Here is a 72089-nt window from a genome sequence, read left to right as displayed (position 1 = left end):
CTTTCAAGAAGTATTTATTTCTTCTCGATTTCTGAATTCCTTTCTCACCGTTTTCTTACACTGCCGTATGGTACGGTGGGCGTCGGCTAGATATTAATATTCTTTATAGCTACTTATTACTTTTATACAATGCATTGTATTTTATGTCTTACTTTATATTTTTGTTTTTTTTTTTTTGGTTATTCTTTTACAAAGTGTATGACCAATTTAATTCCCTATACAGGGATAATACAATTGATCATTACCCTTTACTTCAAAGAAGCATATTTTTACCTACTAAAAATCTATTACTTTTAAATGATGTACATTACAATTTACACTTAAAGTTGTTCTGAATGCATTCAATGGTCAGAAACTAAACGTGTGATTACATTTGCAACTGTGCTAAATGATTGCATTCATGATAAGTGGTTGTAACATGCACTATACATGCATCGATTCTGGAAATTTGCATTTCAAATTAATCTTAACTGCTAGTTGCCTAAAGCTATATTTTAAATCTTTATAACCTTTGGTTTTTGGCAGTTTTTAAGAAGTTTATTTAAGGTTTCAATTGCTTTAATAAGACAGATTTGTGCATTGTGTAATTCACTGCACTACATACTTGCTAGCTGTCTTTATGTTAGGTAAGTGGATGTGTTCACCAATAGCTACAAGGACAGTGTTGTGCTTTAGCTCAGTTCTCGTGGATGTGTAAGGAAAATACCTGCAGAAGCAGCTAAAAGCAGCTTAAGAATAGTTATTTGTTTATAGTTTTTTTATTATTATGCTGTCTTTCATTTCATTGAAGTGAATGTGCATACGTTCGTTAATGCAAATTGAAATATCCCCCACAGAATCTCTCCATCCTGAAAGTAATGTATTTAAACCATTCAAGGACAGAACATTTTCCATATCTCAATACTCCATCTTTTGAATGAAAAAGTTATTACAGTTTAAAATGCAGTGACAATAAAGTCACAGTGAACAAAGACGGACATGAATACTCAAGGCATCACTATTACAAATTTTATTGTTCAATTGCAATATAACGTTTATTGTCAATCATTACACTGCATGTTATAAAGTAATAATAAATACTAAATGGGGTGGCTCTTAAGTGAAAGCCGCTGAAAAGCATGCAGGAATATGCATTAAAAAATGAAAATACCTGGAACGTAGCCCCTGCATTAGTGCAAAGCTCCATGCACCTTGATAAAAAAATCTCCATTAAGAACACAATTACTGCTTTGAAGAGGTAACTGAATTGTGTTGGTGTAATTAATCTTTTCACTGTAGTTTTAACAATAAAGACTGTAATCTGGCTAACCATAATAGAGACGTAAGGGGAGTCCTAACTCAGTGCATAAGAACTTATCTGTATGAGTCTTTCATTATTAGTATTTTAATAATTATTTTTATTTGTTGTTATGCTTGTGCTGTCATTATGTTTTTATTGTGTATATTATATTATTGCCTTTTTGTTTCAAGGAAGACACTGTGTTGTTAATTATGATGTCCATTCCTGTTCACAAATGTCAAAACATTGCCATTACACATGATGTTATCACACAGCCTTTATAACAAGATGGCTGTGTTCATAAAGGCTTTGTCCAAGCTTTGGTTGGAAGACTCAATTAACCACTGATGAATACTTCAGGCAGGTAAAGACTAAGAGACAGGCTTTAGGACTGTTGCCTCTTGCATTGTTTTGTCTTTGAATTTTAATTCTGTTTTGGGTTTGGGGAATTGTCACAACCGAATTTAACTTTAGCAGACCCCTATCTGGGAAATGACTGTACTTCTATGTTGTCTCTCAAAAAGTCCAGTTCTTATTAGGCTTATAGGGTCATTCTTGTTATGTATACAGTGAACAGTGATTTTTTTTCTTGTCTATGATAACCAACATGCAATACACTGCCATTCTACATGTGTCATGGTTATTGCATATAACAACCCTATCTCTAAATTCCTGTCTTGCCTACCTGATAGATCTGAGGACACTGCTTATAACACAATCTGCCATTAAGTTTGATTCAAATGCTTTTGACACAAAACTGTATTTATCAAAAGACTGTTTAATACTCTCTTACTGGAGCAGATGCATAAGCTTATATTTTATGGAAGCCATCAAAGGTTAATTTTTCTGCTAACACGTTAGATTAGGTACTATGTATAATGCATCTGTTTGTCAAAAGCTGTTATAACACAAGATATTAACAAAGTTTTGTTTTGGTCTTACAAAGCATAGATAAAGCCTTTATTTATCTCTGTGCAATATGGCATTCTAAAATAACTTCACTTTAGTGGCTTAAGAGGGTGATAATATACTGTATCTCTCAATATTCTATACTTCAGTATAGGCTTTTGAATCCTCAATTAATGCTTAGCTATCCATAACAGCATGTCCCAACGTCTGTAGAAAGAAAGCTGTAATATTAAACGGGTGTACAGCTGTAAGTGTAAAAGAAGGATGAGAAAATGGATAAATAACTTCTAAGCTTATTTGCTTTTATGTATACATATAGCTTGTATGCTTAAATGTTTGTTGTATATATACTGTAAGAGATTAGACAGACCACAATAAAGATTTAAGGCACCATCTGGTGACCCCATATAATAAAACAAACAGTAATTTCATAAAACATTTTTTAGTCAGGAGTTCCACAATGAACTTATTTTCAAAATTGCGAAACTTCTGGTCATATGTCCTTATGGCAAGAGGAGCTCGGTCCAGGCAGCTGGACACAAGAAGTGACGTCAGAGATGTTACAGCTGTCAATCATCTGATCTGTAGAGGGAGGAAGACAAAAGGCATTATAACACAGCACCAACCCCTGAAGCGGCAGGTAATTACAATCACCAGAGCCATTAAGCTGCCCTCTATGCTTACATGTCGGACAGGAATACTCCCAGACATTTCAGGTTGGGTGGCCTGAATGTTGAGGAAATGAATAAGAGAGAGAGAGCATCAGTGTTAGAATGGAGAAAACCTGTACAATGAAGGAGTTTGAATTGATAAGGCTGAAGGTCCAAGAACCAATTGATGACACGTGTTTTTGACTGCTTATGAGGTGCCATCCACTGGAGGGGTCCATGGTCTATCACCAGAGTGATCTCATTGCCCAGGATATAGTACCTTAGTTAATAGTCCACTTTATCGCTGAGGCTTCTTTTTCTACCACTGCATACCTGGTCTCTCGATCCAGCAGTTTCCGGCTCAGGAACATAATGGGGTGTTCAACACCATTGATGGTTTAAATAAAAGATAGAGAAAAGCCAGGAGCCATCAATACAGGTTCTGACGTAACGGCATGTTTTAATTCACAGAATGTAGTATCTGCTTTAGCATCCCATACCACCATATTAGGAACCAGCTTCTTTGTAAGATTGGTCAAGGGCGCTGCCCTCTCAGAAAAATGAGGGAAAAATTGGGGGTAGTACACTGCTAAACATTAGAAGGTTTGGACCATCAACTCTGGCACACTTTGGTTGAACTATACCCCTGTCCACTAAGTAGACTAAATACTTTGCCTCAGTCAATCCAAAAAACATTTCTTGGGACTGATCCTAAGGTCCCCTTCACTCAATGCCAGGAGTACAGCACAGACCTGTTGCACATGTTCCTCCCATGTGCTGGAATAGATTATGACATTATGTACATAGGTGGTGCTATAGGAATTGTGGGGCCAGAGCATTCTATCTGCAAGATGCTGGAAGGTCGCTGGACCTCTTTTTTCTTAGGAGACTGTGTTCCTTTAACATGGTTAGTGACATACTTCACATCTTCTATAACTGTGTAATGGCAAGTACGATTTTCTACAGTGTGGTGTGCTGGGCCAGTAACATCACTTCAAGAGAGGCCTACAGAATCAACAAGCTAATTAAAAGGACAGGGTAAGTTATGGGAACCACTCTTGATCCCCTGGCGGTAATAGCAAAGGACAAAACTGAGTGCCATTATGAACTTTCAGCCAACAAATTATTCAGCAGAAGTGTGTCAATAAACACTTGTAAAATAAATGACTGGAAACACAACAAAGGTTTGGGGCAGCCACCCGTATAGTTTCCCTTGCTGCAAAAGGCTTTTAGTTGGGTACAATGTGTACAGGTTTGAGTCCAAAGTAGAACTGATTAGATATGAAGGACGATGGGTTTTTATAGTCTGTTCCCAGGAAGTGACGTCCTCGGGGCCGGGACAGGAAGGATTTCTCGTATTTGGCCTGCTGAGAGAAAATAGAGAAGTTTAGTGCAACCCACCACCCCCAGGCCTTGTGTGGGATTGGCATTTTCTGGTCCCTTCGGTTGACTCCCAAGCGCACGTGTGTGACAGCTACTGGGGCTTCTTTATACCTACAGCAATACAACAGTATCTAGACTTTAATTTAGTTTTCATGAAAGTCTTAATGTTGGTCTGATAAGAGTTTTTGAACTATTTTAATTATTTGATATCAAAACAGAATCATTTTTAAAGTGATTAGTTTTACTTTAAAATTTAAAGAGTCAGATAATAATTAAGGAAAGGTTTATAGTGTGCTGAAGCCTACCTCTAACTAACTGGTCCATTCCACAGAGCTCAGGATGTACTTCCACCTTGACTGCCATTACAACACAATGCATTTTCTTATTCTTACAGCTAAATTCTGCATACTTCTTACTACAAGGACTACAAGTAAAGTTGCCCTCTTAAGCTATTCAGAATTGCTCTCTGAGATTTATCTCCTTCAATTAAAATGTCTACTTTTTAACACAGCTACAATGGTGATGCATTTACTTCAGATTTCCCTTAAGGATCTAATCCTCACATGTTATATAAATCTGAGATGATCCCCAAACTGTAGTAAAATGTAAGATGGCCTATTTTTAATCTAATTCTTGCCCTCCTAAGCAGAAAAGTGTTTGTGGCAACTTCTTTGCAATTTTATTCACATTAGCCGAGTTATTTTAGTTACCTTGAATTTTTAATCCATATTGATAACAGTTTATCTCTAAATTTTTGCACCTGTATAATGCATTTTTTAACTTTAGGTGATTATCCCTTTACTATTTCAAATGATTATACCCTACAATATTTTTGCTATCCATAAAATGGAATACAGAAAATATTAATTAATTTAAAACCAAATAAATGCTAAAATTGTAGCTACCAAGTTTCATTGCCTTGTTTGTGATAAAGTTAACATAATGTTTTTCTATTAAAAATGTCATACATTTAATAAGGGATATTTAATATTATGTGTATTGAAGTATATCACTTTGGAATATTAAAACCCTAATTTATTTTTATGATTTCAATGTGTTGTAATTGTTATAGCAGACTATGTTGAAAATATTCACATATTGACATTGTGTAACTGTGGGAAAGTGTGCATAATCTCCATATTTTAGGCCACTGAATGAAAAGTACAATTATATACAACACAAGGTAAATGTTTCTAGACCAACATAATATTTTGTATACAAATGAAAGATGCAATTCAGAGTATTGGACATATGGTAAGTAAATGTAGCAGAAAATGAGAGATCTTCAGTTGTGCAACCCGTTAACAGTAAGCAGATTGCATATTCCAAGATGCAGTGAAGTTCTAGTAATTTGTTTTTGTAAGTTACAGCATTCATGTTTAATGTCCCAGTCTAATACAGAACTATCTATAGTAAACAAAATTGTGGTAAAATTACTAAATGAAAATTATATTGAAATATTAAGCAATTCCAGCTTATGAAGCACGTTAAACAAATCGATGCCGTACTGTTTATCCATATTTTCAGTTTTTCATATGCTGTGCTAATGCTCAAGTATTTTTTTTATAAACTCTATGTGCATCCAATAAAAAAGAATGTCCAGTAAAGCTTCATAAGAGAGGTGATTTGTGGAATCATTACCTTCAACATTTATAGAAAATATACTAGTATTCTAGCATTTTGCCTCCAAAAACAGCTAAAAATACAGTTAAAGATGTGCATTTGCCTGGAGAAATGCCTTGAAGAATTTATAAAACTCAGACAAACAAGTCACTCTTTTATTAACAATCTTCACTTATTAAAACAGGATAAAATAAAGGTTGGCTTAGGGCATATCAACAAATCCATAATTCTTCATTTTGGCACGCAGTCATTACTGAGAAGAACATTAGTACATTTTGAAGAACCATGATAAAAAAATGCAGGCTATCACTAATTACAGGGCAACACCACCTACCTGTAACAGTGATGCCTCCCTTCCAGATGTGCTGATAACTTCTATGCACGGTTTGAAGCACAGAACAATGTGGTGATGAGGAAGACCACCTCTCCTCCTAGTGACCAGGCGTTAAATGTGACTGTGGCCGATGTGAGAAATACTCTACAAAGAGTCAATGGAAGAAATACTCTACGAAGGGTCAACGGAAGGCTGCAGGACCAGACAATATTCCTGGCAGAGTACTAAGGGAATGTGCAGACCAGCTGGCAGATGTTTTTGCTGCCTAGACCATGGAACATCTGTTACATTGTTGTAGTTACATACCCTGATGTTTTTATTACATTTTGAAAGTATAGATCCACTGTAACTATGTAAGTACACTTGTTTTTGGATCAGTGATAAATTGTTACATTGTAATTATATAAACTGTGGAATAACAATGACAACTGAGTAATTAACTACTTTGTAAGTATGGAGTAATAACTCGTAGTTACACTATACTTATACAGGTAATTACATTGTAGTTACAGTGTAATTATGGACACTTAATGTAAAGTGTTACAGTTCTGAAGAATCGGTGTTCTAAGCTTACAGATGTTTTGACATTTATTAAAGAGCTGATTGTTTGGCGATTGGTTTTTTGATTCTGAATTTCTGATGTCATTTTGTAGTCTTGAATTGAAGTGAGACAGTTTTAACCTTAATTTCCAATTTTCCCACAAGTTATTGCCATGCAGCCTATTGTTATGTTGGTAATTATAATTACAGTGGAACATTGGGTCATGAACGTCTCAGACCACGTACAAATCGGGTTACGACCAAAAAGTTTGCCTAACTTTTGCATCTGATCACGACCACACACTCGAGTGATGAACTAGCCAGTTTCCCTTCCGGTTCGTACGCACCGATGATTTCCGAACATGTTCAGTCTCTCTCTGCGCATTCCCTGTGCAGCGAGAGAGAGACAGAGTGAGAGAGAGAGAGAGCACGAGAGAGCGAGAGACAGAGAGCGCGAGAGAGAGAGAGCGAGCAAGAGAGTGCTGGCCGCCTAAGGCTGAGAAAGCAGTTAAAGAATGCACCAGGCTTGTCTTTAAGGAGACTGATTCGAGCATTGTTTTAACCTCATTGTATTTAATAAAGACTTTTTCCTATTGGATTTTAACCTACACTTCACTTCTGTTTACAGCGATCGGTTCATAGTGTGCATTGTTGCAATGTTACTTTTCTTGGTTGTTTATTAAATTACGAATTTTTCAAATGTTCATGTTTTTCTCTGTGCTTAAAACTCATTAAAAAGTGTTTACAGCGATCGGTTCGTAGCGTGCATTGTTGCAATGTTACTTTTCTTGGTTCTTTATTAAATTATGGATTTTTCAAATGTTCATGTTTTTCCCTGTGCTTAAAACTCATTAAAAAAGTGTTTACAGCGAGTGGTTCATAAAGCTATAGCATGAATTCTTGCAACGTTAATTTTCTCTGTTCAAGGTTTTCTCTGTGTTATTCAATGTTTTTACATTTAGTTTACTATTACGCTGTGCATTCTATGGTATAATTAACTATTTTTGTGCGTAAAAATCTTTAAAAAAATATATTTACATACAGTTCGTATGGTCTGGAACGGATTAATTGTATTTACATACAATCCTATGGGGGGAAATTACTTCGGGTCACAACCAAATCGGGTTACGATGAGAGTTTTGGAACGAATTACAGGTTCCACTGTATAAGGATAAAAAGGATAGATTAGATATAGCTTGCTCTCTTTCTCTCCCCCCTTATCCCCCCTCCCCACATGAGGCTGGACCCCACTTCACAAAGTCCCAGTCCTCTGACATACCTACAAACAGAGCACATCCAAAACAAAACAAGCCCCCCAACAGCGGCGTTTGAGGATTAAAAAGTAGAGATATCTATTGCCGATAAAGTCTAAATACTATATGCATAAAATATAATCTTCAACAGTCTTGAAATATTAAGAGAGTAAACCCAGGGAATGGTGTTAGAAAGTGGCCCAGGATAAGCATAGTAAACCGTAATGCATAATAACAATAACAATAAACCAAGGGTATGATGTTAAACAGTCTCCTTTAGAGTAGTAAAAAAAAACCAACTACTTTAATTTCTTCCACATATAAAGCATATAATTGTAATTAAAACATAAACAGAAAGTGGCCGAGATGAGAAAAGGATATATAATTATGGTACCCGTATCGCTGCAAGCGGATCAGACAGCAGGTAATATCTTCTTGCTATGCCATGACAAGATGCGACTCACTATTGTATTACAAAAAAGTGTCGGGATCAGCTTTCTTAACTCCTTTTCTGCTTCCTTAGTGGTGGAGAAAATGTAATATTTGTCTTGAATATCAACTTTCAGTTTGGCAGGATACAAGAAGCTGTATCTGATATCGGCTTTCCGTAATCACTGTTTAATGTTGTAAAAATACAATGTATTATTATTATTATTATTATTAATAATAATAAAAAGTGGCATGTTTAGCAGCTGTTGAGGGTGAGAAATCCGGGAAAATACGAATGTGGTTATTTTCAAATATAATCTCTTGTTTCTGTCTGAGAAGTGACATTACATTAAGCTTAAATTGTAATCTCTCAAAGCAAACAATCAGAGTCCTAGGTTTAGAGGTATTTGATCCACATATGTGATAAGCTGCCGCTATCTCTGTATCTGATTTAAAGTTCTCTCCAATTATTTTTGAGAATAGTTCAGCTACGAGATTCACTGGGTTTGGACTTTCATGATTCTCAGGTAGACCTTTGATTCTAATATTATTTCTTCTGCATCCATCTTCCAGAGCCGCAAGTCTGTCTCTGAGTTTTTTGCATTTGGAATTCACAGCTGTAGCTTTTCCATCGGCGGTAGATGCCAAATTTTCAGCTGTTTCAATTCGAGTCGTGAATGTCTGCTTAACGTCTTCCAGCTGATTGGCAAGTGCCCTCAATTTGGACGCATTTTCCTGAATGTGTTCCTCGATTTTCCCTAGCATACCTTTAACACTAGAATTACCAGAGCCTACGAAAAAACTCGTATATCCGGCCCACCTTAAATCGCTTCTTAAAACCTTTCTCACCTCTCCGCCAGCGTCTTTTGTCATCTAAATGTACTGATAAAGACAAGCTGCCAGCAGTCGGCTATTCCATCCCCCCAACGACTTAGAACGTAAACAAGCTTTTCCCAGCTCTTGCCTTGATTGATTACCTGGGAGTGAAGTGGAGTTTTAGAGTAGAAATAATTGTTATTTGGAACACACGCATTTCATATGTGTTGCATTTCTACAGTAATCTGTGTAAACACATTGTTAAAACAGAAACGTGTTATATATTCTAGTAGCAATTGACAAAATGTAGGCATAAACTATATAATGTATGAAGCCTGAAGTCCAAATATCAAAGAAACACTTTCACAAAAGGTACAAAAAGAAGCCACCACCAAAAAAACCCGCCTTAGTGTGAGACATTGATATGAATTAATTATCACTTCTTCCGTGGCGTAACAATATCAGTCGCTGACTGGGAATCAGAAGCTCATGAGTTCGATCCTGCACAACTCCCATTTAAGAAGTGTTCTTATTTTCACTATTTTAGAATAAAAAGATACATTTGATTTCAGTCTGTAACAGCTGGTGTAATTTATGATATTTGTAAAGGTTAGCTTTATTTTTTTTAAATTCACTTTTCATTGTCTCAGTCGCGTTCAGGATCCATCCCTACCGCCCCCCACCTGACACTGCTGTTTTTACATAAAGACTCGCTATAGTTCTGCAGTGTATCACGATACATACGACCGCGTGTTTTTTTCCCCCAGTATTGCCAGTCCCCACGTGTTGCTGTATGCTGTTTCTTTTGTACTCCAGGACATGCAGAGGAAAGCATAGTAAAGAGCAGTAACTTCAGCGCTATATGCAATCATGCAGACACTCCCCATCTGACACTGCTAAAGCTCTGCAGTGTACTTGTGACTGCATTGTCATACCAATGCTTGCGAACTGAAGTGTCTGCATGCACTTTTCGTGGCATTATACGTGTATTTTTGAGCATGCCCATGTAGCTCAAACACAGGAACATATGTTGATGTAAAAGTATAACAAAACAAGTGCACTTTTATTCAAGACTATAACCGAAGAAAAAAGAAAGCAAGTTACAGTAGGTGGAATGCTAAGAACTGCTGATTTCCATTCTGTGCTATATAACTGTTAACATTTGAATCTGATGATTGCATATAGCGCTGTCTGATTTAGTGTGCGCAAGAACATGCAGGTGGCCAGTTGCTGAGTGCTACAACGCACATTTTAAAAAAAGAAAGAGACAAATATATGTGACGTTTTGAAGAAATCATTTTATGACGTGAATAGTACCAATCAGAAAACATCGTCGAAGTAATGCAATATTATTTGAAAACGAACAGCGTCAGGTTGGGTGTGAAGTTATATTGGCGCTGTTTGAGTCAGATCAGAAGCTGAATAAGCTGAAAAAGCTCCTGTTCTGACTCTAAGTAAAAAAGCATGAATTAATCAACAGAAATAACCGCGATTGACATTTTAAAGTTAACGATTTACAGTGCATACCAATTTATAAATTCAATGTCCGTTTGAGGAAAAAAAAAACACTTTCTTCAAAGCTGGGAATCGAACTCGCGTCTCTGTGGCACAGTAAGGCAGTGGTGCTCCAAGTCAGCAAACCGTCCTTATAACTTATTTTTTTCAAGATCCATAACACACAGACAGACAGAGCACTGCATAATACAGAGACAGACAGGCAGAGATATACAAACAAACAGGGAAGGCACATGTACTGAAAGAAAAAAAAATCAACATGCGCGTTGTTTCTGCAGCACTGAATAAGCTCCCCCAATCTGACTCTCTAAGTAACAGCGCAAGTACAGACACAAATCAAGTGCATGTGTGTACTGTATAATATTAACAAAAAGAGCAGCTTACTACTGAAAACGGCAAATATAGGAGTGAGTGGGGATCGAACCAGGACTCTTGATTACACTTGGTTTGCGTCTGTACTTGCGCTGTTACTTAGAGAGCCAGATCAGGGAGAGGGGTGATGTTAGAGCGGGTGAGCTTATTCAGTGCTTTTTCTTTCAGTACGTGTGCCTTCCCTGTTTGTTTGTATATCTGTGCCTGTCTGTCTCTGTATTACGCAGTGCTCTGTCTGTCTGTGTGTTATGGATCTTGAAAAAAATAAGTTATAAGGACAGTTGTTCATGTTAATTGCAGTCTCAATTGTTAAAAAATATTTTAAAAGGAGCATCCCACATGAAAATATAACGATCTCATTAACTGACAGTGCATACCAATTTACAAATTTTATGTCCGTTTGAGGTTAAAAACAAAAAAAAGAAGTAACACTTTATCCCCAGCGGGGAATTGAACTCATGTTTGTGAGGCAAAGAAAAGCTACTCGGTCTGAGAAGCAAATCTTAGTGCGCTACGCCACGGAAACTGTTATATGGTGTGTGAAGCTTTTGTGGAAGTGTTTATTTGATCTTAGGAACTCGGGTTTTACACATTCTACATTTTGTAACATTTATTACTAAAATATGAAAAAGTTTCTGTTTTAGCAATGTGTTTACACAGATTACTGTAGAAACGGAACACGCATGAAATGCAAGTATTCCAAATAGCGATCTATTATTTCTATTCTAAAACTCCAGCAGTTCAGTCACTCCCAGGTAATCAAACAAGCCATGAGCTGGGAAAACTTAGTGAACGTTCTGCGATGGTGGGGGATGGAATAGCCGGCTGCTCGCTGCTCCTCATAATCGGCACATTTAGAAGACAAAAGAGAGGTGAGAACGGTTTTAAGGTGGGCTGGATCTACGAGTTTTTTCGTAGACTCTGGTAATTCTAGTGTTAAAGGCTACATCAAAGTGATTATATATACGTTTTTCCAGGTCTTTACTATCCTGCCGCAGCTTCTTGTTTGTCTTCTTGCTTTCTTTCTTTATATTTTTCTGAATGTTTTTTTTGAGCTCATTTATGGCTGTGGCCATGGCCACTGTTGCGATCATTACCTTCAGTTCAGACAGATCGTTTCGGCTTCCATGCTCCACAGGTGAAGTGGCAATCCCCGTTACAGCCGATGCTTCCGGCTCGCGAGGAGTAGATGAAAGCGCGGACTGCAAGGCAATCTCCAGTTTCAAGTTATCTTCTGGAATCGACAAGCTATCGTGACCTTCTGTATCACTTGCACCTTCGCTCCCATTTTCACTCTCGACTGGAGATGACGCAGTGGAGCGGGGTCCTGGGAAGACTGTACTTTCGCCTGCCTGTTCCAGGTCAGTCTCTGAAAGGTCGTACCTTGTACTTGGTCTTGATGCCTGTCTAGACTTAGATGTAGCTTTACGTTTCTTTTCTGTTTCTTTCTAACCCCCTTTCTTGTTACTCATGTTTTTAAACTGTAGTAGAAATTCCTCGGGTTGGGTAAATACAAGATACCTTGGGATAATAAGAAATAAGACAAAAAATAAAGCTGCTGCTAACGGAGCTCCACTTCAGACGTCCATCTCCTGTAACGTACGAGACGAACTCCGGCAATTGGTTATTTGGAGAAAGAAAAGGAAGGACAGGAATGGGGGGTTAGTACGTTTGAAAGAGACAGTACTGCTGCAATAAATGATTTTATTAAGGGTCGTGCACACGGCAGCAAGCATCTTGCGGGGGGCAGGAACAATCTCTGGAAGTGGTGCTAGCTTGTCGCTACCACTGCACCAACGTACGTCAATATTTTATAAATGCTTTCTATCAAGTATACATCTTAGTATGTAAATTGTCAGAGAGCTGTAATATCATGAATGTAATGTATTCTGTGTCTTGTCGGCGTAAGAGAAAACCCTTTTAAGAAGTACGTGCTGATTCACACACGTAAGAGTACCTAGAATAGGAAGCGTTTAACATGCTATTTTAGTTACAATGAGATTTGAGAAACTATTAAATTAAACAATTTTAAGACGATGTTTATGACGTTCTACTTTAATGACAAAATAAACTATGTGATTAAAGTGGAAATTTCAATATTTTTATCACACTGTGTCCCATTTTTTTTTCTTTTCTCTGTACCCTAATACGCTTCCATATGACACTCAGACGGTAGGCTACGACTTGCCTTTTCACAGCAACTTTGATATCTGACCACTTCTTATTTATTTTGGGCACTGTGCAACTTTCTGAACTTGAACTTTCGAGTTTCTCCACCAATCTGACACTTGATCAACTTTCTTTTGTTGTTTATATCACTGCTTAAACCAACAAATAGTATGTTTTTCCTTGCCTCTTTTTGGTATTCGCTGAAATTCTTCTTTTTCTCTGTACTTTTTTTTTTTTTTTTAATTTTATTTATTAATTTTATTGTAATCATTTCATACAAATAGATCAATTTATAACAAAAAGAAAAAAAAATTGAAGACAAATCAAACCCCACCCCTGAGAAGGAGAGCTTAGCCAAAGGAGAATTGCTTAGGGCTTTTTAACTCTTTTAGGGCAAATTTTTTTTTTGTTTCTTTTCTCCCAGAGCTGAATATTTTTCCAAAAACTAACTTTTTTTAAAAAAAGAACACAAAGCAAATGAAATCAACAAAAAATATTTACTTTTGACAAATGTTACTGTCTTGCATGTTGTATGAGCCTGCATACTCTATGATTTCACATACATATCACATACATTTTACACAGCAAATTCCTGCAAAGTCTGATCTCGCTCAAAGCAGCCAATTTCAGTCATTGCCACATTGCACTGCTTACAATGTGTGTTGCTTTGGTGCCTACTTTTCAATTGTCTGTTGCTGCACTTTCTCACATATATTGTTAGTGTGTACTGTAGAGAGACAAGTCACCCGTTTGCCATCGTGCCATGCCACTGCCACCAAGTTTTCTGCCCGCATGAAAACCGTATTGTCACCTCTTTAAATCTTCAGCCTGTCTGGCTTCAACTGTGAAGCCATGTGTATCCTGTTCACCCTCACTGTGCCACAAACTCAAATTCCCCTGCTCTGTAGCTCCATGAACAATTCTGGGCATGTATAAAAATTGTCCAAATGTACACAACATGACCCAAGTGTTCATAGCCCTGAAGCAGCTCCAGCACAACCTGACTTGTCAAGGGACAGTTCTCTCTTTGAAAGAAATACTTTCCTGTATATGTAATTACTTTCAGGCAGAAACCAGTGTTTTCTTCTGCCAGTACAAAATCCTTTATGCCATACTTTGTGGGCTTGTCTGGCATATATTTGCAGAAAAAAAGGTGTCCCTTTTATTTTATTATAGATTCATGCACAGACAAATCACAGACAGGCTAATAAAATTGTTTCTATGTTGGTTCCACAATGTCAAGCAGGGGCTGAACTTTATGCATGGTGTTATAGCCTGGCTCACCCCATGGGATTTGCTTCTGTTTATTACAGAAGTGAATAAAACTTTGCAGCATCACGTACCTATCATCACGCTGCATAACCTGTCCAAAGCCACCAGGGCACAAAGCACGTTTGGACCAATGCTCCCTGAAGTTATACCACCAGTTCTGTCCCATCTCTATTTGTAATGCCACAGCGCGCTTCATCTCGTCTTTTGTTGTGGGTTTCCACTTTGAAAAACGAAAATGCGATGCAAGCGCAGCCCGCGATTCAAAAAATTTCTCTGCCTACCTGTTTGTCTCGTCTGACAGTAGCTGAAAAGCAGCATCAGGAGAGAGCAGCCTGAAGTAGTTCAGCAGCTGGTGATCTGTCGTGTCCAACAGCAATCCATGCCGTCTTGTGAAGTCCAGTAGCCAGTTCGGCTCCCACGGGTCAATGTCTGGGTATTCCTCCCATGCGAACCTTGCAGTAGATGCATCGGCTGCACGAATGCGCTCAGCTGGCAGCGGATCAGCTGGCGTGGCATCGGCTGGTGTCCGATCAGCTGATGCCGGCTTCTCACTCTCTTGTTCGATCTCCTGATCACTGTCAATAAAATCCGATTCTGAAAAATCAGAGTCCGATAATGTGCAAAACATTGTCTGCCGAGTGTTTTCTTTTCTGCACTCGCTTCGCTCCCTTGTGACATGTCGATGCCATCTTGCCATTGTTTACATTTCGCAACTCACGCACACGCAAGGATTAGTTGCCGAGTCAACGAGTCTAGCATTCCTCCAAGCACAGAGGGAATGCCTGCGACGTGACAGTGAGTTTTGTCGCCATTAACAGCTGATTGTTGCCCTCTATCCCTGGATGTCGACTTTTGTCAACATTCGCCCTCAACCCCTCCTGTCGACAAAAGTCGACATCCGCCCTAAAAGAGTTAATAAGGCAACAATAAACAAAAGAAAGGAAGAAATATATATAGGTAAATAAGAAAATGGAGAAGGAAAATAAATGCGGTAATAGTTATTTCTCTTATTCTAAAATAATATTGATTAGATCCTGCCAGGTTTTGAAAAAATTCTGTACAGATCCTCTAACTGAGAATTTGATTTTTTCCAATTTCAAATATTATAAGACATCGGTTTCCCACTGACTTATCAGAGGAGAGTTAGGATTCTTCCAATTTAACAAAATAAGTCTGTGTGCCAAAAGTGTAGTTAATGCAATCACTGTTTGCTTGTCCTTCTCTACTTCAAGTCTGTCTGGAAGAACACCGAACACAGCTGTTAGTGGGTTAGGAGGGATTGTGATACCAAGGCTGTCTAAAAGGCACTTAAAGATTTTGGTCCAAAATGATGTTAGTTTGGTGCAGGCCCAAAACATGTGACCCAGTGAGGCAGGAGTTTGGTTGCAGCATTCGCAGGTTATTTTGGACAGTTTTAAGCGAGACAGATGGGCTCGATATATAATTTTTAGTTGAATAATTCTATGCTTTGCGCATATGGAGCTCGAGTGAATTCTCCGCTTTGATACCTTTCACTCCTTTTCTGATATATTAATTAAGAGATCTTCTCAATGTCCTCTTGGGTCTTTGAAAGGTAGAGACTCTAATAATATTTTATATAATGCAGAAATGGTGTTTAATTCCTCGAAATTGAGCAGTATTTTTCCCAGTATGGTGGAGGGTACGAGGTGTGGAAAATCGGGCAGTTTCTGTTTAACAAAATTTCTAATTTGAAGATAGTGAAAGAAATGTGTAGCTAGGAGGTTGAATTTGGAACGTAATTGTTCAAAAGATGCAAATATGTTGTCTATATAAAGATCTCAGAGCATTTTAATCCCAAAACTTTTCCAGGTGTTAAAAACTGGATATGTTTGCGAGGGTTGAAAGAGGCGGTTCTCTTGCAGAGGTGCCATGCCACCTTCTGCCTGAGGTCTTTATAGGGTCGCTCTTTGGATACGTGGGTGTTTTGAGTTCCAAATGAATGAGGTTATTGTTGAATCTAATTGCTTAAAAAATGATTTATTAATATATATTGGAATGTTTTGAAATAAAAAAAAGTTTAGGAAAGATATTCATCTTAACAATGTTAATTCTTCCGGCTAGAGTGAGATGAAGGGTTGACCATCTATGCAAGTCTTGCTTAAATTTTTCCATACAGACAGCAACATTTTGTTGATAAAGAGCTTTATGTTTACTTGTGATATTTACCCCTAGGTATTTAAACTGATCTGCTATGGTAAAAGGTAGGGTGTCCAATCTAATATTATATGCTTATGAATTCACTGGAAAGAGTATACTTTTATTCAGATTAATTCTGAGACCATCTGTTAGTGCTGTTAGAACTGCAGGCACAGTGTTTTCAGGGTCTGATATATATAAAACCATATCATCTGCATATAGAGAAATTTTCTGTTCCAGTCCTTCTCTGATAATCCCCTTTATCTGATAAGCAGTGAACTGCTAGTGGTTCAATGGCGATTGCAAACAGCAGTGGTGACAAGGGACATCCTTGTCTGGTACCAGCTTAAAGTAGTCTGAACAAATGTTGTTAATACAAACTGAAGCTTCTGGATTGGTATACAGTAGTTTGATACATGCACAAATATTCCGGCCAAACCCAAATTTCTCCAATGCAGTGAAAAGGTAGTTCCATTCAATCATATCAAATGCTTTTTCTGCGTCTAATGATAGTGATATCTCTGGGGTGTTTGATTTTGCTGGTGAATATATAACATTAAACAAGCGTCGGAGATTGGAACATAGGTGTCGGACTTTAATAAATCCTGTTTGATCCTGTGATATTACCGAGGGCAGCAATTTCTCCATCCTTCTAGCTAGAATTTTTGAGAGTATCTTAACATCATTATTCAGGAGTGAAATTGGTCTGTATGATGCACATTGTAACAAGTCCTTATTTTGTTTAGGAAAGATGGTGATTAATGCTTGACAAAGTGTTTGAGGTAGTATTTGGTTGTCTCTAGCTTCTGTAAATGTTGCCAATAACAGGGGAGCTAGCTGAGGAGTGGAGAATTTCTTATAAAATTCTATGGGGTAACCATCAGGTCCTACTGATTTCCCGCTTTGAAGTGACTTTATAGCATCTAGTAATTCTGTTAGCGTCAAAGGTTTATCCAGTTCCTCAGCAGTTAAAGCATCTATTTGTGGTGTCTGTAATGTATCCAGAAATGCATTAGATTGTGTGTTGTCTTCTTTGAACTCAGTAGAATATAAGGATTTATAATAATCTCTAAATGTGTGCATTATATTTTTATGGTCAATGATTTCTTCTCCGTTCGTATTAGTGATTACTGGGATTGCATTGCGAACTTCTTGTTTGTGAATTTGTTGAGCTAAAAGCTTATTAGCTTTTTCTCCATGTTCATAGTAATGATGTCTTGACTTATAAATAAGTTGTTCAGTTTCTTTAGTTGTTAAGATGTTAAGTTCTGTATGCAGGGCCTGCCTTTTCCTGTGAAGAGCTTCACTTGGACACCTGGCTTGTTCTTCATCTGTTCTAGTAATTTCGCTTCTTAGCTTTGACACTTTCTTGGTTTCTAATTTATTTCTGTGGGAAAGATATGAAATAATCTGTCCTCTTAAGAAGGCCTTTAGAGATTCCCAGAGTGTTCCTGCAGAAACCTCTATGGGCGTGTTTGCCTCTAGGAAGAAGCTCATTTGTTTGGATATAAATTCTGTGCAGTTCTCGTCTGCCAATAGAAGAGGGTTAAGACGCCATCTGCGAGGTGAGTGTGAGGGGCTTAATGATTTTAGCTCCAAGGCTAGGGGGGCATGGTCGGAGATAACAATTGTGTCGTATTTGCACGATTTAGTTGTAGGCAGGAAATTATTATCTATAAAAAAATAATCAATTCTTGAGTACCTATAATGCACTGGTGAGTAGAACAAATATGTTCTTGAGTTTGGGTTAAGAAACCTCTAGGGGTCTGATAAGTTGTGGTCATTTAAAAATTATGTAATTGTCTTTGCAGTGTTAGATGTTGTCCCCCCCCCCCCCCCCCCCCCCGTCACAGGAGTCCTATCTAAGAGTGGATTTAAAACACAATTAAAGTCCCCAGCCATTATAATTTTATGAGTGTTCACATTGGGAATGGATGCAAATAGATTTTGCATGAATTCCTTATCATCGACATTGGGTGCATAAACATTTATCAAAATCATTTTACTGTTAAATAAGTTGCCCGTGACCATCACATATCTCCCTTCAGGGTCCGAAACTACATCTGATGCTACAAATGGAACTGTTCTGTGTATGAGAATTCCCACCCCTCTAGTTTTCTTAATAAAGCTAGAATGGAACATTTGGCCAGTCCAGTCTTTTTGTAATCTGAACTGATCCTTGCTTAGTAAGTGGGTCTCCTGTAAAAATACTATTTTAGCGTTTAAGCCTGTTAGGTGAGAACATACTTTCTTTCTCTTTAATTCGTGATTCAGGCCTTTAACATTCCAGCTCACAAAGTTAACTGTCCCATCATGGAGACATTGATTCTGAGTTTTTAATGTCATTTTATAGTCTTAACTGGTAGTGAGGCAGTTTTAATCTTAATTTCAAAATTCCCCATAAGTTATTGCATTTTAGCCTATTGTTGCATTGATATTTATAGTTATAAGGATTAGAAGAATAGATTAGATATAGCCCCCCCATTTTGCCTCCCCACTTGAGGCTCGATCCCACTTCACGATGTCCCAGTCCTCTGACATACAAAGAGACAGAGCACGTCCAAAACAAAACAAACCCCAACCCGCAGCGGCGTTAGAGAATTAAAACAAAGAGATATCTATTGCAGCTGAGTTCTAAATACTATCTGCCGAAAATATAATCATTAACAATCTTTAAGCCTAAAATAATCTTCAGCAATTTTAAGATATTAAGATATTCAGATAATAAAAGAAAGAACCCTGTAAATGATTTTAAAAAGTAGTCTAGGATAAACAGTAAATCCTAATGTAATAGTATAATGTATTATTATTAATAGTATAAATAGTATAAATAGCAATAAACCAAGGGTATGATGTTAAACAGTCTATTTTAAGGTAGTAAAAGAAAAAAAAACAACCCTACTTTAATTTCTTCCACACTTCCACACACTCACGTCTATAACTGTAATTAAAACATAAACATATAATGTCCAAGTAAAGAAAAGGATGTATAATTATAATACTAGTCTCTTTAAAAGTGGATCCAAAAGCAGATGATAGGTCCTTCCCATGTCTTGACAGAATACGGCTCCTTATTAACTTTCAAAAAAGTGTCGGAAACAGCTTCTTTAGTTCCTTTTCAGCTTCTTCCTTGCTTGGAAATACATAATATTGGTCTTGAACTTCCACTTTCAGTTTGGCAGGATACAAGAGGGTGTATTTGATGTTGGCTTTCTGTAGCAGCTTTTTAATGTTAAAGTAGGCTGCGCATTTTGCAGCTGTTAATGGTGAGAAGTCGGGGAAAATATGAATAAGATTATTTTCAAATATAATCTCTTGCATTCGGTATTCGCAGCTGTAGCTTTTTCATCGGTGTTAGACGCCAATTGTTCTGCTGTTTCAACTCGAGCCATGAATGCCTGCTTAACATCCTCCAGCTGATCTGTAACGTCATTAATTTGGTCGGCAGGCATTTTCAGTTTGGATCTATTTTCTTCGATGTGTTCCTCTAATTTCTCCAACATGCCTTTGAAGTTCACGTCAAAACGTTGAAATAGACGCGATTCCCGGTCTTTGTTATCCTTCTTAAGCTCAATGTTAGATTTCTTAAGCTCATTCTTGTTATCCTTCTTAAGCTCATTTATGGCCATAGCCATGCCATTGGCCAGTGTAGCGATCATCTCTTTCAGCTCTGTTTTCAGTTCGGACAGTTCGTTTCGGATTTCGTGCTCCACGAGTGGAAATGCAGCTCCTGTTACAGCAGGTGCTGCGGGCTCGCGATGAGTAGGTGAGAGCACATCCTGCAGGGCCTTTTCTAGTCTCGAATGATCCTCAGAAATCGGCAATCCAGCACGACCTGTGTCACTTTTGCACCTTCGCTCCCATTTTCCCTCTCGACTGGAGACGATACAATGGATCGGGGTCCCAGGAAATCTGTGCATTTGTCTACCTGTTCCAGGTCAGTCTCCAAGAGGCCATACCTTGCACTCGGGCCGGACTTTGATGCAGCTTTAAGTTTCTTTTCCGGTTCTTTCTGACTTTTCTTCTTGTTACTCATGCCAATATTAACATCTATCTAGGTTTAGAAGCAATTACAAATATTTAGCAAACGTTTCCTGTCCATAATAGACCAGATTCACTTTTATTAGATTTATTAGAAATTATTCTAACTCATAATGATTTTGAGTTCAATGGGAGGATGTTCCTCCAGATACATGGCACGGCAATGGGGCATATGCAAATATTTATTTGCCTGATTGGGAACAAGGTGAGTTTCACAAATGTCCTCATCTTCCGGTTCTTTATTGTAGGTACCTGGACAATATTTTCGGAGTTTGGACACACAGTAAACAGCAATTTGATTTATTCTTAGAAATACTTCATTCTCATCATCCAACAATTAAATTACAAGCAAACATCAGTTACAATAATGTCATTCTTAGATACAGAAATCAGGTTTCAAAATATTTCCCAATATATAAAAGTCTTATTCTTTTTTAAATGTATTTCGAACTGACAGATACACATGCTCTTTTACAGGCTTCTAGTTTTGCAGGCCCTCAGGAAGAAAGGTTACTCTAGAAGGTCTTGAGACTAATCAAAGAAGAAGTAGCTCAGGATTATTTAAAACACCAAAATACTAATAAATATGAAAGTAATAAATATGTAGGTGTTCTTCAAGTTCTATCCTTATATTTCTTTGCTTATTCTGATTATGGTTTCTCTTTTCTAACCCTTCATGACTCATCTAACAGTTTAGATAGTTCTCCATTGCAAATTGAATCTATACAAATGTCAATAACTGTGTGGTCACCTTTATTATTTCTTTCTTCTTGAATCAATTTTTATTTACAATCACACGTCTTTCAATTACAAATAAAGGACACACAACAGTTTCTTCTCAATCTTTCTATTCCCTTGATTCTTCTTTGCCACTTTGGCATGTGAGTCTGTGCCCACAATTAAGACTTTTAGAGTATTCTGTTTTTGGATTATTGGATGCTCTCGATTATAGCATTTGTCATTCTAATCTGAATCTTAGAAATTTTTTTTTTCTATTTTCAATACCATCATTCTCCCCATTTCAACCTCTATTTTGATAATTATACTCTGCCCTTTTCCGATAGTCAATTAAAGATGATTGTCTAACCCTCCCAAATTCTAATCTTAAAAATAGTGAGCAACCTTTCCTGATCCTAAAAATAGTCACTTGATCTGAATTTCCTCAACCCTAATCTTAAAAATAGTAACCTAAGCTTAAATTCCATGACTTCACAATTTCCAACCCTCGTTCCGAAAATTATGATTTGACCCTCCCCAACCCTAACCTTAAAAATCACCCTTTCTTCTTGCTTAATCTTAAATTTGATCCCAACTCTAATTTTAAGAATTAGTAAAACAGATCTTATCCCAAAGATATTAGAATTTTAAAAATTATAATTTACAGCTTATTAATTTTGACTTTGATTTTATTTATCCCCATGCAAAAATTAGGAATTATTGACAGGGTATTATTTTAATTATTTTCAAATTTAAAAATGGGATGGCATTTAAAGGGGTGGGATCTGAGGGAGATAAGACATGATAGGATTATAATGGATGGGGAGGGGAGGATAGATTGATAAGGAGGAAGGGGTTGACAATGAAGAAAAAAAAATGATTTCTTGTGTAAAATTAAAGTTAAGTCCAGCTGAGTTATTAATTTCAATACAACAAAATAAACTGTTATTTTCACATTTTCAGGACCAGCTCAAACAACAGTTAGATTATTGCAACAACATTTTCATAATTTACAACAGAACTTTCAACCATTTCAATCCTTCAAATTAGTTACAGCCTACAGTAAAAATAAAATTTTTGGGATCTATTGGCACATGCATCATGTACTAATAAAAAGAAAAATAATAAAACGGCCTGGTCTGTTCCTTTCAGTCTTTCATGTTTGCCGAGGCCTGTTGGTAAATTTTTCATGTCACAATATCCGTGTTAGTCCAAACATTGTCACAAGTTGAGAACAAAAGGCATGGAAAGCAGTAAAGGCGGTTTCTTGTAGGACAGCCATACAGCCAGTTCATTTGAAAAAAGCGGGCTGTATTTTGTCCCTTAATTTAAAGCAAACCTTTTAGCTTCAGCATTGGTCTTCCGTCATTTATCACTTCCTGTTCTGACTTGACTTTCTGATATCGCTAACTTATTGCTGCCTAGAGCGTCTGTGTAGGAGAACACCAGCAACAAGCACCTGTTGGGCTCACATCCGCCCTGTTCAGGGCAGCATGGTACTGTCTGCTTCACCTTGTGTATTTTCACTGCGGTCCGATCAGCAAGAATAAATATGTCACATACATTCATTAAACATATTAGCCAGACTTTAGAAAGTCAGGGTGTATAATAAATGTGTCTGCAAACATTATATTGGCGACATACTGAGAGACAGCAACAGGCACACGCCAATTGCATGGATTAACCCAGTGTGTGAGGGATAGCACAGTCTAAGGTGAGGCTTGACTCATCTCATTGCTGCCGCACCTCGCATTTTTCCCTTGTATTTGAACAGAAAATGCGCAAATGCAGAGATTTTGATTATAAAAATGATCAGACTTATTGGAATCATACAGAAAACAAATTTATATCACTGACCAGTGGACAAATTTATTTTATGTTATTGTTATTAGTTGCTATTAGTTGTAATATTAGTTATTACTGGCTCTGCAAGTTGGAGTTTAGGTGGCCAAGAGGGTCACCACCCTTTAACTTTGAGTTTGGGGGAGGGCTCTGACTCTTGTCTGTGCTTATGCGCCAACAACTGAAACAGAGTAACAGGCTTTTGGACACCTTTGGGGCTAATTGGGACTCTGTGGTCTACTTGGGAATGTTATTGTGGTAACGTGGGTAATGGCAGTAAAACCTAGAAGGGTGTGATTGAGATCAGAATGGCCTACTCAATCTGAACTCAAGTGGTGTTTTTGTTGTTAGACTTCTGTGCTAGTCATAGTTTTCCTCAACAAATATCATGTACAAGGATAAGGGTACTTGGCACCAGAGCACCCTAGTAGGTTGATGATTGATTTCATAGTTGTGTCATCAGGTTTGCAACAATAGGTCTCAGACACTTAGGTGATGAGAGGGGCTGAGCTGTCAACTGATTATTACCTGGTTGTGAGTTGATCAGATCAGGTCATGGGAAACAACTTTTAGTGTTCCTCAAAGCAATTCTGGCAAACTGTCAGGCAACACAGGAGGGAGAAACAGTGCTTTCCATGCAACTTTTGTACCATAGTAACAAGAACTGTGCATCTTACTTTGAATCAGATGTATTTATTTGTTTTAGATATATAGGGAAACTCTAACAAACGCAAGATATAGCAAAGGAAGAAACCAAACAGGCTTCCTAAATGTATTTCCTTTTAATTTCTAACCTAATACAGAGAACCGCTTTTTTGATCAGAGACATCTGTAGCATGATTCACACCAGCTAGAGTTCCCTTTAGGAATTACTTAGAGCTTTACAAGCAGAGTGACATAATTGCCAAGATTCTAGATTTTATACTACAAGTTTGCCTCTTCAGTTCCTGACTGGAATTCACTGTGTTAACCCTTGTGGCAGATGCCTCTATGCTGGAAAGACCATGGGAAGGAGTGTATCCTGAGCATTACCTCCCCCGGAATGCTAGGTGGCAGCCCCCCTGGGTTGCAGCGGTGCCTCTGACCCCTGCAGGGCTGTATGGATGCAGCCCTGTTGGGTTTTGTGGGTACTACCAGGGGATAAACCTCCGGCACACCCGGAGCCAGCAGCCACCACCCCGGGAGCCAGATTCGGTAGGGAGAAGACAAAGCTTGCCAGGAGGAGTGGAGGAAAAGAGAGAAAGAAGTGTGTTTTGTGTACTGTGACTGTGCTTGTGACTGCTGTACATGTGAGAAACTGGGGGATTGGGGAAGGGGTGGTCTGTTTCTCATCGGGAAAAGTAAAAAAAATAAAAGCATGTGTTTTCACTTGTGTCCCATGTCTGTCTGTGTCGGGTTTGGGCAGCAGTGTGCCCCCTGGTGGTCCACACCCTACATAATTTATTCAATTAAATTCAAAAATAATGTTAAAAATATACATATTCCAAAGCAAGTACTAGCTCTCCAGCTACTGTAGTACAACTTCAAGTCTTTATCCTTCAGTTTTTTAGAAGCTGTTCAAAACTATGTTAAACAAAGTGACTAGAAAAAACAGAAATTTCCAGTATTAATTTTCTAGCTTTATGCAAAAAATAAAACCATTTCAAAGATGCCTGGTCTCTTCTTAAAGTGAATCTCTGATATGCTCAAAAATAGGACCTCAAAAGAACTCCATTGATCCAGGGAATGATACCACATCCACAGACTCCTAATCTTGTATAGGATGTTAAGTGCAGTCTAATAACATTATCTAATAACTTTCTTTATCTTACTAGATGAGTTGATAGCACAAACTACAAAATTTACACAATAATAATTTGTGTTATGTACTTTACACATAAACTGGCAACAACTGCGGAAAACACAGTAGCCTATACAAGCTTTGTATTCAATAGTAAAATATAAATATAGTAAAATCCTGCAATAACAAGCCCTGCAGTAACACAAATTAATAAATAATGCCGTCATCACTTGGCTATTTTCTTTCACCCCAAGCAATTACAAAAAACACACTCCCTCAAAACTGAGGCTGTCTTTGCTAACACAAAAGTGCAACACTCTATTTTACAGATGTACAATTTGCAGCACTGCAGGTTCGAGCAATATCCCACTATAAATCACATGTGAACCTAACTTTGCAATTTTTAATGCTGAGACCATATCTGAATTCCGAGTGGAACATCTCACAGAAGCTGTTCTGGTTGAAATTATCTGATATATCCACTACCCCTTTCCAAAAGAGAAAGAGAAGGTTTGAAACAAGCCTGTAAATACTGCAGCTTGGACTTTACAATCAAGACAGGATTTCCTAAGAAGGGGTCTTACAATTGACAGACCGTACGGAACAGCAATGAGTTCAGTGATGGCAGTGATCATAGACTGACTCAGATGCTTTCAGCTGGTTGATGAGAAGTAGTTCCACACAAGAAGGTAACCTTTTTAATTTTCAGATGACCTCATCAATACTGCCAGGATTGATCAATTAGAAACGTCATAATACATCTTCAAAGGGCATTATTTTAAATCTATATGACGAAAGTGTAAAGTAAAAAAAATCGAAAGGATTTTGACATGAACATTTTTTTACACTTTAGGCATAAAAAATGTATGATGTGTATATTAATATAAATGATTGAAGGTAAAGAACAGCTATCTTGAATTACCTATATTATTATTATCTGTTCGTTTACCAAGTTTTGATTTTCCATGTATAGTATGGGGCTTAGCATTGCTATGTTGCAATAAGGTACTTCTACTCTGAGGTCCACTTTGTGTGGATTTCATTGTGGGCCGAAGATAGTTTCTGAGGGTGTCTGAATACATGCAACTGGTGACAGTATTTTATCTGGGCATATACAGTAATCCCTCGCTATATCGCGCTTCGACTTTTGCAGCTTTACTCTATCGCAGATTTTATATGTAAGCATATCTAAATATATAACACAGATTTTTTGCTGCTTTCTGCAGACAATGGGTCTTTTTACTTCTGGTACATGCTTCCTCAGTTGGTTTGCCCAGTTGATTTCATACAAGGGACGCTATTGGTGGATGGCTGAGAAGCTACCCAATCAGAGCACACAGTTAAGTTCCTGTGTGCTGATTGGCTCAGCGACGGAGCGCTGAAATTGATTCTGCTACGTTAACCAGGAAGTCTTGTCTTGCTCATTCAGCATCAACGTGCTCCTGCTACTGCTTCAGGGGCCGTGCCCAAGCACCAACGGAAGATGCTAACGATTGCCGAAAAGGTAAAAGTTTTGGATATGTTGCAGGAAGGGAACAGCTACACCGCTGCAGGACGCCATTACGGCATCAATGAGTCCGCGATTCTTTTTATTTAAAAAGGAGGAAAAGAATATAAGATCTACGGCCGCAGTGTCCTTTAACCAGGGCGCAAAACGAGTTGTAAGTGGATGTAATAAGGTGGTAGTCCGGATGGAATTTGCTTTAGGGATTTGAATTGAAGACTGCCGGAAGAAGAACAACGGCGGTGCTACACAATCGCCTGAAGAGACTCCTTTAGAAGAGCTGTAACGCTCTCCTTTGTTGTGCAGTAAAATTAAATTCATCATTATTGGACAAGTCGTCGTGTCATTGTTGGTGAATAACCATAATTATTTTTCTACGTACAGTACTTATTACATGTACATAGTTTAGTGTCACTGTACACACATTTTACTGTACACAATTTTTCTTGCATTGTACGTATTTATTGCTGGTGGCCTGTCTGTCGTAATGGCTGTAACATATGTGATATCGGAGACACTCTATATCTTTAAAATAATATTTAGGTTTTACTGTATATAAACAGTGTGTTTACATACATAATTTCAATGAATCTTACCTAATATCTGAGAATACAAAGGGTTTATGCTGTACAATTGTGCGGGAAATGTTTATAATAGTGTGAGAAAGTTTATAAGGGCTTAAAATATATAAAAATAACCACATGAACATATGGTTTTTACTTCGCGGATTTTCACCTTTCGTGGGGGGTTCTGGAACGCAACCCCTGCGATTGAGGAGGGATTACTGTAGTTATATAAAATGGTGCCTCATTCATCCCAAAAGACCATTATCATCAATTTCCTTGCAAATGGTTGAGTGCAAAACTTCTTCAGTTTTGAGTAGAGATGATGCCATTCCTTGCTTGTTCTCTGGGTTTCTGGCTAGTTTTAGTGAACCAAGGTTGAGTCTTGCTAGGAAGCCATGAGCTTCTACTTCAAAGCACTACAGAATTTGTTGACAGGCATCAACACATTGTTGTTTCAACTCTGGAGTCAGCTACTATGACACCCATTTCGCAGACACTTTGTGGAAGTGGAGCACATCATGAATGATGTAGTTTATTGACTAATATCCAAAAGTTGGGCTATTTCATTCTCTGTTACTCAACAATTTTCCATCATGACGTGTTCAATTTCTACAATTGATGCTTGTGTCAATACTTGGTATGAGCGTCCCATTTGTCACAAAACACATGTCGTTCTGAACTCTTACTCTTGCTAGAGTGACAAACATGCATCACCACACTGAACCTTCATACGTTTCACCTCGTCATTGCTCAAAAAGCGGATGACAGAACACTATTCCTCTTTGGTGAATGTTTCTTGTGGAGCCACCATCTTTATACTTCTACTATGACATCATGTACTGTAGCTCATCTGCACTGTTCTTCCACCTGCTGTGCACTCATAATGTTGTTCCTAGCAATTCTGCCAACTTACATGACAATAGTTTGTTGTTTAGAATGTCTAGTGCAATTTGAACCTTTTCCTTTGACTCACCTGCATATTTTTGGTTATAAATATGATTTGCAAAATGGGAAAAGCAAATGTACAGTTTATAATCTTTGCTTTTCCTGGTAGCAGAACTTGAAAGATTAAATTTGTGCATATCCCTTTTGAAATACTGTCATTATCTCATTAGTGCAACCTAGTATATGTGTACAGTGTAATTACTAATCTTCTGAGGCATGATATATTACGAAAAGTTCATTCTTAAGCTCTAAAGTTGAATTTAAAGTACACAATTGAAAAATGAAAATTACAAAAGTACTATGATCTTTTCTTTCATGCCAGTTTATCCAATTATAAAAAAAATGATCAAAAATGTAAAAATTCCTAAGTTAATATTTAAAAGATCACACAGTCTTTTACATCATGCTTTTACTTTCAGAAAATCAAAAAGCTGAGTTAGTCATTGTATCGTCCTTCCACAATAAATAATGATAACATTATTTGACATTTGTCTGAACAGCTTTGGTAACTTCTTCTTTGAGGCATCAATTTATTACTGCCTTTTTTAAACAAGCACAGAGACAAAAAAAACTGAAGTGAACTTGGACACACAAGGTTCAAAAACCATCTGAAAGAAACAAAGATAGAAATACAAATTAAGCTTGAATTAAAAAAATCTCAGGATAATTTTCAAATAAAATTCTGTTTTTTATTTCTTCCTTTTTCTAATTTAGCAGTTCACTGTTTCCATCACAGTCAAATGAATAAAAGTAAAAATATTTTAAAAATCAGATATACAGTATTTTTCTTTTAGGCACACTGGTTTCAGTGACTTATGTAAGCACCTCCGACAGGCTGTCAAATGCAAGGTGTATTGGCTAGATAAGGTACTTGGACCTTTTTAACACTGTGCTTCATAATTATTTAAAATATATTGGCTGTGGTGTACTATACCTGCATTTTTTTTCTTTGCAAATTAACCTTCCTGGAGTAGCATCCAAATAAACTGCACATTTCAGCATGCATTGTGACTGCTGTTTTTATGAGCATAGTGTCCTTTATATATTGAGTTTTAAACAATGGAAAGGTGTTGCCTTGCTAGTCTTGCAAAAAGTCAAAGATAAGAAAAGCCGATAAGAAAGGAAGACACAATACGTGATTATCAAACGGTACCAATGTTTCTTGTCTACAGAGACAAAGAGGAGGTGTCAAAGGAGTATAATTTATAAAATGAAGCATTAAGGTAAAGATTAGTGATTCACTCATGAAGTAAAGAGAGTTAGAGTGGGATGCTTAAATAGCTCTACTCATTCTGCAATGTTTACAATACATAAAACACAAAAAATATACAGTGTCTTGCAAAATTATTCATCTCAATGTTTGTCCTGTTTTGTTGTATAACAGCGTAGAATTAAAATGTATTTCTTGGGGATTTAGCACCATTTGATTTACACAACATGGCTACCCCTTTGAGGATGCAAAATATTTTTTATTTTTGTACAAACAATAAGTTAGACTAAAACAGAAATCATGAGTGTGCATAGTTAATCACCCCCCAAAGTCAATACTTTGTAGAGCCACCTTTCAGCTGCATGTCTTTAGGGGAATGTAGTATAGCACATCTAGGCCCTGGGATTTTCACCCATCCCTCAAGTCAAAACTCTTTCAGGTTAGATGGGTTGTGTTGGTGTACAGCAATCATGAAGTCATATGCTTTCCTTAAGAACTGCCCTGTATTTAGTGCCATCCATCTTTCTTTAAATCCAGAACAGTTTTCCTATCCCTGCTGATAAACAGCATCCCCACAGAATGATTCTGCCACCACCATGCTTCACTGTTGTAATAGTATTCATGGTATGATGAGGAGTGTTAGATTTGAGCCCCACATGACATTTCCCATGAAGGACAAAAAGTTAAATTTTAGTCTCATCTGACCAGAGAACCTTCTTCCATATTTTTGTTGGAGACTGCTACATGCTATTGGGAAATTCCAAACATGCACTGTAAAAAATTTGACTGTAAATTTACAATAAATTACTGGCTACTAGTTGCATTACTTTTACAGTATTTTACTGTATCATATTACAGTACATTACAATAAAATTACCATACCACACTGTGACTTCACAGTAAACTGGGCAACAAAATTACTGAGATGTAGCAGTATGTTGCTGTTGAATTACAGTAATTAACCATTTTCAGTTTACATTAATCTACTTTATTTTTACATGGCAACTGTAAAAGTAATTCAACTCAGTAGCCAGTAATTTACTGTAAATTTACAGTTGCAATAACAATATTAAATACTGCAAAGGACATTAAAACAACCTTGATCACCCATCCTATTTACCAAATTTCCCCAAATTTACATCAAGTTGAGTTCTGAAGGTCTCTAAAGTCCCCTTGTCCACCTCACTACTTGTTCACTTGTTCCTTGCATTTGTGGTTTTCTTTATGATGTTTGTACAAAATTTGTTTCCATCAGTGTCCCTGTACTCAGGATTAGACTTTTATCAGTCACTTTGCAACACATATAATCTTTAAATTATTGAAAATTAATAAAGTTAAACAAAAATAAAAACAAAAACACATTATGTGTTTTGCATATTTATTCAGCAGTGTTTCTTCAAAAGTTAAATGCACAGAATACCTCAAGTATACACTTCTAAATTCAATAAAAGTCTTAACAGGCAGTTCAACTTTTTTTTTTTTAAATTGCACAAACAAAATGTCCTAAACCTCACATACAGTAAGTATATGTACAATAAACAAAAACATTTTTTACTGTATATCTAATATCATCTGTAGTAAACAACTTGCCACATACTGTACCACAGTGCCCGCAGTTATTATGGGCTGTCTAGTAGTTATCTAGTAGTCAATACTGTATTATTTGTAAATATATGCTACTTTCTCCAGATATGCAGACATCTGAAAGGGTCAAGTGCAGAAAATCAATCAATAATTCTGAAACCATGTCTCCTTTTAAATGGTATATTTTAAGAAATTAAATTAAAGACATTGAACTTCAGTGTTTAGCATTTTAACAATAATGTTAAAAAACAAAAATGTAATTACAAAGCAGTCTAACATTTTTAAAGACAGTAAGATAGAAATTAAACTGAGACAAAACAGGGGATTAAAACATTTTAAATCAATTTTAAATTATTAGGAGTCCTTTTAGAAAATAATGTCTACATTGACATCCATTCAAAATCAATTAGTTTCCTCAGAAGTGTGCAGACTTGTTGGTTGATGTGTCCGTGTTTCTTTTTTGATTTTGAGCCCGACTCTGGGTTAATACCCAAAAAACACCTGTAAACAAAACATAGAAGCTATCAGTTTTATTTGAGCTTTTTCACACTGTTTTTCAAAAGACATTAAATGCTGTTCCTTTTTACAGAATACTGATGCCTAACACTCCTCCTAAGTAGGAAAGCCAAACATGATTTATCTGCCATTTTAACAATGTTGTGGTGATTTACTAGTCTCACTATTATCCTTGCTTCTTTAAAAGGACAAGTGTTATCTACAATGTTAGTGTGTTAGTTTACCTTTGGATAAACTCCAATGTGGATGAGGCATCGTCAGGATACTGCAAGTTAAGGTTGTAATAACTTGCGAAGATTGTAGCAATACCATTGACAAAGTCATGATGTGGTCCCATGACCACTTGTCCTTCAATTGACAACATCCAGGCTTTAGGCTTCATCATGTCATCTGAAATAAAGATAATCATCATGTACTTATGCAAAGAAGTGGAATTCTTAATGAACAACAGTGTGAAAGGAATGGGTTGCTGACACAGGGTCTTAGTGTATTACTCATAAAAGCAGAAAGGAATCATAGGTCTGCATGCTGTTTTTCTGGTCTTTGCAAAGTAAAGAGCAGCTGCACAGACCTTCAAAACGGTGGCCAGACAATTCCCCACATCAGTCAATTCCCCACATTCCCAACTCCCCACAATTACAATTCCCCACATCACAATTCCCCACATTGCAATTCCCCACATTGCAATTCCCCACTTCCACAACTCCCCACATTGGGATAATATGGAGTGCACTGAATTAATAATATAATGAAGGAATTCTAAAATGCAAATAGTAGTAATTAATCTCCAAAAGTTTTATTTCATGACAATTTATTGAAATGCATTACTGATTACAAAATACAAGTAACTGATATACACAAATGAACAAATGAGTTTAATACAAAATATGCTTGGTACAAAATAATGAATTAGATAAGGTCCTATTCCATTTGCTAATAATTCCACTGTACAGGTTTATCTAATAAAAGAAAATCATTAAACTAAATGTACAGTACAAAAACTATTAATAATTGACAAGAATGACTAAAGTACACAGAAACTACTAAACACAAAGGTTACTTTGGAAACTGCATGTTGGCCAATTTTCTCAAATACTTAATCTTATCCTGTTGATTGGCATACCCTTGGACAGCCTCAATTACTTTGCTATTTAGGGTCTCATACTTCTTCCTTTTTGGCTGTGGTCTGCCATCATCTGCATCAGCCAATGTCTTGCTGTGGATGGCCATGTCCTTCTTCAGACCTTCCAGAAGATCCCACACACCTGGATGACTGCAGTGAAACAGGGCTCTCAGTGAATTGTGGTATCCTTCACAGCAGTTTGTTGTTCTTGGTAGGCCAGTAGCAGCAGCTTCAAAGTGATTCCAGATTCTAATGGGAAACACTGCATCTCTGCCTCTTACTCCAGTAATGTAGGTTGATTCAAAGTAGGCAAGAAGGTCATTGTAGTTGTCTTCATCAGGGAACTCTGCTATCAAGTCATTGAACAGGCCTCTGACATCCTCCACTGGCACAAATGCCAAAGCTGCAAGTGACCTCATCTTGAATCTCATTGGCAGCCGCTCTTGATCATCATAAACTGTTTTCAATCCAAGGGCCCCAATTTTTCTTAGAAGACTTTGGTTAAGGTGAAAGAAGCAGCCTTTGATCTGTGCCTCTGGAAAGGCAGTTTGGGCAGCAGTAATGCAAGCCTTTTCAAAGTCCAGAAGAATTGTCTGTGGGGACAGGTTGGGCAGCAGTTGCTTCAAGATTTCAAACATCCTATTGTAGGTGGGCTGATCTTTCTTTTTAAGGAGGAAGTAGATGCATGGTGGATAGGAGTTGCCAATTTTTGCATGCCAAGTGTAGAGCTGATAAAACATGGCAGGCACTTTGTCAAAAGTTCCATCTCCAAAGATTGTGTCTTTCTGCAGCTGATCCATAAGTTCTCTGTCACCAATTGCAAGAATTCTTTCAGGATCTTCTTCTCCTGAATCATGAAGAATTATTTCCCTGTATTGCTCTGGGATCTCAAACTGTGCAGTGACTGGATTGGGGATGTGATTTCCTCCTGCTTTCTTGACTCTGTTCAGAGTTCTCTCAATGGAAGACTTTTTTGGCATGTGGGCTTTTACCTCCTGAGATAATTTCATCTCTTGAAGAACTGTTCCCATCACATTTCTTGGATTGGCCCCAACAGAATTCATTGTTTCTTTCATCATCTGCATTGCCACATTGGCTTTGATTTTCTGTGGGAAAGAATCATGTGAGTGTTCAGTTGGTTCAGCAGTAACCTCATGGTTTTCATCATCAATGGTCCTTATTTTTGAATGGCAGTTGAATTTTCTGTAGTGCCTGCACCTCCAGTGTACAGTGCCATTGATTTTTCTGTGGAAGATGTACTCATGTCCCTGAAAACCCAAGACCTTTCCTCCCCTCTCACTCAAGTAAAACTCCATTTTTGCGTAGGGTAGGCTTTAAAATTAAAAATAAAATACTGTAAATATGTACTGTAATTTTATTAATTAAACAGCTAGTAGCAATTGCAATTTTATTAATATTAAAAGATAAATGCAGATGCTGCCGATTGCCTACACAAATTCAATGGGCAAATCACTTAGTGATTTGCCCATTGAATTTGTGTAGGCAATCAACAACTGCGCAAATACATGAAGATCTTAAGATCTCCAGATCTAAATCAAAATTAAACTGATAGCGGTCTTACCTCGTCAACAGTCAACTCAGACTGTGGCAAAATAGCAGAAACACAGGGGGTATACCAATGCGTGGTACCTATCGTAGCCCCGAATGTAGATGGCGACACCACTTTCGGACTCCCGACTAGGGTAAGTTCGCTACAGACTATCAAACGTGCAAACTTGGTGCGCGCGACGCGGAGCACGTAGATACGTTGTAAGGCGCGAGAAGAATTTTATTTGATTTATTTCGTGTTTTTATTTTTACACCATAAGTAGAGTCTATTATTTTTGAGAACTTTAATTTTGGTAATTTAAAAAAGATAAAAATCAAAAATGTTACGTTTTAGCATGTTTTAAGAAAGATTCAAAAAATAATAGAATTCAACTTACCTGTTTCAAATTTTTAAAAGGCAAATTGTATATAAAAATGCATGCTTGGATAATGTATTTTTACATATTTATTAACAAGTAGCGTTTTTAAATAAAATAATGCTCGATGTGGGGAAACGGAGGGCACGCTTTTGTATCATTATATGGACTGTCTTATATAGTACATTAGTCTATGGTTATAATAAATATTATCCCAATGTGGGGAGTTGTGGACGTGGGGAATTGTGAATTTGGGGAATTGCAATGTGGGGAATTGTGATGTGGGGAATTGTAATTGTGGGGAGTTGGGAATGTGGGGAATTGACTAAGGTGGGGAGTTGTCATGGAACCCTTCAAAACATATATGAGAAGGTAATACAGGTTTAGATATTACTAAAGTTGCTGACACTATAAGCTACATGTGTTGTTAACATTACCTTGTATAATCAAGCGGGGAGTGCTTGGTAGCATCATTGTCCTCTGAACATCAGCGCCTGTGGCACATGTCTGTAAAATACAGTAATACATAACTTTAACATATGCTGGATATATGTACAGTGTATACTGTATATCCCTTAGTGAAGAGTAAAAATGATGGCAGAAGAAAATCCTTTGACCCCAGTGATTCACAATTCTAGATTTAGCAATGTGTATTTTACTAAAATTCAGTAGTCAGAGAACTATGTGTCTACATGGGAGATTAAGAGTGTATGAATACAAGTATGAAAGTTAATATACTATATTGTCTACCCGAGTTCCAGCATTGGCACCTGCCTTTTTTTACTCTTGGTCAGGTTGAGTTGAGCCATCATATTCATCTCATTGTTTCTGTCAAACTAGTTCTTCATATAGAATACTGAACATTTACTGCTATATAAAAATCAAGCACATCCAGCACTCCTCAAGATACCATATTCATTTTCTAAAATTTCAAGGCATTGATTTTAGAAAAATATAAAAACTAAAATTTTCAATGCCAGTTGGGTTCCTGGTCTATTGTAAGCAAAACTCACTTTTCTATCTCTAAAACAATTACTTACATCTGCTTGAAGTAGGATTGCATCCTTGGGCTCTTTAAAGTATGCCATCAGGAGGAGAAGGACACATGCAGCCTTAACTGAAACCTCTGGTTCAAACTTAGACAGGACATCCTTAATTCCTGAATGATGGCTTAGTTCCTGGCAGAACTTTATAATTGTACTGCCTTTATTGTCCAGTGCCTCTTGCAGCTTGCTGAGGATAGAGATGTCTGTTAGAAGCTTAAAGTGGGAGAAAAGACATCTTTGAGAGAAAAGGAAAGGCCATTCCTTCTGAACTTGTGCAATGTGTGGTGCAGGCACTCCATTAAGGTATCGGCGCTGGAGGATATAGGTCTTCTCCATAAGAGGTTCAGCTTTTTCTGCTCCACTCATCCCTAACTCTGAGAAGATTTTAAGTAGCTGCATTTTCATGTCATCTAATGATGCCTCCGTTTCTCCAGCTGGCAGTTCTACAGGACACCACGTCACACATCCATACTGATCTACAGGGCCTCTTGCCTCCCCTGCTGCATTAGTGTGGGACCTTCTCTCTCTGCGTTGCCTTGCAAGAGTATTTTTTCTGTTTTTATATTCCACTCTTGTTTTAATTTGCTGAAGAAGAGAGTGGCAGCCCTCTCCAACCATGTCTCCTTTTTTTCCAACATCCGCAAAACTTTTTGGGTATTCCCTTACAATTCGTCGGACTACGCTGTGACACATTGCTCTAGTTGGGTTAAGATCGTGTTCAAGCATCTGATCCACCACTGCTTTCACCATATCTTTTCTGTCCCCTGGTGATGGTCTTGTTTGATTTGCCACTGCTTTTTGAATTGCTGCTGGCATCCTATTCCAATTGACTTGGAACTCTGCATACCATGGCCTGCCAGGATGTGGGAATGAAGAAACAGAGGAGTTTGAAGTGCTTGGGTAGTTAGAAGATTGGATGAGTGGAGTGCTCACAGGTCTTGATGAGAGGGATGAAGAGGCAGTAGCATCCAGTTCACTTTGAACTGTTACAAGTCCTAGAAATGATAGCAAAAAAGATCAGTGGAAGGAAGACAAAAAAGCAGCACACTAAATTAATTATGATAAATTACATTCTTTCTGTTCAATATATTATATGGAAAGAAACAGAATGAAGAACACTAGTAAGAAAAAGACATGATTGTGTTTTTCAGGTCAATGAGTTCACCCTTCAATAATCTTTGAACTTCAGTGTTATTTGTTCAGCTTACCAATGGCAGTTATCAAAATATATATTTACCTTCATTTTTAATGCTGTTTAACAGTTTGCGACACTGGATTGGCCTAATGTATTTCTCCAGATCCTTCTCTTGTACAAAAGCAAGGTCTTCCCTGCTTTCCACACCAAGCTCTTCTAACCGTTCAAGAAGAGATGTTAAGGATTCATTTGAGAGGCTTGGCAAGATAGATAGCACCACTTCCCTTATGTCTTGACTCATTTTCTAAAAGAGAGTTTGGAGCAGACAGTCAAATATTAACCAATTAATTCATAAAACCCCTTGATTATTTGTTTATTATCAGTAATGCGTTATTTGCTACAATTTTATGTCTGTATGGTTTTATGCTTTATTAAGGCACTAGTGAGTAGTCCGAAAAGTGAAAGCATTCACAAACTACAGACTATCCCTATCTCAGTTTGATTTCAGTTGCATTAGAAAATTTAACTCTTCATTTATAAGTAAATGTGCTGGAATCTTCAAAGGCAATTTCTGAATCATATAGTTACCTTCTACAATACTTTCACCACAATACAAAGATGTTATTTAAAAGACAAAGTCCTATATACATATATGTGTTCTTTACAGAACCTCACAGACTCTTCCTACTCCATTATTTATCTATCCTTTCTACTTACACAATTTCTAAAAAGGAATGATGAAGAGCAATTAGCAGTAGGTCACACACATTATAAGCTGGAAGTGGGTAGTAGTCAAGCAAATCATCTTGCTTTATACAAACATAATCCTTTTGGACTACTCCTAATTTACAATAGACACCTATGTCTCTCAACTTCACAAAGGTATGCTTCTCTGTAACAAAGTATGCAGAATCATGGACAGTAAGTACAAGAATAATCTTCCCAACATAAAGTTCTTCATCACTACTTCCAAGAAAAACAAACATTCCTTTCTTGTATGCTGTGCCTTTCACAGTCACTTCATTGCATGCCACTGTAGACTGTGACTCAAAATTATAACTGGCAACAGATTCTCTGATTTTGTCATTATAATCATTCACAAAAAACTGTGTACCCTTGTGTACCTGTACAACTGGAGGGAACAGGCTGCCTGCACTCAAGTAAGCCTGAAGAAGTTGGTGTCTTTCTGCCAGTGTTTTGCATAGATTTTTAAAGTTGTGTAGCTTTCTGGTACACGTTTTGAAAAATGTGTGCTTACTTTCAAACCTTAATGTCCAAAGGCGAATAAGTGGACCAAAATGGAGTATAAGTTCAGGATAATGGCACATATAATGATGCTTAGGTCTTAAAGGTTGATTAGGGAAAAGCTTTTTCCTACTGTGTATATATTCTTCAGTTATGACTTTGAGATATGCTACTTGGCCTGCTGCGATAGCTGGTGCACAGACAAGCTCCACTATCTCTCTTAGTTGTAAAAGGAGTTGCCATACCTCATTTTCACAGGGATCTTGAATTCTGTCACCTATCAAGAGAGGTAACAATCCAAGAAAACACCAATTTTGAACTGCATGTCCATTTAGTCGTTCACTACCAGGGGAAACATCTGCAGGTTTGTCATTGCCATTATTTCCTTGATATTTGAATTGGTTCTTACATCTGTTTAATTGCAAGTAAGTAAAGTGCTTCTCATGTATTAAATGACCAACAAACAAAGCAAGGTCATACGACACAATACCTTCAAACAAGTCATGGGCTAGACACGGTGGGAGCCCAGGCTGGCAAACATGGAAATAAGAAAGTTGGTTAAAAGGAGAGTCACACTTGATACCTGATACAGCAGGGTCTAAACCCTGAACATGACATTTATATGACTGTATTGTCCTCACAGCACCTCACAAGTATGGTTCTTTAATAAATTCTGCTTTATCTATTTCACAGTAGCGGCAAAAACGATCAGCCCGACTGAAGTTTTCCAGAAAACCTCCAATACAATGGGACCCCAAGTTGTCTCCTGTAACAACCTCAAAGGCATCTTGATATAAAATCAAACCAATAGAAGAAGGTTCTGTTTTAAACAGTGGATTACTTTGAATTCCCTCTCCATCTCCAACATCCTTATAGACATTTTCAGTGGATGCTTGAGAATGTGCAAAGGCATACTGTTCTCTTACAGACTCGCTTTTGAACAATGCAAGTAAAGTCTCTTGTATTGGTATATACTGGGCAAAGCATTCTTTGCCATTTTCATCAGTGCCCAGAAACAAGGGTACAGGCTCAACATAGTTGAAATTCTTTTTAAAAAGAGTCTTTCTCTTTTGATCTGTACTTAGAAGTTCCTTGTTATACATCTTAAGGAGATCCCCCCTGTTCATTTCATCAATTATGTCACTTATAGTGGCCTCTGGAATTCCAAGTGCCTTCAATTTCTCAATCAGAATCTAAGTAAATGTGAAAGTCCAATGTCATGGGCATTTTGAAAGTCTTCAATGATTGTTTGTATGGTACTTGCTGGTAACAATACCTTAGCTTGTAATTTCAGATAAAGAAGTGTAATGTTTTGTAAAAACAAAGTTTCATCCACAGCCAGTGGCCTTTCTGGTTCACAATCATCCTCATCAAAAATATTTGAATCTGTCTGACTAGGAACAACAAAGGGATCCATGGGAACACATGTATCTAGAATTGAATCATCTAGGTCCTCTGAGCCTCTATGTTTCCTTGAAATATGCGAGGCTAAACTTGACTTAACTGTAAAAATGCTCTCACAATCTCTGAATGGGCATTTGATTTTCAGTCCTTGTTTTATGTGTGATTTTAAATGCTTTATGAGAGAGGTCAAAGCATCACACTTAACTTCACATGACTGAACCACACAGTTTAAAGGTGTAATGAACTGCCTGTACTGCCGCAGAGTAGGAACTGCTTCCTTATGGTCTCTATATATGTGTGTTTTCAGAACACTGGCTTTGCGGTACATCCGAGAACATGTAGGCACACCACACTGATAATGATAATTGGGAGTGTTACTGTGCAGCTTTGTGTGTTGAATAAACTGAGTAACATTACTACAGACATACTGGCACTTACTAAATTTACAATGGAACATTGTGAATTGAATGGCAAATTTATTTAATGGCTAATAGAGTCAAAAATACTTTGCTAAGACTGCCTCTTCTAATACAGACCAGCTGACAATAACTTAAATGTGGAAAATGCAATATGGTTAGGATCCCAGAGGGAAATGTTAACACACACACAAAAAAAAAACTACAATATGTATCTATAAAAAAAAGTTAAACTAGTAAGAAGCCATTAAAATACCATTTGAAGTAAAATTTCTATCAACCCTGCTTAAATCAATACATTTGCTTCCATGTATTACTTTTGCCTGTGGAGTTTACCATAAATTAATTTATATATATATTTATGCTGTTCCTGAGCTAACATCTTTCATCACAGTTTAAAACAAAAGGACATAAACTTTATCAAAATGCACAAATTAAAACTTTAAAAATACATGAACTAAAACTATATGAAAAAGCTCACATTGGAACAATATGAAAACGCAGACCTGAAGCTATAAGATAAGATACGAGTTAAAAAAAATGCACAAATTGAAATGGTTTGAAAATGCTATAACTTAAATTTTATGAAAGAAATCACTAATTACAGCTGTAAACATTAATATATATTGAAAGGCATGATTTAAAGTAGATTGAGAAATGCACAAACTGAAATTAAACGAAACTGCACGTACTCAAACAATGTGAGAAGGTACAAACTGAAAGCGCGCAGTATGTAAGTTTCTAATACACTCCGTGGTAAAGTCTTAAAATGACTGCATAACTTTCTCTCTAACAATACAAAACAGAAATTGTTATAATGATAATGGGGAAAGGCAATGAATGTTAAGTTAATTACCGTTTGTATAAGTAACACGTGCCGAAGTACACTACAACGCCATTTTATTCTATTTTCTTCCACTCTCTGAGCATGTAATATCCCACAATGCAACGGGGTCTTCTCCAAATACAATTTTACAGTAATTTGCTGTCTTTTGACAGAAGACAGCGTATCTTATTGTGATTACAAAAAAATTTCTGAATACAGTATTTTATTGTGAAAACTTACAGTTAACACCTGTGAAATCCTGGCAATTTTTTACAGTGTGTTTCCTTATTTTTTTCTTTAAACAATGTCTTTTTTTTTCTGGCCACTCTTCCATAAAGCGAGTATACGGCTTAAATTGGGCCTGTGGATAGATACAGCCATTTTTGCTGTGGGCCTTTGCTGCTCCTTCAACGTTATCCTTGGTGTCTTTGTTGTATCTTTGATTAATGCCTTCCTCACCCAGTCTGTGAGTTTTGGTGTGGTGGCCTTGTCAGATTTGTAGTGGCGCCATATTCTTTCCATTTTGTTATAATGAATTTAGTGGTGTTCTGTGGAATATTCAAAGTTTGGGATATTTTTTATCACCCAACCCTAATCTATACTAGTTGGCCTAGATGACCTAGTTGGAATGCAGCTTAGTCCTTGCTTGCTTAGTGGGTTTGCAGAGTCAGGGGCCTTTCAGAACTGGTCTAGTTATACAGGCATCATGTGACAGATGATGTGACAATATCATTTCATACAGGTGGACTCTAATCAACTAATTATGTGACTTCTGAAGTTAATTGGTTGGATCAGATCTTATTTAGGGGTTTCATTGCAAAGAGAATGAGTACATATGCATTCACAACTTTTCAGTTTTTACTTGTTTTTTGAGAGCACCGCACATGGGTGGGTGCAGCTGCTCACAATCACCTTGACATATGGGCACACGCAGCGTCTCGCTTTGCCTGGTCATCTTGAGGTCTGCATGTATGAGATTTACAACCTACTCATTCTTCAGAGGTTTTTGAAGCTGTGTGTACAGCATTTGGTTTTGACTGGTAAGACCCCTGTTCTGTGACTCTGATGTATGAAGCAGGGATTCTAGTCTCTCTGCTTTTAGTATATCCTGTACAGCCGGCATCCTTCAGGCAGCACGGAGCTTGTCATTTAATCCTAAATGATGACCGAAACATTATATAACATGCAAAGTTTGTGTTGTCTTTCACAAAGGCAATGTAAAAGCATATTGCTGTAGGTTTGAAGAGGCCTCAGTCGCATTTCTTGACACACTTTTGTTGAACAATTTGTTGACTAAAAGTACTTAATGATAGTTTGTCAGAGAGAAGATGTGCAACATTTTGTCTTCAATATCTTTTCCACTACTACCTCTAATGGTTAGAGTGTGCATCCCAAATCTGAGCTTGCATTCTTAACCAACTTGTTGATTTAATGGGCCTCTCTTGAAGTGATTTTATGGGCCCAGCTCACCACAGCATAGAAAACCCAACATAGAGGTCTAGAACATGTGACAGATATCACTACCCACATTAAAGGAACACAATCTCCTGGGGGAAAAGAATCTGCGCTGCCTTGTCTTGTATCGGTCTTCTACTAGTTTTGTGCAGAAAGATTCAAACCATACATTTCAGGAGGAATTAGTGTTGATTCAAATAATAACAATAATGATATGATTTCTAGTGTTTCTTTAAAAAGATATAACGTTTTTTCCTTATTTTTTCATTATTTCCTTATATTTCTTTTCTACATAATCTTCTTTATAATAGTGGCAATTATTTTAATTTGAGACTATCAACAGTACTTTAATTATAAGCACACTTCTCATTCTCACTTCACCTAAAATACTTTCTTTACTTGTAATTTTGGCATGGCAACGGCAACATTTTATGCTTGACAAATTCTATCACAGGCAAGACCATGAAAAGTGCAAGACAAATTAAACATTCATCTTTTTATATACTCACCATTTTTTTGCAATTGCATTGCCTTTTGTTAATATACATGAATGTAATTACATTTACAATTTGCTCACAGCAGGTATGAGAAAGGTTTAATTATGCTGGTCTTGAAAAAAATCCTTTTGATGAAATTAAATGATTTATTGCTTGTATAATACATTTGTATATGTGCATGCATTTAATACTTCATAAACAACTGACTTTTTAAAGGAATGGTTTTATTTCATTTTATTTTGTGTTCTGTTGTTATTTAGTCCCCATGGACTGCATCGTTATTGCTCTGGTTACATATTACACACGGATAATTTTCATCTCTGTAATTAAACTATGAATCCCTCTGGATTAAGTAAATTATTTTTCAGTGGTATTAACTGAAGTTCAGTGATATAAGAATACCACCAACTACAACCCAATACTTAGACTTTAATCTACTTTAAGTACAGTGTGGTTTCAACTATTAAATGAATACCGTGATACTTGACATAAATCCCAGCTTTTAAGTTTTGCTTCTTTATTAAGGTTTCACTATAATTAACATTATTCTACAGGGAAATGTGAAAGTTTTGTTAATTTACATTCTCCACTGAAAAATACTTTATTTCAGAGGATTTATATAAACTTATCAATAATGCATACCTTCCTATAGTTGTACTAAAACAATGTTAATGCCTGTGAACTTAAGTTTGTTTTACACATTTGTTTCCATCATAATTTGTTAATCTGTGTTTCAGTGAAATTATCTTTCCATGTGTAAAATGTGGTTCTTCTTTTCATTGTCATGAGGGAATGCAGCACATCCTGGCAACACTGAGTGGATGACAAGTACACTCATGCACAAGTCTACTTGTGCCGGGCCAATTTAGAATTGATAATTAAAAAGACATTCACATCTTTGAGATTTGGGAGGGAAACTGGAGAATCTAGAGAAAAACAAACAAAATATGAGGAGAATGTGACAAACGACACACAGCCAATGCCTGTGCTAAGGATTTAAACTCAGCACACTGAAACCTTGAGCTAACAAACAGCATCTGAATGAAATTATGTTTTTTTGTTTTCATCATTCTTTATTAGTTGTGTAGTGTCTAAATCATTAAAGTCTCATTCTTTGCTATCAAGAACCAATGTATCAAGAAGCAGTTTGTTTAACATATTCAGGTAGATTTCATTAGATTTCTAAAGATTAAACTGCCATGCAAAATCATTTCCATAAGATATGGTTACCTTTTTTTATCTACAAAATATTTCTTCTTAACTGTCTGAATCCACTTTCCTGATCAGATTCTACTACTAAAATGCACACAAATTCAAACACATGAATTCAAACACATTCACTTCAGGCGTTTTAATAGCAACAACAGGGCCGTCTTTGAACATTCAGCGGAAATTAGAGTTACAATTCAAAATTGATGAGCGCACAAAGAGAAATCAATTGAAACCTAATTTGATACACCACAGCAGTAGACTGGCACTCTGTCCAGGGTTGGTACTTGTCTCATTGTTGATGCTTCCTGGATAGGATTCAGCACTCCATGACCCCCTGAACTGGATTAAACAGGTCTGAAAATGAGTGGATGGATACAAGAAATAAAAACCAATACAAAGATAGATACAGAAAATAAACTTGCACCAATAATCATTTTAATTATCTTTAATTAAATTAGGTTGACTAATTTGTTCCAACCTATTCTTTTTGATCATGGAGCATGATATTCAATCAGATATACTAATTCTTGAAACTTTTCATCATTCTGCTTCTTGAGAAATTCCATTTATTCTATATTTTAATTTTTGGGGAAATCAATAAAATTGATTTAAGCAGATAAAAATCCCTCCAAGCAGCTATAAACACATACAAATGAAAATAGCACCAAACTATCTGATTAGGTATTGTCTCTTTTGTGGTTAATTGCCTTCTATTAAAAAAAATCTTTATAAGAATGTGAATTAAAATATACCAAAAAAAAAATAGAAAATATAGGGACTTGTGTGAAGTAAAAGTCATGGCAACAGTAAGTGTATTTCTAAATTTCAAAGTGCAGTAAAAGTCAACATTATTATTGATTTATGGAAAAGCAGACAGAAGCTTAAAGCAAGCCCTCTGATTAAAATACCAGTTTAATGCTGACACTAAATAAAGAAATTCTTTAGAGCCATTGTGGTTTTTCGGGACTGCTGTTGATAAACCCTGTGCTAGACTGTTCTGCTGAAGAATGCATATGTTTTACATTGTCACCCACTTCATAAATAAATTCTATATATTTCTACAGTTCAATTTATTCCTATTAAGGACTTTTCCACATAAGAGCCCTATGTGCTATACAAAAAATATAAATCACAATCATATCATAAGCATATAATGGCAACTATATTAAGAGAGAGGACACCTAAAAACAGGTCTGTCATCAGTAAAATTGCATCCACTGATGAAGGGAAGAGAAGAGAATGAAAAAAAAAGTTCTTAATGTCAGGAGAAATTCATTACTATAATTAATTAAAATGCAACACAAGAGAGAAATATGAACAAACCGTACAACATTAACAAGAGTTTACTATGCTAAAAAATCAATCTTCAGCTGTGGTTTAAATGCTAAGACCAATGGTATTTCTCTAAAACTGTTGGTTAGGCCTTTCTGGACTTTGGGTTTCCTGCAGTTAAAGGTTCTGCCTCCTCTACTAGATTTACTCATCCTTGAAATTTTAAATAAACCTTCAACATGAAATTACAATCTACACTCTGGACTACAGGCATTAATAAATCTTTAAAGGTATCTTTAAATGTTAGAAGGAGAGAAGGAAAATTTGATTAAAAATTACTTGAAAGCCATTGAAGAACTGGAGTTTTATGGCCACGTTACTTAGTTCAAAACATGTCAGCAAGGATCATAAATACAGGGTGGCCAACAAAAAAGTAGCCTGCATCAAACCGACACAACTCCCATTGCAAAGAGTGTACATGAACATGCTGAAACGGGAACAGAGATGTTTTGACACACAAGGAGATCACTTTCAGCATCTTCTGTGAATGTGAGTGCCAAATCTGATCATTTTTCTCTTCACCACATAATGCAGTTGTCTCGGTGGAGGCGGGCCACTTTTCATGGGCTACCCTGTATAACTAAATGTAGTGCTGTGTAAATGGATCCATCCCACTCTTGCCCATCACGCAAATGACTTTACACATAATCCTCAACCTTCCCCTTGTGGATGGTGAGCAGACATAGAAGTTCCATATAGCAATTTTGGACTGAGCCCAGTCAGAACTTCAGATCCATAAGAAACTATGAGGATTCTGTCCTGACTATGGAACATTCAATCAGCCTTTCCATGTATGCAGATATTTGACGGATATTTGATACTTGATGTTATGTCCATTCAGGTTGGGTGTTGTAGTCTGCTAATGGTGCATCGTTCTTCTGTCCTGTTCCTGATATTCATAGACAGGATATCAAGCTGCAGCCAAAGAAGAAAATGCATCCAGTTTGGAAACCTAAGATTGCATTGCCACTGCTTACACATGTTGTTGTCCTCTTGACCTCATCAGACAGTGCTGTCCTTCATGCACTGACACAGTTCATAGACCAGTGTGATGCAGTTGGGATTTTATGAATAGGGTCCTATCTGTGTTTATCTTTTTGTGAGATTGAGCATTAATTTATTATGTTGTTAAAAACCATAGCAAGAGTATTTTTGAAAGTAACTGGGAGAAAGAATGTTGTCAGAAAACAAAAAAGAGGGAAAAACGGTTAGTAAGTCCCAATCAAAAGTCAAAAATCCAAGTCAAAACCTATTTGAAAGTTGGTTTTAGAAGCACAGAAACAATTGAAAAAACAGTGCTTAGAAACCTCAAACTTGGAAATGAAGTTCCTAAAAGGGTGACATTTTAACCCAAGTTGTTACCAGCACCTCATGACCTCTTAGAACATGCTCCCTGAAAACATGGAGGTGTCCTAATGACAGGTTGGCAAAGATAGCTGCCATGTAAGTAACAAAATGTCATTGAAAATAGCCCAAATAAATTAACAACGTCTCAAATAAGATTCTCATCATAAAACTGATGTCAGATTCACAATCAGGGGCTAATCAAACACCTAAGACAAGTCCTTAAACTTGTGAAAAGATGATGAGAAAGACAAGAAAAATAAATAAGGTCCCTATTCATAACATGAGATGAGAATCTCCACTTCAAAATCTGAGATCATGGTTCTTTTCTTTTTTTTTAATTTTATTGATTTTATTGTAATCATTTCATACAAATAGATCAATTTTTACAAAAATAGGATTGAAAACAAATCAACCCCCACCCCTAGTTCATTTCTGGAAAAAAGTACTTTGGAGTCTTGTCCTCAAGTGAGAAGAGAGGTGATTGTGATATGGAATCATGAAACAGATGTTAAAGCAATGTTGTGTTTCAGTCTGGGTCTCTTACCGGGCTCAAGCATGTTTTTTGTTTATTTAATCCTTATGTTGTTTTTCAAACGTTATTTTTCATTATATGCTATTCGTTTTGTTAGTAATTGTTGTATTTTTTAACTTTGTGTTATATAGATATTTTAGCTAGTAGTTTTTACATGTGATCTGTCCTGTCTCCTTTATGCAGAGCCTAAGGAGGCAAGGCCACCTAATTATGCAGCTGGGGTATTGGTCCAATCTTGTATTTATTGAGAAGCAGCACTTCTTACAGCACCTTCATCATTTTTTAAAGATTTGTTTGTCTTTTATGGTCCTTTTTTGGAGTCTGTTAGTAAATTTTTATATATTAAGGAACTTAATTTCTCATTTGTCCTAGGAACAGAGGTTCCTTAAAGGGCATTTTTTAATTAAAGAAATGCCCTAGCCTCATTTTTAGGTGTCTGTAGCCTTTTAGGGCTAAGGGGTGCTTAGGGTAAGGCCTTTCAGTAGGCCCAGACCTGCAACTGAGGGTAGGTCTGACTTTTATTCATTTTGAGGGCTACACCACATTTTGCAGTTTTGTTGTAGCAGAATTCACAACGAGCAAGACTTAAGTATATTCATCGATCCATCTACATCCCCATTCTCACATATGATCATGAGTCTATATGTCTATTGACGAAAAAGCATGAAATGGCAGATACAAACAGATAAAGTGAAGTTCTTGTTTAGTCTTGCAGGACTCACTGTCCATAATTAAGTGAGGAGCTTGACAATATTTCAAGAACTGTCATCGGAATTGTTTATTATTTAGCTCAAAAGTTAAGATTCATGAACCATGATTTCATCATGCATCAGACAGCCATCCCCACAAATACCTAGCAAAGGGGAGTGCTGCCAACAATAACATGGTAATACCCAAAAAATACAGAAAATAATGGCATCCATCAAGAAAAGACTGTGTAAAATGGTGGCGCAGTAACTTCACAAAGGTATGGCAAAAAATGAGTATCTAAATAACTGATAACAGTGAACTAATAAGAATTAGGACATTCCACAATGAGCATTAATGAATACAGTAAAAATGACTATAAATACAGTAGAAATAATTATACATGAAAGACTACATGTTCTAATGAGGTCCTGTCATTTCAGATTGATGTGGTAGAACAAGTTCTTAAAGATCCTGCAACTTAACGAGCTAACTTTAATTTGCAATATTTGTAAGCTGGAGATACCAGGTTTTAGAATATGCAGAAATATGTCTACAGATTAAGTCTGTAACAAAGATGACACACTTTAGCTTGATTCAGCCAGGCTACATTTCATTTTTGTTAGGGTTAAGAGTATTTAATATTATCATGCTGCTATTAGGGTTGCCATCACGTGAAGAAGCTTGAATTTTTATTCTAAAGTTTAACACAAATAATTGCTAATCACAAGTAATGATTATTCATCCAATGTTTTACAGAGTAATGCACTGATATACTGGTAATTCAAGAAGAATTATTTTGATTGAATGATAAATAAAACAGAATGTCATTAGCACATGAATGAAACATTATTATTGTGTTTCTGAATTACATCTCTTAATGGCAACCTATATAGAGAAAAGACAATCAGTCATCATACTAAACTATGTGTTCTAACTGCTGACAGGAATGAGACAAGACTGTTTTCAGATTTATGCATATGGTGAAAATGACTTGATAAATTAAAGCCAAGTAAAATCTCAAGCCTATGTACACTATGCTATGATCAGTAGTATTAAAAGCAAAACCTATGTCTTATGGTATAATAATGATGGCATACCCTGCACAGGAGGAGATAAGAATATAATTTACCACATGAGTTAAAACAAGTTTCCATTCTGTCAACATGGTGAAAAGCAGACTGAAATTTCTCATAGAGACTGCATTTTCGTCAGATGAGATTCAAGTTATATGGTTTCAATTTTCTGTAGAGCTTTAGATAGAAAAAAAACGTATTCAGTTCTTTAAAAAATTTGGATCTGATTATGATTTCTTCAATAGAGGTCTAACAATGGCTGCTTTGAAGGAATCGGAGCAATGTTTTTTAATAGTGGTTTATTTAGTTATGTATAATTTTGATTATGAAGCTGCTACAAGTTAGTCTGAAATGGGTTTCATATTGGAAATCAGACATAAGATGTATGAAATAAATTCTGCTAACCTCTGGGGCTGTAGAAAACAGTTTTTCTTTAGCTCAGTTGATTACAATCTTGTATGTCCATTCCAGGTTGGGGCGAAGATCATGCAGACAAACATTGAGTCCTTACATGGTGGCTGTTACAGACAGAATGTAGTAAAGTTGAATGGGATCAAACAATATTCTGTATCACAAAATACTAGAAAATGACCTGTCTCAGAATTTAGCAGCTAACAAATTTCCCTGTGAAAGTGTCCCTACTCTTGCCCAACTGACAATGTTGAAACTGACTATACCTTTGGCTACATTTGGCTTCGTTTTTCTATTTTTGTTTTGCCTACGTTAGGATACAGCTTGTAGGTTTTGCTACTTTGTGCTCACTTCATTATGGAAGATGAACTGCTAGCTTAGTTTATTGTTTAAATAAACTGGGCACAACATGTAGAAAAGTAGGCAAACAAAAATACAAGGCAGAGAGCTCCACACAAACACAGGCAGCAGTTGTAATAGTTGTACAATTATTTTTATGAATTATAAATCAAATGTAGTCTTCCATTAAAAATGAACAGCATTTACTTTTACAGTGTATTGCCATACAAATGATTTCAAAGTGATTTACAACATCTCAAAGAGGTATTCAAAGAAAAATAATATACAAAATATTAATAATGCATACTGCACTTATATAAGGCAGATGCTTAAATATGAAATTGTCTGGTTTTTTTTTAAAGTCCCTAAATGATGGGCTGATGATGAATTCAGTTGACCAGGGTGGACAGAAAACATAAAAAAAAAAAAACTCACGTTAAGCCAGAGAATAAAACAAATGCAGTTGGGGTTCCAGGCTAAAATACCACCATGCCTCTACTGGTCATTCTACTGTACATAACATAAATGTTCTTAAGTCGTTATTTATTGTTTTTTCCTTAAGGTGTCCTCTTATAGGATTCAGTGCAGAGGGTCTTGTGGCAGGTTGGTGTATCCACTCTCATTGAAACATTCAAACATTATTGGTGGCTGCACAGGACTTTGATCAGGTGGCGGTGGCACAGAAGACCCTGAAAAGAAAACAGAGAAAAATAAACATTAAAATGATTGCAGTTTCATTGAAGATTATAATCATTTTATGCATATCTGGATAAGTAACCCCACAGGAAGAAACAAAAACAAATGAAATAATGTAGCTTGGATAACAACATAAATAATCATAAAAACACAGTACCTGGGCTTGGTGAATTATCAAACCCTAAAATATAAATCTAAAGAACCAATTTGAAAAATAAATCGATCAGATTTACATAGTTACCTTTGCTGTTCAATATTAGAACTCATGATAAATTGAAGAACATGAATGTCAACCCTAGAGCATTGCATCTTTGGATTAAGGATTCATCAAGTCCAAAAATACAAATAATAATATAAAATTTTGAGAAAAAAATAACAAAGACTTATATGAATGTAAATCAAAGCAGCTAAACATATTTATAATCGTAACAGCACACCATCTATAATAAAAATGTGTTGACAAAATGAGTAGATGTAGTTTTTCTTTTCTTTGAAGTGCAGTAAAGTACACCATTATGGCTTTCATTTGTGAAGGATAATTTTAGTGTCATCAGGTTAGTTAAATACATAGACATTTATTTAAACAAATTTACAGTGCCACACTGACTGTTTACTTCCATTCTCATTTGGAAACATGATGTAACAAGTAAATTTCATGTTAATTTGGATTTTAATATTATAAAGATGGTGTATAAAGAGTATGACATGAAAATAACAAGGTAATTTGCATTTGCTCATGCTTAATTTGTGCATGTTTGGAAAAGATCCTTTAACTTCCATTTTTACTGAACTACCAGATGCCATGTTTCTCAGTGATGTTATTTTTGGCAGGGTGCCCCAGCACCGTACCTGCACCAATTTTTGAAGCATATCTCTAATTATACTTTACCATATTTTTAGCCATTGTCCTTGGGAGCTGTTCCATGTACACATATTTGGCTTTTATTTTTAATAATAATAATACATTTTATTTATACAAGGCGCCTTTCAGAGAACTCAAGGACAAGGAATTTAGTTTAAACACACGTAATCTGCAAAAAATCTCTACAAATATAGAATCCAACGTTTGTCTGTCTATCCTCTTTTCACGAGAGAACTACTTAACAGATTTAGATCAGGTTTTTTTCTATAATTTGGTTGAACATTCCAGTTGATTTTGTGACCTCTCTCATCGCACTAAGTATCATAGTTTGCTTGCGGTACTGATTTATTTGTGCAAATCTGAGAGAGATGCAGCGAGCCGAGGGGAGGGGTGCGGGGCCCTCCTTACTCATGCGCCAGCCTCGGGGCGTATCTTACATCCGCTTAGAAATTGAACAAGAGAACTAATTAACAGATTTAGATTGTATTTTTTTTTCTAGAATTTGCTTGAACATTCCAGTTGATTTTGCATCTTCTATCATTGCGCGAAGAATCATACTTTGCCTGCGGGAACGATATATTCACATTAATGCGAGACACAGGCTGCAGGACGAGGGGAGGGGGAGGCATGACATCAGGAGTGGGGAGTCAGGTAGGGCCCTCTACACTGTCCTGTTTCACTACTATATGGGTGGAGCTGTGTGGGATGGCAAATATAGGATAAACCAATTTGGTAAATATGAACATAATTAATAGAAAATGACTTTAACAATATTTGTGACTCTTAAAATTAAGAAACTATAAAAGTTTGCAGGACCATTAGGTAAATAAATAAATACATAAATTAATATGCGGTGACATATATGTATTCAATTACCCTTAAATTAAAATCTACAAAATGTACTTAAATCATGTCTGAATTGTTTCATTTGTAATTTTAAACTGTTCAGCAGAGAGGTAACTCAAGGAGAAATGTGTATTTGTCCCATTATGGATGGCACTTAATATACAGCATATATGTGTGCATATAATATTATATGTACATATAATATTTATGTATATATATATATATATATATATATATATATATATATATATATATATATATATATATATATATATACATACAGTATATATTTATATGTACTATATATATATATATATATATATATATATATATATATATATATATATATATATATATATATGCAGTATATAAACTTTTTTATATAAAAAAGCTTAGACAAGCTTCAACCAAAATTAAACAAATCAGCTCTTTTATGTCCTTTAGTTTCAGGCTGCTGTAATTGTACAATATTCAGCTTAAGCAAGGTTTGGGAATTGACTTTGACAGAATATAATGATTAAATATGTCTTTTCTTATCAGAGATACTTCAGCGCAATTGATTTCACCAGCATCATTTGATAGGAGGTTTTAAACTAATAAGACTGTCAAAAATGATGCGTGCTGTCTTAATGCTTATAGTACCAGTTCATTTACATTCACAGAAGCAGCCTACATAGCTATCATAATTTATAACTGTTATGTCAGTCAAAATTGAGGGCTATGTGACTTGATGCAGCATGAGGCATTTGAACAACAAAAGTAAATCCATGTTCCTCAAGAAAGTACAAAATATTCTTCAGTATAAGTAACTAAAATGTATACAAATTTTCTGGTAAATTGGTTTTGTACTACAGGTGAAGATGACTGAAAAAAGTTTGACATAATGCTGTCAATTTGCAAAAATTAACAAGCATACATGACCAGAAACCAAGGTGACTGACATACCCTTATAGACTCCAGTCTATCCACATATGTATCTATGGTCTTATTTATTCAGTTTAGTTCAACTTATTATAATTATACTTTTTATACATTTAATGTTAGTTCGACTTGAACAGAAATATAAACTATGATAATACCCAGTTTTGAAAAAATAATATAATCCAGCAGATGCAAATCACTAAAACAACTATGGCAATAAGGAATACTCATAAGTTCATGGAGCCAAATTAGAAAGCAATTTAAGATGGAAAATCTTCTATCTGTGGCACCCCTGCAAGAAAACCACCTCTTTCAACCCTCACAAACATATCCAGTTTTTAAGATTTGGGATTAAATTGCTCAGAGATCTTTATATAGGCAAAATCTTTGCATCCTTTGAACAATTACATTCCAAATGTAACCTTCCAGCTACACATTTCTTTCACTATCTTCAAATTAGAAACTTTGTCAAACAGAACCTGCCCGATTTTCCTCATCTCGTACCCTCCACCATGCTAGAAAAAATACTGCTCAATTTCGAGGACTTAGACACCATTTCTGCAATATATAAAATTTTATTGGAGTCCCTTCCTTTTAAAGATCCAAGAGGACAATGGGAAAAAGATCTCTTAATTAATATATCAGAAAAGGAGTGGAAGGTAGCAATGCAGAGAATTCACTCGAGCTCCATATGTGCAAAGCATAGAATTATTCAACTCAACATTATATATCGAGCACATCTGTCTTGCTGAAAACTATCCAAAATGTTTCCAGGGATCACCTGCGAATGCTGCAACCAAGCTCCTGCCTCACTGGGTCACATGTTTTGGGCATGCACCAAATTAACTTCATTTTGGACCAAGACTTTTAAATGCCTTTCAGACAGCCTTGGTGTCACAATCCCTCCTAACCCACTAACAGTTGTGTTTGGTGTTCTTTCAGATGGATTTGAAATGGATAAGGACAAGCAAACTGTGATTGCATTCACTACACTTTTGGCATGCAGACTGATTTTGTTAAATTGGAAGAATCCTAACTCTCCTCTAATAAATCAGTGGGAAACTGATGTTTTATATTATTTGAAATTGGAAAAAATCAAATTCTCAGTTAGGGGATCTGTACAGAATTTTTTCAAAACCTGACAGGATTTAATCAATAATATTTTAGAATAAGAAGAATTTTCTTTTCCTTCTCCATCTATCTTTTTTTGCCCTATTAAACTCAATAATTTAGGCATGTTTACAAGCCTTAAGTATTACTCCTTTGGCCATGCTCTCCTTCTCAGAGGTGGGGTTTGATTTGCTTTCAATCCTATTTTTTGTAAAAATTGATCTATATGTATGGAATGATTACAATAAAATTAATAAAAAAGAAGGAATACTCATAAGTAGTGATATATATGCAATGTTACCAAAGTAAATATAGGTACAATCATGTAACATTGCAATAAACACAAAATAGAGCAACCAGGCAATACAGGTTGCTGAGCTTCAAAATGGCAGGAAACAAACAGTAAATCAGAAGAGCAAACTGATTGGTAGTTAATGTTAGACACAAGTCAGATCAAGAGGATCTGAGATAGCTACTTAATGGACTGGAAGTAAAACTTCTGTAATACTGGTGGTACGTGTTATGTTATGATCTGGGAATCCAACCTCTGCTCCTTAGGGACAAGCTCACAGAGATTGGAGTAGATTCATACCTGGTGGCATGGATCGTGGACTATCTTCAGAATCAGAATCAGAATCAGCTTTATTGGCCAAGTATATGTACACATACAAGGAATTGGACTCCAGTTTTACCTAGTATTGTCCCTGATGCTTTGAGATTGACTTAATTGTTCATGAGAGTGATGGCCTGGGAAAGAAACTGTTCACATGTCTGGTAGTTTTGGCGTACAGTGCTCTGTAGCGTCTACCAGAGGGAAGAAGTTGAAAAAGGTTGTAACCAGGGTGTGATGGGTCTTCAATGATGTTTTCTGCCCTTTTCCTGACTCGAGATCTGTATAAGTCTTGAATGGAGGGCAGATCAACACCAATGATTTTTTCTGCAATCCTGACTGTCCGTTGAAGTCTGTTCCTGTCCTGTTTTGTGGCTGAACCAAACCAGACTGTGATAGATGAACAGAGAACAGACTGGATTACTGCAGAGTAAAATTGGATGAGCAGCTCCTGAGGCAGGTTGAACTTCCTGAGCTGGCGCAGGAAGTACAACCTCTGCTGGGCCTTTTTAACAATTGTGTTTGTGTTTAGTTCCCACTTTAGGTCCTGGGAAATTGTGGATCCCAGAAACCTAAAGTTTTCCACAGCAGACACAATGCTGTTGAGTAGTGTGAGAGGGGGCAGCACTGGGGGGCTCCTCCTGAAGTCCACTGTCATCTCCACAGTTTTAAGCTTGTTCAGCTCCAGGTTGTTTTGACCGCACCAGAGGGCCAGCTGTTCGACCTCTCGTCTGTATACAGACTCGTCACTGTCCTTGATGAGGCCAATGACTGTCATATCATCTGTGAACTTCAGGATTTTAACAGACGGGTCTCTTGAGGTGCAGTCATTTGTGTAGAGGGAGAAGAGCAGAGGAGAGAGGACACATCCCTGGGGGGGTGCCAGTGCTGACTGTTCGTGTGCTGGATGTGATTTTTCCCAGTCTCACTTGCTGCTTCCTATCTGTCAGGAAGTTTTTGATCCACTGGGAGATGGGAGATGGTACATTGAGCCAAGTGAGTTTGGTGTGGAGGACTTCTGGAATGATAGTGTTGAACGCCGAGCTGAAGTCCACAAACAGGATCCTAGCATATGTCCCTGGAGAGTCGAGATGTTGCAGGATGTAGTGCAGTCCCATGTTGATTGCAGACCTCAGTATATGCGTCTCCCGTCCTCCCCCACACTATGCGACTCGGGGTGGGTAAACATTAACATTATACAAAGTTATTGCCTGGTTTACCTTTTGTACGTGCATTTTTATCAATCTTTAATTTAATATTGTTTTTATCAGAATGCTGCTGCTGGAGTATGTGAGTTTCTCCTTGGGATTAATAAAGTATCTATCTATCTATCTATCTATCTATCTATCTATCTATCTATCTATCTATCTATCTATCTATTTCTTTTGCTCCTTTTGGGAAATTTTGTGGGTTTTTTTTAATAGCGAGCCCATTTTTATAATTTATTTCTGTTTTTGATTTTCATTTTACTATTGTTAAAATGATTTAATGTCTTTACGGGTGCCATTTTTCTCTTAAATAACAGTTGACATCACAGTGGTTCCAATAGACAGCCTTTATTCAACAGATTTGAGAGAGCACTGACATATGAACACCTCAGTTCACTATGACAAATTCTAATCAAATATCTGAGCTGAACTCAGATAATTTGCATAACATAGTTCAATTATTACATTGCATCATTTTACACCAATCAAAATAAAGAGAATAACATTGACCTTCTCACATCATACACCTCAATTCTGTTGGATTTACCTTGTATGAAAAATAGAGTTAATGAAAGAAGTAAATACTTTATGAACAACAAATGATCATGTGGTACACAGAAAAGATAAAGCACAAAAATATCTCTTACAGCCTCCTTTGGGTTTTTTTTTTTTTTTTGCAGTTGCTACTGTATCACTGTGAGAGAACTACCAGAACTGTATGGCGCAAAATGTCACCACTGAGACTGTATAAAGTTCAGCATCTTGCACTTCCTGGTTGTCCAAGACTGTGGATACACCCAGACTCTCTAGCACTCTTCTCATTATTTTGGAAGTTAAGTAAAATGTACTTAGTGCTACTCACTTAATTCACGTCAGCCCCATTAATGACAACAGGGACATGAACACCCAACCCTAACCCATATGTTTTATGAAGAAAACAGCTATCTCATTTGTTTTGTTTTTGCCAGTTTTTTTAGAGTTTATACTCCTTCCCATACATAGCCTTGTCATAGGTGGTAATCAGTCCAGACTTCAATCAAGCCAACCTGATGACAAAGTTTGTGTCATGCTTGGTGACACCGTCTGGAGTAAATAAAGAAAACCGAAATGGGCTGGACACAAAGCTCTGGGGTGAGCCATTAATAAGAGTGAGAATATTAGTTTCCAAACCTTATAGTTTCAGGTTAAATGGTCAGGTTATTCTGGATCCATTTTCATACGATGGTGTTTAGTCGTAGAGCCTTGAACTTCTTGATTAGCTTCCAGGATTTGACAGTGTTCAGTACCAGTCTCTGACAAACAAACAGCTTTTTCATTTACATGTTCTTTTGGTCAGGCTGTGAAGATGGCTGCACTGAATGTGTCATCTATAGATCTATTTTGATGGCAGGCAAACTAATGTAACTCCAATGTCTTTGATATGATGAACTTAACATGTGCTATGATCAGCCACTCAGAGAATTTGATAATATTAAGGGTGAGTGCCACAAGCTGGTAGTCATTTAAGTATAACTGTAACAGTGTTGGTCACTGGACAATGATGGTTTTCACAAAACAATGGGACTAAAGATTAATTCGGAGACAAATTGAGGATATCTGAAAAAAACCTATTAGTTGATCAGCACCGGCTTTGAAAGTAGACCCAAGGATGATAACTAGAGTTACAAACACTACATTTATGAAAAGCACAAGAACCTGGTCAGAATTGTGGTTTCTTCAGCCTTTTGTATATTTATTAAATAAGTTCAACCAGAGGCATCACTAATTTTTGCCCAGGTAAAGTATAAAATTGCTTTTTGTACTTTTGTCAGTTTCACCCTAGTTGTGGATTTATCCTGAAAGTTGTTTTTTCTCTGTTTTTTTTTAATTTTGGTGACACTTGTGTGGTTGACATTGGCTTCTATGCGTGCCATAAATCCTGCATCACAGACTTTGAGAAGGGCATGAATTTCACTTTCTATTCATGGTTTCTGATTAGCCTGTTTGCATATTTCTCTTGTGGTTACAACATCCTCAACACATTTCCGGATGTAAAGTTACTAATCATGCATATTCATCTATGTTAATTTGTGTCCCTCAGTGGCTGCTGCTTTGAACATATTCCAGTAAGTACATAGAAAACAAACCTGGAGCATTTATTGTGCTCCTTCTTGCCATACTTTTGCTGTTCTTGCTGATGGGTTGGCATATTTCAACAGCTATCTGTATGCAGAGAGAAGTAACAGAGATGTATGACTCTATCTGGCTAAGTATTTCTCCTATTTTGGACAGTAAACAAACAGTATTAGAATATGAAGTACATGTCAAAAACAGTAATCAGAGCTACAGTAAATTCTTTAAGCAATTAGAATAGCAGACATTATCTCATTAAATGTCCTGAACAGTTCAAAATAACAATTTATCTTAATTATGAAAAGATGCACACACCCTGGCCCCCAACTCTGCATTTACTGAAGGCAGAACTCTTGTACAAAAATAAAATGTAGAACAGCTATCCAACTGTATAACAGATGTTGGTGTTCCTTAATTATTACAGTTTCTATATAGGTTTCTTTTACTTTATCTTGTGAAATAGCATGAATTTGACTTCGTCCATGCCATTTCCTGGAAAATCATGTTAACAACAAGCAAACTGGGAGCTGGTGATCTGCTATGTTTACTTTTTAGCTTCAAATGCTTGCCCCATTCTTGCTTACTTTCTCTCCCCTTGCCTAAAGCTGATGCCACATTATGGAACTTCTAGTTGTGGGGTATGGCATATTTGCCAACAGAAGTGAGTGATCTCACAGGTGGACCTTGTCAGTTTAAACAACTGAAAATTGCTGCCTATGTCAACTTTACTGACTGAGTACTGACTTTCCAACACAGCCATGCTCATTGCTTTTTTGTGACAGCCAATAATATCAGAACACGTATTCCTTATTCCTTGTTGCTACAGTCTATGCATTGTACTTTCAGATGTGCATTTATTGGCTGACAGCGCTCATGCTCACAAATCCAACCCTACAACCAAAGACAAAGCCAATCCTGTTTGATTTTATAAGAACAAGTCGCGGAATAGTTGGACTGAGTTACTGGGCTGGTCACATTAGGCAATTAGCTTCCCTGGAGCACTGTGCTGACTGCCTCTAATTCGTTAAGTTAATGTAAATGAAGGATACGACTGAATATCGCTGGAAAAGTTGCATAATGTGACATAGGCTTTGGCAGACTTGGCAAGAGAAGTGAAGAAGACACACTGCTTGCCATCTTACATAGTATATTCTCTTTTCTTGATATGTCTGGCCCATATAAGAACACCAATCCAAATTCTAAATTATGGATTCTGAATATATATATATATGTACTGTATGTGTTGTGAAACATGCTAAGTTTAACTGAATAATGATCATTAATCCATTATGTTGATGAAACCATGGTGATAAGATTCTTGTTATTGTTCTGTTTAGTGAGTTGGTGCAATTTCAATAATGACTTATATTTGACTTTCAGAGATAGAGAGATAGAAATATGTATGTTTACAGCATGTTGTTCTGGAAGAGGATGTAGAAACAGTGACTGAATCAATAGTAATCTAAATGTCAATGTTATTGTCTATTCAAAATGCAATTAATTCTTATTTCACATCTGTATACTCATCCTATTCAAAGTTGATGTGGACCTCATGCTACTTTCTTATCAATAGACTCTATCGTCTCATTTGGCTCCAATGGCTGGTTTTGTGACCTAAAACTTCAAACTTTTAGGTCATTCCAACTGGATACATGATAGGTCAAAAAATTATTGGTGTTAAAATTGATACACATGTATCAGATGGTTAGAAATCACTTCAGCTCATGACTTCCACCTGGGGCCTTATGGATAACGCCATGCGTAGAATTCACACTAAAACATGGCATACGGACAAAAGCGGAAATGTTCAAACGCTGAAGAAAATTCAGATGCATAAATCTGTGCGAACGCCAACTTCCATGTTCTTTCGCTCCATAAATCCCGGTCAGCGTGAAAAGTAACACACGTGCACGCGCCTGCTGCCACTCCCCAACTCCTCCCAGAATTACGGCTATTTGAATATGCAAATTAATAAAAATAGCCCTTAAGCTCAGCATTCTGTGAAAAGGCAATGGCAAAAGCACGGGGGAAAATAGAAGAATTTCAGTGAATACCAAGTGGAGGCAAGGAAAAACGTACAATTTGTTGGTTTAAACAGTGGTATAAACAACAAAAGGAAGCTGTTCGAATGACATAGAGTGTCAGAGAAACTCGAAAGCTGAAGTTCACAAAATCGCACAGTGTCCGAAATAAAAAAGAAGTTGTCAGATATTAAAGTCGCCGTGAGTGTCATATTACAGCTTATTAGGGTACAGAGAAAAGAAAAAAAATAGGGACACAGTGAGAAAAAAGCTCAAAATGTCAACTTTAATTTTGAAATTTCCACTTTAATCACATAGTTTATTTTGTCATTAAAGTGGAACATAATAAACTTCATCTTAAAAGCATTTAATTTACTAGTTTCTCAAATACCATCTTAACTAAAGTAGCACGTTAAATGCTTTGTTTTGTATGTGTTCTACTATGTGTGTGAATCACTACGTGCTTCTTAAATGGGCTTTCTCTTTTTCCGACAGGACACAGAATCCATTACATTCGTAATATTACAGTTCTCTGAATACTTTAAATACTGAGATGTATACTTGATATCATTTTCATGATGATAGGAATTAAAGCATGTATTAAACATGGGAACACAGTGGCGCAGTGATAGTGATGAACTGGCACCCCATCCAAAGATTGTTCCTACCTCCTGCAAGATGCTTGTTGCGCCGTGCACTACCTTCAATGAAATAATTTATTGCAGCAGTACTGTCTCTTTCAAACGTACTAACCCCCAATTCCTGTCCTTCTTTTTCTTTCTCCAAGTACCCAATCGCCACACAATCAGCTCCGTAATAGATGTAAAGCCATCTGTAAGCTGAGAATGACGATTCTTCAAAACTTTTAAGGAACATTGAAATATCTTTCTAGTACATGTTTAATTATTCTATCCATCTATCCTTCCAGTGTTGCGCCAGCCCCAGCAAGAATACAGCGCGAGGCAGGAACAATCCCTGAATGGGGCGGTAGCTCCTTGCTAGTGCTGCGACACTGTGTCCTCGCATGTTTAATTATTAAAACATAGATTATTTAAATGATGTTAACATTTTATCTGTATAATGTAATAAACATATTTTGCTGCATTTCATCTTAAAAATTATATCGTCGTAATTGTATTTATAGTTGCAAACAGTTCTATAAGGAGCACTTGATGGACTGATTGAGTGCTTTTATAGTTCTTGGGATGAAACTGTTTCTGAACCACGAGGTCAGAACAGGAAAGGCTCTGAAGTGTTTGCCATATGAGAGCAGTTCAAATAGGCAGCATGGCTGAGGCAGCACATGCTAGATGATGTATACTAGTAATTCTCTTTCCGATAAGCTGCTGTAGAGCTGTGATTCCATACTCAGATACAGTGATATAAATATTCCAAGTGGTGCAGTGAGAGTAATATGGAAAAAGATGATCTGCTATGGCACCTCCTAACGGGAGCAGCTGAAAGAAGAAGAGAAGGTGCAGTGAGAGTAACAACGCTAAAGCAGTTATGGTTGTAGCTGCGTTTTTCCCAAAGTTTCCAAATTTCAGCAGCTCTAACTCAAAAAATGGGATTCAACAAAGGCCTGACGCGCAGAAATGATTCCACAGACAAAATATCTTTGTTTTCTTTAAAAGTTTAGTTAAGTTTCAAAGTAAAACAGTTCATACAAAAAAGAAAATTAAAATAGCAAAAAAAGGAAAAATTATAATAAGAAAAAATTTAGTTCTAAGCTTAATCTTGTTACATCTTAAATCGTTACTAATCACTTTTTATTTTAGCTATAAGCACAGAAAGATTATCTTTCTTCTGACTTATGTGACCTTTAAGATCTCCGATTACATTCTCTGGCTTCGAGTCTGTACTCAAGTTACTACTAACTTCACTGGAGTTATGCTTAGACATTGCCAATACAACAGCTCAAATGACTGACAGCTGGATCGTTCTCTTGTCAGCAACAAACGTCACAATCGAAACGTTCCAACAAAGCGAATACTTCCTTATACCGAGGCTTCAAAAACTCAGGTAAAAGCGATCATCCACAAAGTCTTTTACAATATCACAGTCTCTTAAAATCTTCTCAAGTTAAAGTGCGGTGACCTTGCTTTCATTACGATAATGCATAGGTAGAAGGTAACAGCACAGTACCTCAGAATGACTCAGTTCTTTTTCTTTCGTTGACGAGTTCTGGAGCAGAAGCGTCCTCTGTCCTCAGATGGTAGATTCCGGTTTCAAGGCCTTAAGATGGTAAGTTTTATGACAAAAATGTAGCTGCGTTTTTCCCAAAGTTTCCAAAGTTCAGCAACTCTAACTCAAAAAATGGGATTCAACAAAGGCCTGATGCGCAGAAATGATTCCACAGACAAAATATCTTCGTTTTTTTAAAAAGTTTAGTTAAGTTTCAAAGTAAAACAGTTCACACAAAAAAGAAAATTAAAATAGCAAAAAAAAGGAAAAATTATAATAAGAAAAAATGAAGTTCTAAGCTTAATCTTGTTACATCTTAAATCGTTACTAATCACTTATAATTTCTGAACCATTTCAAAGCGGTCAGAAAATTGTATGCTTATCCCATTTCTAACTTGAAAATGGGTCTTTCAAGTCCCTGTGTACTGGGACCTGTTCTAAACACATATTAGAGCTTATTATCACACTGTTTCTCAGTTATAGCAAGAAGGTTCTATCTCTTACTAACTTATAGGGGGAAAAGACTATACCATTGTCTATGACTATGGAAGAAATTATATTCTATTCAAATAAAGCAAACATTAATATGAGTTTAACTCAAAACTTTAACTTTCTATGATTGGCTCTTACAATGGTATTTGGAATAGTTTGGCAATTCCATGGACTATTATATTGTTACAGGTTAATTACAATCAGATGCCTTAAACTAATAAACAACAATATGCGGTTAATTTCAGTGTATATGATAAAGCCGCGTCAGGGATGTGATCTAAAAAAGAAAGGGAAACCACACTGGAACAAAAGCACTGCTTTGACGCTGGGTGCTGCCAGTTTGCAAAACCGAGCAGAGAACTTGTGTACACCAGGGTTTGAGCTAGCGTGAAGATGTGTGTGGCTTTACACCAAGTTTAGGTTTTATACATCGTGATTTGAGCGTGGAAACGGGCGTACACAACATTTTTGTGCATATGCACCATTTATACATGAGGCCCCTGGAGTGCTTGTGCACACTGTGTTGTTATCACATGCGAAGGCCTGGACACATTCATCTGGATCTGTGCAAGAGAAGCCATCCCCATGTTTAAGATCTCTATGTGTTGGCACACAAACTCAATCACTAGGTGGACAGCAAAGGGATAAACAGCTTGCAAAGGCTGTGTAGCTTGTGAGACAATGAAAACTGCATTCTTCAAGCATGTTGTGTTATAAGTGTCCTGTGTGGAAGTGAGCTTACCTAAAGACGAACAGGGATATTATAACTAACCGCTACATTGTAGAGATTCATAGTATCTATACAAATTGTTTAAACATGTAAAAATGTTAGCAGCTTCTTGAAGGTTTCTACACTGTTTGCCTGACTACGGAAGCCGAGACAGGACGTGCTATATTGTTATTTTTTTAAATTGTTTTCTCGAGATAACTGAATAATTTTATTGAGATCTAAGGGAATAATGGAAGAAAAGGTTTGAAATGGCAGAAGAGCAGAACTTCATTGATCAGTGCATCATATTTTTGTTTAATCAAGGACTGACGCAGGCTGAAATATCTTTATGCCTTAGTTTAGAAAATAACAACGTTAGTGAGTGTCATTTAAGAAGACGGTTAGCAAGGCTCCAGTTGTATAAGTGTCGCAATCTAAGCCAGCCTGATGCCATTGTGCACCACATCGCATAGCAGTTAACGGGCCCTGGGCAACTCCATGGATACTGTATGATGATAGAGAGATGTAGATTAGCTGGATTAAGAGTCACTAGAGATCTTGTATATGAAATACAATCAACTTTGGACCCAGAAGGCATTCAGCTAAGGAGACGCAGGAGACTGCGAAGAAGGCATTACCGTGTCCCGGGACCAAATTACCTTTGGCACATGGACAGCTATGATAAGCTCACACCTTTTGGTATCGCAGTGAACGGATGCATCGATGGCTTCTCACACCATATCATCTGGATGCAAGCGAACGTCACTAACAGTAAACCTGAAGTTGTTGCAGGTTACTTTATTAGTGCTGTCATTGAGTTGGGGGGCTGCCCAAAAATAATCAGATCTGATCTCAGTACAGAAATGTGCACGTTAACAGACTACAGCGTTTTCTATGTGAGGATGAAAACGGCACACTTTCTGAACCTGCTATTCTTCAAGGAAGAAGTACTGCAAATCAGAGGATTGAATGGTGGTGGGGATTCTATCGGAGGCAAAATGTGGACTACTGGAGAGATTTGTTTCTAGAGTTTCAGTCTGTGGGAGACTTCAATGGTGACGTGGATGACAAAGGTCTCATTCAGTTCTGCTTTCTTGACATCATTCAGGTAGGAAGAACTCGTTCACACAAACACTCACACACACGCACACCATAGTAACTTTTTGGCTAAGTACATATGAATTCTATACTATTACAAGTAGCCTTTACGCTTCTTTAGTTTTTATGAACTGGTGTAATTGCATTTTTTGCCATTTAACCATGAGTCCATCAATGCCGATTAGGCCTAAATGTATATACTGTATATGCTTGGCGGCTTTCCTTTTTTGGGTAAATATTTGTGTTTGCTGACCCATACCTATTGATGTGAAAGGTGGTGATGATTGTAAGGGTTCACAGCTGGATGGGAACCCACGAACGTTCCAGTGAATAAAATTACACGGGTCTTGAAATTCAGCGTGGAATTGCGAGTAAGCTATTCCGCACATTATTTTGTAAGCGATCTCAACGTCTTTGCAAATTTATTAAGTAATTGTGCCTAATTTGTTATGTAGGGATTTAGTGTTTTTTTACACTTTACGTTTTGTTAAGTTCTCAATTTGATCTACTGTTTAGTGCACCTGTTCAAGTGGTGCACTAAGACTTGTGGTGCGCGTATTGCCGTATGTTTAAACTGCATTTTAGAAAACACTTGACTAAACTTTATTTACTTAAATGCGAAAATCAGTCTGAAGTACATGCTTGCACTAAAATCAGTACATTTCAGGAAATTAACTTGGATTATTTGGTGAGTCCTTAATCAGCTTCGCTCCTTTTTATATGGCGAACTGACCGCTGTGACACAATGATGAACAGCACTCAAAGATAACGTTGAAAAAGGCGTCTGTTAAATATGCCCCTGTTTAAGATTGCCATCAAATTCTGGAAAGAAAGACATTTCAGCCTATAAATGAAGACTTTGTAGAATGCATTACCCTATGATAGCACAATTCAACTTTACATTATTTTATGATCTTTTAGAAGTGAATTTTGGTTTTGGCAACAGCTTCATGGCAATTTCAAAGTAAATGTGTACACTGGCCGACTTATAGTCCTAGTCATTCTCAGGTTACTCCAGTTCAGAGGAGCAGACAGCAAGAGCCTATAATGTTAGAACTGGGCTCAAGACAGGGCCTGGACAGGGTACTAGTATATCACAGCCATGCTAGTAACCAAACTAGCATGGGTTCGAGAATGTGGAAGGAAAACTGGAGTACCCAGAAAAAAAGCACACAGACATAGGGAGAACATACACTCCATACAGACAATCAGGTGCTGGATTTGAAACAAGCATGCTGAATCTGTGCCAGTGCTAATCAATGTGTGCTGTGGTACCACCCAAGCTAAGGGTATATTAGCTTTTCGTTTTTACTATTGAAAATTTCTTAAATTAACAGCATTCACACTTTCGCCTTATGTTAACTACTAAACCATCTAAGACCTATGGAAAATAATATTATGATAGGAAAAACAATATAGAATAGATACAAAAATTAAAGAATACTTATTTCCATTTGCATAATTTATTCTACATTCTCTATAGATTTTTTAAATGACTTTACTTAAGTGATTTTCCTTTGCATGTCTGCTTTTTGCATGAATATGAGTGTAATCTTTACATGCAAAATTAAACAATCATTTATTTAAAGTTAAAATAACTGGAATAACAACCTATTTAAAAGACTTTCTGGTTTCTCCATCTACTCAAAGTTGTATAAACAATTATAAACATCATTAAGAATAAGATGTGATTTGATAAAATGTCTGAAATATTAATATCAGAGTGATCTTTAATCTTTTAATCTTTAGACTTTTGACCCATCAACACAATTTCCTTCACTCCAGCAAGTCTGAAATTCCTCCTTGTGTTTAATTTAAGGGAGGATCCCCCCTGATTTCAAAGATGAATTTCAAGCCCTAAATTAATATAATGTGTGTGTGTGTGTACTGATACTATATATATATATATAATATATATATATATATATCCATCCATCCATCCATTTTCCAACCCGCTGAATCCGAACACAGGGTCACGGGGGTCTGCTGGAGCCAATCCCAGCCAACACAGGGCACAAGGCAGGAACCAATCCCGGGCAGGGTGCCAACCCACCGCAGGACACACACAAACACACCCACACACCAAGCACACACCAGGGCCAATTTAGGATCGCCAACCACCCGTATAATCTGGTATCCTGGCTGCAAAGTCATCTTTATCAAAATAAAGAGCACTGATGTGCATACAACTGAGTCCAAAACAAGACTGACAAATAGGGAAACGGTGTAGACTTTTAAAGGGGAAGACAGGAAGTGAGGTCATAGGGATCTGGCTCATGTTCTTCAGCCATTGGTTCGAGCACGGAGGTGACATCACAGGGGCCGGAGCCGGTAAGGTCTTCTTCCATTGGCTCGGTCCAGGAAGTGACGTCAAGAGAGCCAGGTGAAATCTCCTGGAACTGGTCTACAGGTAAGGGACAAAAAGAGTCAGTACCCTCTGCCACATCCCGGCATGCCTCAGAACTGCCTTCACTCAAGCCCTTTAGGTGCCTCCCATGCGCACGTGTGTGACAAGGCCCCCACCTTAGCCCAGACCCGTCTGGTTGGGCGGACCTAACCGAGAGGTCGTGAACCTGAGAAAGAGCATCTTTGTTGGCATGGGGAGCTCCCCGGCGATGAACGAGCGAAAACTTGTACGGCTGTATGTCAAGAAACTATCGGGTGACCCGCGAATTCGACTCCTTGTGCAGGGCCATCCACTGTAGAGGTGCATGGTCCGTGACAAGGGTGAATTCCCGGCCTAACAGGTAGTACCTAAGCTGAGTGATCGCCCATTTAATCGCCAAAGCCTCCCTTTCCACCGCTGCATACCTGGTCTCCCGGTCCAACAGTTTCCGGCTCAGGAACATGATGGGGTGTTCCACACCATCGACACTTTGGCTCAGCACGGCCCCCAGGCCTGTGTCCGAAGCGTCCGTCTGGAGGATGAAAGGCAGAGAAAAGTTAGGTGCCCTCAAAATAGGTGCGGACGTAAGGGCCTGTTTCAAGTCACCAAATGCAGTGCCTTTCTTCTCAGTCCATACCACAATGTTCGGGGCCCTCTTCTTTGTTAAGTCAGTCAAGGGCGCCACTCTCTCCGAGAACCGGGGTACAAACCGGCGGTAGTACCCCGCTAAGCTGAGAAAGGCTTGGACTTGCCGCTTGGTTCGCGGACGGGGCCATTTCAAAATGGCATCTACTTTGGAGCACTGTGGCCTTACAGTACCCCGACCCACCAGGTAGCCTAAATATTTGGCCTCGCTTAATCCAAAGAAGCATTTCTTGGGATTAATCCGGAGCCCGGCCTCACCAAGTGTCCGCAATACCACTCGGACCTGCTGTAGGTGTTCCCTCCATGTGCTGGAATAGATGACCATGTCATCCAGGTAGGCAGCACTATATGAGTCATGAGGCCGGAGCACTTTGTCCACCAGACGCTGGAAGGTTGCTGGAGCCCCGTGTAACCCAAATGGAAGGACACGATACTGCCAGTGTCCGCTAGGGGTACTAAATGCGTTTTTTTCCTTCGCGGAGTCCGTTAAAGGAACCTGCCAGTACCCTTTTGTCATGTCCAATGTGGTCAAATATCGAGCCTGCCCAAGCCTCTCGAGGAGGTCGGCCACTTGTGGCATTGGATAGGCATCAAATTGGGAGACTTGATTAAGCTGACGGAAGTCATTGCAAAATTTCCAACTCCCGTCAGGCTTACCGACCAGCACAATGGGACTGGACCAGGTACTATTACTTTCCTCAATCACACCTAGTTCCAGCATGTGCTTGATCTCAAGCTCCACTTCAGCCCTTTTTGCCTCGGGAAGACGATACGGGCGTTCTCGGACAATAAACCCGGGCTCTGTCACTATGTTGTGCTCAACCAGAGAGGTCCTTCCAGGGTTCTCACTGACTACCTCCAGAACGGACCAGATAACTGATTCCAGCTCCTGCCGTTGTCTAGGACTTAAATCCACCCCGAAGTTAAGGCTAGCCGTGTGAGCAAAGAGTGAGCGGGGCTGGCCAGAGGAGGGATCAGGATCCCTGTCCTTCCACGGTTTCAGCAGGTTCACATGATAAACCCACTCCCTCGGCCGACGATTGGGTTGATTCACCAGATAGTCGATGAGGCCCTTCCTCTCCTTAACTTCGTAGGGGCCTTGCCAATGGGCAAGCAACTTAGAGTGGGAGGTAGGCACTAGGACCATGACACGATCTCCCGGTTGGAACTCCCAGAGAGACGTGCCGCAGTTGTAACAACGGACCTGTGCTGCTTGGGCCTCTTCCATGTGACTTTTAAGGAGGGGCCTAATCTTTCCAAATCTGTCGCGTAATTGCGCAATATATTCTAGTATGTTTGTAGAGGGAAGAGCCTCTTCTTCCCATCCTTCTTTTAGGATATCTAATATGCCCCGGGGTTGCCACCCATACAGTAATTCAAAAGGGGAGAACCCCGTGGAGGCTTGTGGAACTTCCCGATAGGCAAAAAGGACGAGGGGGAGGAGTTGATCCCAGTTCCGTCCATCCTCGCTGACCACCTTACGCAGCATTTGTTTGAGAGTCTGATTAAACCTCTCCACTAGACCGTCGGTTTGAGGATGATACACCGCGGTCTTTAAATGCTTTATGTTCAGTAATTTGGCAGTCTCCTTGAACGTCTCCGAGGTGATAGGTGTCCCCTGGTCCGTCAAGACTTCCTTGGGGATACCCACACGCGCAAAGACCCCTAGTAATTCCCGTGCAATGGCTTTAGAAGTGGCTGAGCGCAACGGAACAGCTTTGGGGTATTTGGTAGCATAATCCACAAGGACTAGGATGTACTTGTGTCCTCGGGCTGAGGGCTCTAGCGGTCCGACTATATCGACCTCAATTCGGTGGAAAGGAATGTCAATCAGGGGAATGGGAACTAGAGGAGCACGGTCCTTTCTTGGAATTTGTCGCAATTGACACTACAGGCAGGAAGTGCAAAAGCGACAAACCTCTTCATTGATTCCCTGCCAGTAGAAATGGAGCTTGATCCGCTCCAGGGTTTTTTCGGTGCCCAAGTGGCCACCTAGGAGGTGGGCGTGTGTTAACTCGCAGACCTGCTGCCAGAAGGCTCGCGGGATTAGCAGTAGCCTTCTCTCCTGCCCATCATGCATTGCTACGCGATAGAGAAGGTCGTTGTCTAATACAAAGTGAGGACCCTGTGGCATTGACTGGTTAGTGCGCTGGCCGTTGACTAGGACCACTGCATTTTTTGCAAATTTCAGGGAATCGTCACTCCACTGTTCTCTTTTAAAGGAAGCCGGCGTCTGTCTAAATTGAAACCGTAAAATGGAGAGAGGGTCTGCCGCGGCGCTGGTGGATGACGTGTTGGCACGCGACGGCCCGGGAGTTGCCACGTCACTCAGGACGGCCGTTTCGTCTCTCTCTGCTGGCTGATTACACGGCGTGGAGGCAGCTTGAGACGGCTCATTTCTGTCCATAACTAGGCCCAATTTAACCCCAGGAGTGGTATGTGTCTCACCGCTTTTAATATTAGTCCAGTCCCACCCTAGTATCACCGGGTGTGGAGGATCAGGGAGGATTGCCACGGTTAATTTCTGAACTGATCCTCCGTAGCTGATGACACAAATGGCGATCCTGTACCAGCAGGTTTCCCCGTGGACACAGGTTATACCGGACTTAAATTTCAACCACTGTTGCGGTAGCACAAAGCGGCGGGCAACAATGGAAATGTTGCTGCCGGTATCGAACAGAGCAGAAGTTTTAAACCCATTAACGATCATCACGCCTGTGTGTGGGACCGCCAACGGGTTTATCAGAGCACACCAACCCCTCTTCCCCCTCCACCTGCATTCCACCTCATTCCCAAGCGGTTTGAACGCCTGCGGCCTCGGGGACGTCGGCACAAGCTCTGGGTTGTACAGGGGGGGCTAGGTTATGGGATGTACTCCGGTTGAGTTCGACCAAGGGACGGTTCAGCTCCCCCAGATTGTGAAGCCATCCTTTGTCTTTCTACGAGCTCTATGAGCTCTGCCATGTTTTTGAATTGTCTACCCCAGATCGGCTGGGTGAAGCCCTGGGGAAGTGTGTCCAGAAGCAAATAGCAAGCCACCTGCTCTATTATTTGGAAGGGCTGAAGTTCCTGTGGCCGTAGCCACTGCCCTACTTTTGCCCATAGGGACCAGGCTTGTTGAGGGGTCGGCCGCTCTGGGTCAAACCTCCAGTTTCTCAGGCTACTCACCTGCCAGTCTGGGGCACCCTTAGGTGGAAATCGGGGCTCTGGCTTCACAGGGAGGCGGGCACTCTCCTCTGAGAGAGCATAAACAGCCCTCTTTGCCTCCCCCTTCCGAAGCAGCCCAATTCTGTGAGCCCCTCCCTCACACTCCCCGGCCTGCCTAGGTTGCCCAGTGAAGCATGCCTGGGGCAGAGTCTGTACCGGGCCACTCCGAAACACAGGACACCCTCCCAGCCTGGAAACTCGGCCCCGGTACGCTCCCACCTGGATGTGTTGCAGGTCCTGTCCCCTTCTCTTCCAGGACTTCTCCATCCTGCCGGCTACGCCAATGTCACAAAAATGAGACATACACAGATAAAGGTTTGGGGCAGCCACCCATATAATCTGGTATCCTGGCTGCAAAGTCGTTTTTATCAAAATAAAGAGTACTGATGTGCATACAACTGAGTCCAAAACAAGACTGACAAATAGGGAAAAGGTGTAGACTTTTAAAGGGGAAGACAGGAAGTGAGGTCATAGGGATCTGGCTCATGTTCTTCAGCCATTGGTTCGAGCCCGGAGGTGACATCACAGGGGCCGGAGCCGGTAAGGTCTTCTTCCATTGGCTCGGTCCCGGAAGTGACGTCAAGAGAGCCAGGTGAAATCTCCCGGAACTGGTCTATCTATCTATCTATCTACAGGTAAGGGATAAAAAGAGTCAGTGCCCTCTGCCACATCCCGGCATGCCTCAGAACTGCCTTCACTCAAGCCCTTTAGGTGCCTCCCATGCGCACGTGTGTGACTATATATATATATATATATATATATATATATATATATATATATATATATATATATATATATATATATACTGTATATTATATATATATATATATATATATATACTGTATATTATATATATATATATATACAGTAATCCCTCCTCCATCGCGGGGGTTGCGTTCCAGAGCCACCCGCGAAATAAGAAAATCCGCGAAGTAGAAACCATATGTTTATATGGTTATTTTTATATTGTCATGCTTGGGTCACAGATTTGCGCAGAAACACAGGAGGTTGTAGAGAGACAGGAACGTTATTCAAACACTGCAAACAAACATTTGTCTCTTTTTCAAAAGTTTAAACTGTGCTCCATAACAAGACAGAGATGACAGTTCAGTCTCACAATTAAAAGAATGCAAACATATCTTCCTCTTCAAAGGAGCAAATAAATCAATATGGCTGTTTGGCTTGTAAGTATGCGAAGCACCGCGGCACAAAGCTGTTGAAGGCGGCAGCTCACACCCCCTCCGTCAGGAGCAGAGAGAGAGAGAGAGAGAGAGAGAGAGAGAGAGTTAGAGAGAGATAGAGAGAGACAGATTAAAAAATCAATACGTGCCCTTTGAGCTTTTAAGTATGCGAAGCACCGTGCAGCATACTTAAAAGCTGCACACAGAAGGTAGCAAAGTGAAGATAATCTTTCAGCATTTTTAGACGAGCGTCCGTATCGTCTAGGTGTGCAAACAGCCCCCCTGCTCACACCCCCTACGTCAGGATCACAGATAGTCAGCGCAAGAGACAGAGAAAAGTAAGCTGGGTAGCTTCTCAGCCATCTGCCAATAGCATCCCTTGTATGA

General features: G+C 37.8%; 1 protein-coding gene across 1 annotated transcript; it reads right to left on the bottom strand.

Annotated features, from left to right (window-relative positions):
• Positions 1-30667: 30667 nt before the first annotated feature.
• LOC114651915 (uncharacterized) lies at positions 30668-40711 on the bottom strand. The gene is made up of 6 exons (XM_028801999.2): positions 40557-40711; positions 36738-36939; positions 35495-36495; positions 34892-34961; positions 31631-31796; positions 30668-31391 (listed from the first exon to the last, which is right to left on the bottom strand). The coding sequence occupies exons 2-6, from the start codon at positions 36934-36936 to the stop codon at positions 31271-31273; spliced, it is 1557 nt and encodes a 518-aa protein (XP_028657832.1). The 5' UTR covers positions 36937-36939; positions 40557-40711; the 3' UTR covers positions 30668-31270.
• Between the last annotated feature and the right edge of the window lie 31378 nt (positions 40712-72089).

This window comes from Erpetoichthys calabaricus, chromosome 5 (assembly GCF_900747795.2).
Source record: "Erpetoichthys calabaricus chromosome 5, fErpCal1.3, whole genome shotgun sequence".
NCBI classification, from domain to species: Eukaryota; Metazoa; Chordata; class Cladistia; order Polypteriformes; family Polypteridae; genus Erpetoichthys; species Erpetoichthys calabaricus.
Note: the sequence above shows the minus strand (reverse complement) of the source record. Positions and strands in the feature narration are given on the sequence as shown.

What these genes read in the sequence shown, in the direction of transcription:
- LOC114651915 (XM_028801999.2), bottom strand. Translation starts at nt 36,936, where the DNA reads ATGAGTCAAGACATAAGGGAAGTGGTGCTATCTATCTTGCCAAGCCTC. An exon ending in CAATCCTACTTCAAGCAGAT is followed by an intron (nt 34,962 to 35,494) that starts GTAAGTAATTGT and finishes TGTATTTTACAG; the next exon opens with ACATGTGCCACAGGCGCTGA. An exon ending in ACATTGGAGTTTATCCAAAG is followed by an intron (nt 31,392 to 31,630) that starts GTAAACTAACAC and finishes TTTTGTTTACAG; the next exon opens with GTGTTTTTTGGGTATTAACC.